Genomic DNA, 72089 nt, shown 5'->3' with positions numbered 1-72089 from the left:
ATATCAACACAGTTTAAGTAATTACATGAACTTTTAGCAACACTAAGCGCTTTACAATGTAACGCAATGTGATCATGTAACGTTCAACAATATTGCCATCAAGACAATTCGGTTCCTATTTTGCGAACGAATTATCAGTAAATGGTTGGCAAGAAACGATTTCCCTTCTATTTTTTTTGTTGTAGCAGTATTTTTAAAACGAATAACCTCTTAAACATTACAGTAAAACTATTCAGCTTGGTGAGTGATTAACTTCGTGAGGCAGTAATGTAACCATTTTTATCATTTTAGACAGAAAGCCTCTAACGCAGTTATCGTCATCATCATCATTTTCCAACTGCAGTTTTCCATTGCAACGCACAAACGCTTGCCATCCTCTTACTGTCATTGTACAGTCTGTCGTGCATAACATCTTTCCAGTTTCAAATTCTTTTCTCCATCTCTGATATTACGATCCCTCATCTTCATCTCACCGACCTTTCCTCTTCCTTCTTTCTCGCGTACATCTCCATCGATTCGAATTTCTTCGGCACATTTCTTTTCGTCTTCTTCTTTTACTTGTTATTCAAAAAACTCGAAAACCTTCTTCTCTGCTGGCACGTTGTGTAGTATTCAGCCATCTAAACATGCCAGAACACGCTACTGTAGATCCGAAACAGCTTTCCAAAAACTGAGTTTATTGAAGAGATAGAAGAGGAAACTCACATTAAACCATCCAGGCAATTTTATTTTTATTGAGAAGCGCTACCATATGATAAAGATTTGTATGGAACATTATGATAGTGCAATCACACCCTACAAAAGTGAAAGATTGTTGAGACAAGAAGCTAGCGGTGAGAGGAACAGAAGGTGTACTTCGTGTGAGAGAAAACATTACATATAACTCTACAATACAGTATCTTCAGATTCAACTACAAAGTAAGAGTGAAAGGTCTCTGTTGGATTCCTTTCATGTTTAATTTCTGAAATCTGTTGTCATTTACGGCATAAATTCCTCTTCTAAATTTACTGTGGCGTTTCTGACTATCTGGGAGGAGTCTGAGTAGTGGAACGTGTTACTTTTACACATAAACAAGAACGATCTGTCACACTACTACACTTTAAAACACAGTTTATATGTAATTCATGTCACACACTCTCATACGGAACCTACTCCGCTTTCTTTTATATACTGTATATGATAAGATACTGTCATCCCCCTTCCCTTCTGTGTGAGAGGTTGAATGAGCAAATGTATTTCTAGTTGCATGCTTGAGGGTAGCAGACAAGCCTGTCTGCTAGAGAACAGTAGGACCAACGTCGGAACAGGTAGCTACGCTTTCTAAAAGCAAAGAGGTTTCTATCCTTAGTATGGTCCTGTCCGTCCGTTGTCATGTTGGTATAGGAAGCTGCCCCTCTGGCCACTTCCGTTGGTATTTGTGAGCCACCCCTCAGGAAGGGACCAGTCAGTCGGTCCGTGGCGAGCGTCTGAAGTGGTAAGATCTCCGGCTAAGCGCGTGTCTGCTAAGTCCGTAGGACAATGGATTTCTTAAGTTCAGCCTAACTGAAAATTTAATCACCTTAATTTCAGGTTTAGCTCTAAAATATCTAATGCTATCTTAAATTGCAGCGCAGTGTAATTCTCGTGTGAAGTTCAGAATATATTCCGGTAGTTGCTTTGTCACTACTTTGTGAGTAAAGTGGAACCACGTGTTGATCAGTAACTCTAACTAAGTTCATCAATCTTAAATGCGAATGTGCGTGAGATTATAACGTCTCGTCTTGACAGTATTTTTCAATACAGCAACTTTTCTTTATGTTCAACCCACGTGGGGTGTACTTTGTGAGACCACTACCACGTGCTTATATAATTGTTTGACCCATCAGGTTAAGAGTAAGACGTTAGTAACCAGTTCGAGGTTTTTCTTTTGTAAATTGCTTTTCGATCTAATTTATTTTAATAATCAAAATTATTGTGGAGTTACACGCTTTGTGTAAACCAAGTTGACCATGTGAAGCATGATGTGTAATCATCAAAGTAGCCCTCAGCTATTCTTTTTGGGAAGATTTCACAGAGAGTTAGTATGAATTTAGTATACCAGTGTGTGATAATTATATGATGGACAGGATTGTGCTACGAACGTAACTTCTTTGGGTGAAAATTGAATCGGTTGGTAGTGGTTAATTTTCTCTTGCATATGTTTCAACGTTCTTTGTGTGTTGTTTTATGAATGCAGTGTCGTATGCAGTCTCCCAGTCTTGGCTGCATATTTGATGTGTTCCGCAAGATTACAAACTCACATTTTCACTGTCCTAAATAAGGCACCAGCTCAGTTATGACTCACGTTTAATATCTCAAAGGTTGTCGTGTGACTATTAAAAGATTATAATTAATGTTCATCTGGTTGGGAATTTGGTAAGCTAGACATGATACCTGGTGAAACAGTTGCTCACTAATGCAAGATTAACTTCCCCAGACAGCTCACAGCTTTTAACCCGCTTTTATTGTCTATCAGCACCGCTTACACCACAAATTAAAGGAACAACATTACAAGAGATGGTGCATCATAAGTAAAATTGTTCTAATTTCTTTTCATTTCTGCAAGTTTAGGATAAACACTGTGTTCTGGTGTAGTGAAAAGCGTTTTACTACGTTATTTGTGGAAAATACTTGTTATAGCTTGAAAGGTGGCTACACTGAGCCACTGTGCCAGAGATTGCGCCAAAGAGTATTATTAAGCCGCCTCCACAGTGCTTGTCGAGAGCTCGTAGTAGTCAGTGCCTGTTAAGAACTCGCAGAAGTCAGTGCTTGGAGAGAGCTCGTAGTAGTCTGTGCTGAGATGTTGTAGCAGAGAGTGTTTGTTGAGATGTGCTATTAGGCAGTGCTTGCTGAGATGTGATATTGGAGAGTTCTGGTTGAGATATAATGTAAGGATTAGAATGATTTTCATCAATATAAATGAGGTAATTAACTCAGTTTGTTTTTAATTTCTGTATCCTAAATAATGCGTCATTACAGGTTCAGTCAACAAAGCATCTGGCGTGTGTTCTTGTATTAGAGTGTAATTCTGCTTTCCTTACGCAATTATCGTGTTTCTAATTTTCTTTTATCACGTCAGTAAAATTGGTATTTAAAAATTCTTGTCTTGTTGAAGAAGAACCGTGCCAGATGTACGTTGAGTCACACTCCCACATACAGAACAGTTATACTTGTGCTTTGGTTTAGTAGGTTTTATAGTTGCTGGGGACTTAGTTAATTAACTGTGTTTATGAAAATTTTCATTTCATTGTTTGTTGTTATCCTATGCAGTCAGATTGCGTAAAAATACTGGTCAGGGCCAACCGATTACGAAACAGCGTAATCGGACATACAGCTACTAAAAAACTAAAAAGTATTTTCAATCATATTTAATTAAGCCCCCATGCACGTGGCGACCGCTGCTTCGGATCGTCCCTTGGATTCTTCTGATTGTAAAAATAGTAGATGGTAGTATTGTTGTAGTAATTTGTAGTTAGTAATTGTAGTTTATTTTGCATGTGTAGATTTGGTAATTGTCATTCTTCTAATGGTATTTTTCAAAATTTAAATTGTTGTCTTGTCTACGGGTTTGACAATTTAGTGCAATTATTTCAATTGTTCGATTGATCGTGTTTGAGGGAGACATTGCATGTAAAAGGTATTGTTGGAGATAAGGAGGCATTGTGTGTAATTTTCGTACAGTGACGAATTTTTTGTATGTTTTGTAAATGATTACGCGATCAATGAAAAAGGCGAAAATGATGAATAGTGAGAATGACGAAACTGTTGACATGGCGAACTCGCCAACACAGGACAACAGTATGATGAATAATGAAGGGGAAAACAACGTAATAAGTCGGGAAAATAGTCCGGAACCATTTCAAAATTTTTCTCAATCAGAAAATTCACAGAATACGAGATTAATGACAGAAGATTCTGGAATAGTATCGAGCAAAGATAGCTTTACAGCTAGGACGAAAGAAGTCGATTTTGCGGGAAATGTTAGGGGTGAAAAGAGTTTCGAACCAGTTACTATGGAGCAGTTGATGAGTGCTAAATTAAATTTGGGATCAGAATTAGGAACAATTATAACCGAGATGAAAGCAGTGAGATCACAGTTACGATCTGAATTAAAAACAGAGATGGAAGCAATGGCAACACGGTTAAGTTCACGAATAGGGACATGTTTCAACATGAAAGATGAATCAAACAAAGAAATTAGAGAAGAAGTGCAACCAATTTTGAATGCTTACAATAATAGTTTAATTTCAACAGAAATTAGACAAGAGGAACAAGACAGAGAACGGGAAGAAAAAGATCGCGTGATAGTACAAAAATTTTCAGAGTTAAATTTACAACGTGCAAACGATAAGAAAGAAATATTTGAAAGAATCGAGGAATCCGTACCAAATGACAGAATAAATAATGTTACACAACTATATGAACAGTTAACTACCAAATGTGTCAATACTGAAACCCGAGTCGCGACACTTACGGAAGACGTAAACAAACAGAAAGAAAAAATAGGTGATTTAGCGGAAAGAGTTGAGGAGATATCAGATAAACTGACAAATCTTAGTTTACGTGGGGACAGACATTTGGATGATACAGCTCCATTACCATTCGCAGAAACCGAAGAGTACCAGAACATAAATATACATGTTGAAAATCAGGGAAAATTTAATGAACGCGTTAAAAGGGAAGTTGAGGCATTACGAAAGCAAGTCAAACAGATCGAAGGCGAAATTGTAGGAAAAGACAGCAAAAGAAATTTGGAATCACAGATATCAGAAGGGTTTGAAGAAAATAATTTGTTTCATTTACGGGATGCGACAAGAGAGCGCCAGGCGCACGAACTTTACAATAATCGACATTCGGACTGGGACAGACGCGGTAGGTCTTTGTCGCCACGAGGCGAAAACTTTGACTATAAACAGTTTTTGACTGTTCGGAAGTTTAAGATCTTCCGTAATTCTAAGAATGACATACATCCATGTGCATGGTTAGATCAATTTATGTACGCACTTCCACCAAGTTGGCCACTAAGTCACAAACTGGAAATTATGTGCAGCTATTAAAGTCCTCAGGGGATTCACTACTCTAAGTGAATATGTGCCGTAGCGAGCATAGGGCCCCGAGCTGTAGTGGTGCTATTTCTCGTTTAGTTTTCTGTACCGCTGCCTACTCTTTTACTATTCTTTGCATCTGTCAAAACAACTCTTCGACTATCAATCTATCTAGTGAGTAAGTAAACAATAACCGGATTTGACTAATTGTACCTAAAAGTGATTTCGTAAATTACCATTTGGACTTATTGTACCTTCAGCAGCATTCATTCGTAGCTTAAATGAAATTTTACCTGTTTATCTTCGTGACAATATTACTTCATATGTTGACGACATTCTTATTGCTAAACGTTCTTGGAGTGAGCACAACAAAATTTTGGATTCATTATTACGTATTTTTGCACGAGTTGGCATTACAGAGAACTTGGAAAAATCTGAATTTGGTCGTTCTCAGGTGAAATTTCTCGGTCACATTATTGCTACAGAAGGTATTCTTCCTGATCCAGAGAAACTAGATGCTATTCAGTCCGCAATGACATTCTTTTTAAACGAAAATCGGTCGACAACTCCGTTTGGTTAGTTTGTATTCCTGATGAGTGGGTCAATAAATTGATTTGGTATACGCATTTCAGTTATGCACACTTTGGTCCCAGAAAATGCTTTCATAAATTACGAGAAAATTGCTACTTCAGTAATATGGAAAAACGTATTCGATCTGTTCTGGCCAAATGCAAATTATGTCAAAAGGCTAAGCCGCCAACAGTTTCTCACAGAGCACCGTTGTTTCCTATCATTCCAGCGAAATTAAAGGAGATGGCTGCAGTCGATTTGTTCGGTCCAGTGGTTCGTTCTACTAATGGTTTTGCGTACATTTTCGTAGCAGTGGAGTTGACGTCAAAATATGTGTGTTTTACACCTTTACGCAAAGCAACAGCTCGTTCAGTATCTAACGCTTTTATCAAACATTTTCTTAAAGAAGTTGGTCATGTTGATAAGGTTATATCGGATAATGGATCACAGTTTCGTTCTAAAATTTGGCTTCGTACTCTACGGCGTCGTAAGATTAAACCAATTTTCATTTCACTTTTTCACCCTCAATCTAGCGCTTCAGAGACATGGATGAAGGAAATCAATAAATTGTGTCGTCTTTATTGTCATCAGAATCACAGAACTTGGGATCAGTATCTTCATATTTTTCAAAACATTCTGAATGAACTCCCTAATGATTCAACTTCTTTACCGCCTATATTGATATTAAAAAACAAAGCACCGACAAATCGCATTTCTGAAATAGTTCCTTTTCCGCCTACACGGAAACTGCGGCATTCTGAAGTTGTCAACCTGGCTCTACGAAATATTGCATCTGCGGCTGCTAGAAGAGAGAAATCAGCTAAGCGTCCTGGTCGTTCAAAAATCTTGTCATTTGGTCAGAAGGTGTTAATTAAATCTCATCGTTTGTCGCACAAAGGAAAAGGCTTGTGTCGCAAATTTTTTCTGCTTTATAACGGTCCATATAGAATTCGTAAAATTATTCATGATAACACTGTCGAAGTAGAAACCCTTAAATCTCGACGCTCTAAAGGAATACATCATATATCTAACGTAAACATTTTTGTGGAATGACATACTTTAGAGAAACTCACAGCTACATGTAAACATGCGGAGAGTACAAGGATACCGCGCTGTGTTTTGGCGGCGGCACATACTCAAAGCAACAGTCAAGTCTGCGCACCGCACAAGGCAGTCGTTGACCGCGAACAATTGCTTCCTACGTCACGCGCCTACAGCTGATAAAGCTATAGTGACTTGATGAATTATGTTATTAACATTCAGTATTTTTCAGGATACGGTTCTATAAAATATTTAAGAACTTCAGGTAAATTCTGTGTGTCTCCGACGTTAAGAGGACTTGCTATCGAGAAATTTTCAGGAAGAATGTAATTTCCAAGAAGAAACTAATGAACTAAAAAGGTAACTATTAATTGAGTTTATTTTTCAGGTAACATATTTCCACTTAGGTACGTACTTTAGACGTAATTTGCTGCTCGCGATTACGTGATTCATACTTTGTGCTAATTTCATGTTCTATGAATTTACTTGTGAAGCGACGTGCTTGTGTACGTTAACTGATTTTGACAATGATTATTAATGAACAGGATTGTTATTTGTATATATTATGCATCGCTTGGCTGCACTGCTTTTTCACTGATGTCATATTTTTTAATTATGTGCCTGCTGTGCTTATTTATTTAAATTATAATTGTAACCTGATTTTTTGTGCTGATGTGTTTAGGTACGTAAGTTATACTTTGTGATTTATCTGCTTACGCCTTCATGTTTACTTATTAAGATGACATATGAATATTTATTTGCTTATGCTGATATGATGCTAATGACCTGTTTATTATGTTAGATAACATATGTTTGCTGCTATGCGTATGGATTGCATATTTATACGTATCTGTTGTTGTCATAACTACTCTTTAATTTGGTGTATAGAAATGCTGATATACTGTGTACAAACAGAGAGTTTAGGTCACACTATTGGATTAATTATAGATTGTTCGCTTGGCAGAGCCTCGTTGTAGGAATTGTGCTGCATCCACTTGTTGACATTCTGTTCTCTACTGGTATATTTACTCGCTAGTCCTTGTTTTGCTTACGCTCAGTGCCTTATATTTTTAAGATAAGAAAATGAACTGCTATAATTCGACGAACGACATTAGTACAAGAAACTTCATAGAAGTCACATGTGCTGGAGGTTTTATGGAAGCTGTATAACTTTATGCTAATAGGAAGTAAGCTAACGACATGACATACCATTACTAGGTTTAGACCATTAACAGTTATTACACTGCATTTTTCGTGAGCAATTGAAATAGGAAGTGTCACTTGACACAAGAAATACTCCACATGTTTGCTTCTGTTTGCCATAATTCTTGAAGTGGTGTGCACACTGTGAAATATTATGATTATTCACACTCCGTAATCGTACTTAATTACTGAGAGTTATTCGAACTAAGTCTGTTAGAGGTCATGTATGCATTTCTTTGTTTATAAATCATAATGAGTGGAAGATTTGGCTCAGATGGATTACACAGAGGTTGTGTGTTGGCAATGTGTCTTCAGATTGTATGCGATGATGAACTGAAGTTTGCATTAGGATTTTATCTGTACTTGTTCGAGGAGACTGACTAGAGGAAAGAGTTGTGTTGGAAGTGAGATGATATTGGCAATATGGTTTATATGTATCGACGCATTGAAGAGGTATTATTGAGGTATTATTGAGATTGTGTGAAGTTGATGATTATTGGAGTTTTGGTGGATAAGAGGTAAAGTAAGTGAGGAGCACATATTGGCAATAAGGTTTATATGTATCGACGCATTGAAGAGGTATTATTGAGGTATTATTGAGATTGTGTGAAGCTGATGATTATTGGAGTTTTGGTGGATAAGAGGTAAAGTAAGTGAGATGCATATTTTTTTTGTTGGTCTTATGGAACAAGGAGGATGAAGATAGCAGACTAGAACACTAAAGTAGAAGGAAGATAGTCTATACACACACTTTGTTAAATCACTAAGCAGTATATATATTTTTTTGAAGAGAGGAACTATTTGCATATCTTGGCTCACTGACAGTTGTTCAACAACAGTACATTTGATCTGGCTTGGCAGACATTGGTCTTGACATGATGACTATGACGTTGACCTAACTATTATTGACTGTTATACATTGCTGCCACCACTACTCGATACACATGATGAACATCAGATTTTGACAGAATTACATTTACACAGTTAACACCATTCAATTACACAGTAGTACTTAATGTGGATGAAAGATGAATGAGTGTGTTTTGTGTGTTTTCCTTTCCTAATCCTACCCACCTATCTCCTAAATATTATTTTATTTGTTTGTTGTGGCTTGCACTGACACCCATAAATATTATAGGTTTACTGATATTTGAGTATTTGTAATAGTTAATATGACAATTATCTGATATCATTTGTGTGTTTGTTATGATTTGTATGTTTAGTGTAAAAGCATTTGTATGTGCATTCAAACTATTGTTCATGCCTGAACTGTCTGATTAGTGAGGGTAAATATTATGAACTGTTACCTGCACTTTTTCAACATAATCTGTGACACTTAGGAATGATTAATTTCTGCTGATGAACTGTGTGATCGGTGATAGTGAATATTATGGATTGCTCTCTGGACCTATTCAACATTGCTGGGTGCCACTAATGGAACTGCTTCTACTGAAATGATGTCACTTGTTGGTGTCTGCATATGCTCAACATTGCTGGGTGCAACTGATGGACTGCTTCTGCTGAAATGATGTCACTTGTTGGTGTCTGCACCTGTTGACCATTGCTGGGCTGGAATTTTCAACTATTTGTTTTTTTTTAATAATTAAATGTATTTTATGTGAACATTTGTATAAACTGATTTTTTATGTATTGTGTAAACTATTCTGTAAAGCCACATGTATGAAAAGAATTTGTATTGCCTACTGTATTTTATATATTGGGTTATTGAAAGGTCAGTGCAAAGCCAAAAATATTAACTAATTAAGTGATATTTAGGTATTAATATTAGCTTTTATTTTTGTCTGTATTTTTCTGGACGAATTTGGTGGTATTTTCACCACCAGTGCTGGCAAAAATACCATCAAATTCTGGCCTGAGGAGGAGGGGCATATGAAAGGTGGCTACACTGAGCCACTGCGCTAGAGATTGCGCCAAAGAGTATTATTAAGCCGCCTCCACTAGCAGTTCTTGTCGAGAAGTCGTGGTGGTGAGTGCTTATCGAGATGTGGTAGTAGTGAGCCGGGGTTGAGATGTTGTAGTAGGGAGTGCTTGGTTCCATGTTTTATGCAGCTCGTCGAGAGCTCGTAGTAGTCAGTGCCTGTTAAGAACTCGTAGAAGTCAGTGCTTGGAGAGAGCTCGTAGTAGTCTGTGCTGAGATGTTGTAGCAGAGAGTGTTTGTTGAGATGTGCTATTAGGCAGTGCTTGCTGAGATGTGATATTGGAGAGTTCTGGTTGAGATATAATGTAAGGATTAGAATGATTTTCATCAATATAAATGAGGTAATTAACTCAGTTTATTTTTAATTTCAGTATCCTAAATAATGCGTCATTACAGGTTCAGTCAACAAAGCATCTGGCGTGCGTTCTTGTATTAGAGTGTAATTCTGCTTTCCTTACGCAATTATCGTGTTTCTAATTTTCTTTTATCACGTCAGTAAAATTGGTATTTAAAAATTCTTGTCTTGTTGAAGAAGAACCGTGCCAGATGTACGTTGAGTCAAACTCCCACATACAGAACAGTTATACTTGTGCTTTGGTTTAGTAGGTTTTATAGTTGCTGGGGACTTAGTTAATTAACTGTGTTTATGAAAATTTTCATTTCATTGTTTGTTGTTATCCTATGCAGTCAGATTGCGTAAAAATACTGGTCAGGGCCAACCGATTACGAAACAGCGTAATCGGACATACAGCTACTAAAAAACTAAAAAGTATTTTCAATCATATTTAATTAAGCCCCCATGCAAGCTACGTACGCATCACAACATCTCAACATGATACGGCGAATGGAAGTGCTTGCCACACGAAAACGTAAGTAAATACGAAAATAGGCGCGAAAACATCGCGAAAAACTAAATTACACTCTGAATATAGGTTAACTCTCAGAAAAAAAGTCCCATCAACATCGTTTGGTTGCAGATGACAAGCCACCTGTGATAATTAACACAAAAGTGGTCCAGAAAATTCATGCTCACCAGATGTAAAGGTATTTACAAAAAGAAACAATCTGTTGTTTGAACTAAAAATGCACATAATTTTATAATCATGTAACAAAATGTTGACATTGCAGAATAAATAAGAAACGAAAACGCACTGATGATGGCACAGTGGTGCCGAAACATGTTTGGGTATTGAGAAAAACGGTGTTTTGCGTAACTGGCGGACCTCAAATCCCAAAAATTTTAACTGCAAACACGGCCAATAAAAGGAGCTGCAAATCAAAAGATGGATGTTAGGATAAACAAGTTGTAACACAACAATATAGCGCCAACATAAGAAATTCTCGCAATATTAAAGTTGTAATTTTGAGTAATGGACTAATTTTATATGTAATATATTTTGTCACTATTTTGTTAATATTTTCTTATTAATGAATGTTGTTGTGGTCTTCAGTCCAGAGACTGGCTTGATGTAGCTCTCCGTGCTACTCTATCATGTGCAAGCTTCTTCATGTCCCAGTACCTACTGCAACCTACATCCTTCTGAATATGTTTAGTATATTTATCTCTTGGTCTCCCTCTACGATGCCCTCCAATACTAAATTGGTGCCGGCCGGAGTGGCCGAGCGGTTCTAGGCGCTACAGTCTGGAACCGCGCGACCACTACAGTCGCAGGTTCGAATCCTGCCTCGGGCATGGATGTGTGTGATGTCCTTAGGTTAGTTAGGTTTAAGTAGTTCAAAGTTCTAGGGGACTGATGACCACAGGAGTTAAGTCCCATAGTGCTTAGAGCCATTCGAACCAATTGAACTAAATTGGTGATCCCTTGATGCCTCAGAATATGCCCTACCAACCGATACCTTCTTCTAGTCATGTTGTGCCACAAATTTCTCTTCTCCCCAATTCTACTCAATACCTCCTCATTGTGTGACCTACCCATCTAATCTTCAGCATTTTTCTTTAGCACCACATTTCGAAAGCTGCTATTTTCTTCTTGTCCAAACTATTTATCGTCCACGTTTCACTTCCATACATGGCTACACTCCATACAAATACTTTCAGAAACGACTTCCTGACACTTAAATCTATACTCGATGTTAACAAATTTCTCTTCTTCAGAAACGCTTTCCTTGCCATTACCAGTCTACATTTTATATCCTCTCAACTTCGACCATTATTAATGAATATGATTGTGTAATTTAAATGCAATATCTAAGAATTATGCAATAAACATACTGTTTTAGTCGGGGCGATTTGCCATTGTGAACAGTCAAAGAGTATATCTGAAATAGGAAACATGTCGTTGGTCGCGGACAGTGTAATTTTTTTATACAAAATATTTTGTCAGTATTTTGTAAATATTTCTCATTTATGAATATGAGTATGTAATTTAAATGCAATATCTAAAAAAGCTTTATATAATAATATATAATAAACGCGCTATTTTAGACAGGGCGATTTGCTATTGAGAACAGAGAGTATATTTGAGGTAGGGAACATTGTCGGCCGTCGCGCATGCGCACAGGGCGGTTGAGTCTGGCGCGAGCTATTGTGCAGTAGAGAAACGACAGAAGCGCTCAGGCATAGAGGTCATTAGCGTCATTGTAAGGTACCAAACTGGACGTTTGTATGTTACGGCCAGAAATTATTACGGTGTTGATTAGGCACAGTGCAAAAAGCATAAGGGGGAATTAATATGAAAGAAGAGCATTGTGGGCCCAAAGATGTTTATTGCAAAGCGACGCTAAGAAGAGCCAGTTGCCATGCATTGTTAGCGATTATTACGTTACGCAGCACTACCGGATACTCACTGAAGTAAGACCAGACCAACTTTAATATTTAGAAGTGTATCAAGGCTAACCAGCATAGTAGTTTCATTTTGTGGATGATTACCAACCTGACGCTGTGTTGCAACTGCTTAAACCTGAACAGTTACCAAATAGGGTCCTATACTGTCACTATTAATTAAAACCGTGTGTAGCTTTTGGTGATAAAATGGCTAAAATTGCTGAGCTGATTTTATTTTCATAATTTATTTAAAAAACTGAAAGTTATCAAAGCTTAAAAAATATATTGAGACTGATAGTTAAAGGCATTGAACTTTGTTGCTCAGAGAAATCTTCACCTAGAAACCAGTAATTTCAGGGAGTTTCTAAAGACTTTTGTAGATCAGAATGTTTAGTTCCTTTGTGTGATCGGTAATTTCTGCTCTCATTTCCAAAATACGTTATAGTGTTATGCAAAAGTTAAACAGTAGTTACTAAATGAAAGTTACGTATTAATAAGATATATTTTGCGTAATGGAAAATATTTATTTAAGACCAATTAAAATAGTAGGCATTATGGTAGGCCGCACGAAGCTGTTTCTTACGCAGACTGAGTGCAAAACAGTTGACTGTCAAGAGCATGTGCTTAGCAAGGTTTTCTCTACTAATTTCATGATTAGATTTATTTCATGTTGCTAACTGTAATTTTGAATCTGAGCTCGAATCCATGTTACCGTGCCCGTTCCCTCCTGATTGCCTTGCATTAATTATTATGTAAATACTTTTCCAAACTGATTAACAACTATACAATACCGTTCGCTTACACAGCGAACTGGCGACCGTTTTCTGCAGCCGCTGCAATCTAAACTAAAAAATAAATAAATTCATTACCTGAAATTTCACTATTTAGCAATTTTTATCATTTGTCAAAATTCTTTCGATCGTGGTGTAGAAGTAGACGCGCAGGAACTCAGTCTACAATTTTTTGAATTTAACTTGTTCTTCGGAAACGATGTCTTTTTCCAGACAACAGTGATATTAGAAACACGTACAGCATCATGAATTATTTCAATTATCCGAAAATGTAGGTCCGTTATAAAGTAACCAGATAGTGCAAAATCATCTTATAGTTGCAAAACAAAGATGAATTTTGTGACAGTAGTCTCATGTGCATGTGTTGGCGTGCGTGCGCTCTCTCTCTCTCTCTCTCTCTCTCTCTCTCTCTCTCACGCGCGGCTCTCATCATTGGAATTTGGCTGCCACAGGGAGAGTAGTGAACAGTTAGCATATCCAATGTAAATATCCTGTTCACTATCTCGTGTGCTACAATACTGTTTAAATTCTTACAAATTTTCGTGTTAAATTTTACGGGGGATCTTAGTTCTGCGATGTTACTATCGGCAGACTATGTGTCGGCGGCGCTGGGTTTGATGCTCTCTAGAATTGTGATTTACAGACCTACACGTAATACAATTTTTTTGTGGTGCTACCTGTGACTGCGAATGTTGCGCCTCCCACTTTGTTTGGTAAAGGTTTACGACGCTAGTAAAGAAATATGAAAGTATTTGTTGTCTGCTTTGGTGTCATTTGGTCTACATATTTCCTAAGTCGGTCTGTTTTATATGTAAGGCGAAACTATCACTTTTACAAGTGTAGCGTTTAATGTTACCCATCAGTGAAGGAGGGTACGGCTATTTACTCCTTTAAATCACCCCAGAGGTATTACAACTTTACAAGTGACACCAATGCTATAATGAACTTCCCGTGTAAAGGTACAGTTCTCTGAAGAGCGAACTATGTTCCGGGCGGCAGCAGAATCTCTGAATGGGAATAACATTCCTAGGGACTATTTTATAGCTAGAGGAAGAAGTACACTACAACAGCTTTTCGCTTTGCGGAAGCCATTCACGTACGCGCAGACATAGCGTCGACATCCCTGATCCGGACGAAGGTTTTCGAATTGTGATACATGAAGGAGCTAATTATTTTACTGCTAGGTTAATATAGAGGAATTTTTGTACGCCGTGTCCGTAATTAAAGTTCCAGTTTTAAAACGCTGTAGAAAGAGAACCACTGCTCAGAGTGACATCAAATTTGAACAGCATTGTGTTGACGTAGGCAGGAAAGTCATGGAATAATAATAATAAAAATTTAACTAAAATTTGATCAGTACTTGGAGCTGTTGGAACGTTAGAAAAGTGGTGTATGACAGTGCTGGAAAAAACTCTTACGTTATTTGATTTACAAACAGCTGAGCAAAACTCAACGTACACAGACATTTCTCTCTTTACTTATTCTGATCATCACTAAACTGACATACAATATTTTAGAGCAACGCAATCTGACTTTCAATAATCCCTACGAAAGAATGGCCCTGGCTAACAATAACCTATACCTTTCATGAATCACTCACCTCACAAAAATCTTCAATACTCTAACTACTGCAATACAGTGAGCTCCAATATTGCAAGCTAAATAAAAGATTCTAACTATTGAAGGCACTAACTACTGATAGGCATAGTTAGCAAATGAAGAATTTTGACAGAGAATAAACAATGTATTTACCTTAATAGTGTTCAGAAGTGATTATATATATATATATAATCAGTTCATGATATCCAGTATTACAAATTTCCTTTTTCTGACGGGCACACGTCCAGATCGTCTGCTCTCAAAACTCTGCCATCTCTCTCCGCACATCCACCACTGCTGGCGGCTCACCTCCAACTGCGCAACGCTACCCGCTGTTCCCATCCAACTGCCCAACACTACAATAGCGAATATTCCAACAATGAGTCCAACCAACCACAGACTGCACACAGCACAGTCAGTGATTTCCATACAGAGCGCTACGTGGCGTTACCAACATAAAAACCTAAACAGCCTACGTACACTGCAAGCGTCATAATGCTCATAAGCACTCCAACAGACGAGCGGCACCCGGCTGTCGCCCAGTCAGGCGTCAAGAGATGTTGATAACATCTGGTGCTACACAAGACTGATGAAGATAAAATATGTAGATCGGATAACTAACGAGGTGGTACCGAACAGAATTGAGAAATAAAAAAAATTATCAGTTGAAAAGGTACGGGAAGTACACGAGTAAAAATTGTAGAGGGAGACCGAGGATTGAGCACAGTTAGCAGGTGCAAAGGTTGCACAGTAATGCTGAGATGAAGAGTCTTCAATGGGATTATCCAGTGTAGAGAGTCTTAGGACTGAAGAAGAGAACAACTTTGTGGTCAGTATTGCAGTGCCTGTGTCGTTAAGAAGAGCGATGCAGCGTTCCTTCGGGCATGCATGCATATATTTATCCGTCGATACCGTCAGTGACTTTCACTTAAAATTTCCTTCTCTGTACGGTAGTTACGTAATGTGTGTACGCCACGCAGGGTAGCCAAGCCGTCTGAGAGGTCTTGTCACAGTCCGTGTGGCTTTCCTCCCCCCCCCACCCCCCCCCCCCCCATCACCGTCGGAGGTTCCAGTTCTCCCCCGGGCATGAGTGTGTGTGTTGTCCACAGCGTAAGTTAGTTGAAGTTAGATTAAGTACTGTCTAGGCCTAGGGACCGATGACCTTAGCAGTTTGGTCCCATAAGACCCCACCACAAATTTAATGTGTTACGAGTGCAGGTTGTGACACATGAACCATCATGTATGGAAGTCTGCGTCTAGCAGTGAGTCGTCCACGGATAGCCAAAGTAGTTAAAGCGACCGCTCGGGTAAAGCACGAAATCCGGGTCCGAGCCGTAGCCCGACACAAAACTTTCAATGTCTTCATTACCATATACAGCTGATGGTTGTTAGCATTCGCAAGTGCAAATATATTTCTTCTACAACTTCCTATGGGTAGCAAAACGCCCTCTGGAAAGTCGTTGGCAACAGTAGCCGCAAAGTAGACCAGTATTATGCATTGACAATGCATTCACGTAACTTGGAGAGTTCCTAAAGAAACTAGAGACCTTTCCAAGTATCCAACATCTATGATATAATATGCAGACTGAAGCGACAAATTTGTACCAAGACTGGGATTCGAATTTGGGTCTCTTGCTGACTAGGCAGATGCGCTAACCACTAAGCCACCCTGGCACAGTGTCCTTACACAACTCCACATTCTGCACTATCGTGCCTCCCTCCTCAATCCAAATTCCCATTCATTCCTCAGCCCACTTGGCATTCCCCCTACACTTGGACATCATTGCAGTGGCTTTCCAACTCCAGTGGAATAACACATCATCGAATGAAATGGGAAATCCTGCCTTAAAGCCAGGCATAGAACTACGTGGCCAATGGCCTTGCTGCAGGATTAACACCGGTTGCCGTCAGGTCACCGAAGTTAAGCGCTGTCAGGCTGAGCTTCACTTGGATGGGTGACCATCTGGTCTGCCGAGCGCTGTTGGCAAGCGGGCTGCACTCAGCCCTTATGAGGCAAACTGAGGAGCTACTTGATTGAAAAGTAGCGGCTCCGGTCTCGGAAACTGACATACGGCTGGGAGAGCGGTGTGCTGACCACATGCCCCTCCATATCCGCATCCAGTGACGCCTGTGGGCTGAGGATGACACGGCGGCTGGTCGGTACCGTTGGGCCCTCATGGCCTGTTCGGGAGGAGAGTTTTTTTTATAGAACTTCGTAGTTCCAAATACCTTTTCAAATCTCAAAGATCTATGGTGTACATCTGCCGCCTGAACAGACGAATGAATGTTTTTACGAAGGCTGAGGTTCAAATCTAGGTATTCTACTCACTAGGTAGATGCACTAACCATCCCAGCACCCTGCACGAACTGCCCTAGCATGCTTCCTTCCACAGTCCAAATTGCCATTCACACATCACCCCACCTGGTATTCGTTCGATGCTGGTGAGCCTCTGCAATGTTGTTAGAGTGTAGGGGGAATATCCAGTGGGCTGAGATGTGAATGGGAATTTTGATTAAGGAGGAAGACATACTAGGGTACTCCGTATAGGTGTGCACAACCACTGTGCCAGGGAGATGTAGTGGTTAGCGCGTCTGGCTAGCTAGCAAGAGACCCATTCCGAATCCCAGGCTTGGTACAAATTTACATTTGTCGCTTCAGTCTGCATACATACATCACTGAAGAATTTCATTGACAACTTTGTATGGTGTCTGCGATTAACTGAAAGTAGCTTTTGTAGAGGTAAACATTAAAGTTACTCTAGAAATTTCCCTGATTAAAGATGTCTCTCCATTATTTTCGTGATCTTGGCTGTTGGCATAAACGTCACGCGTTTGGCTTCTTCTTTATCTGGTTTGTCATCCCTCCCGTTACCCGCCTTTAAAGCGCGTCTTATGTGTGTCTCATTCTAAGCATTTTTACGGGCCGTATCCTACGGATGCTGCAACACACTTGCTAACCTCATCCTGTCGCGTCCCAGATGGACCTGACTCTACGTACTAAGGTTGTTAGTATCGAGTTTCCTTGCGCTGGATAGTGGCAACTACGAGGAACGAGGATTAAGGTAAAATATCTTCTGCCTATAGACCGAGTGTACCAACATGCCGTCTGAACTTCTCTTGTGTCGTCTCGAATTCTCTTGATCAAAATCTCCAAGAAGGATAGGCTTCCGTCTCCATGCTGAACTTGCGCTGTCAAGTATGCCACTGAGATGATGTAGGAACTCCTGCAAGATATAAATATCAAACTGTGACTCGAGCTATAAATTTGTATCACTTGGTTGTTGTGAACTGGTAATGTAAAGTTATCACAAAACATTATCGGGATGACAGAGTAACCACTGCTCTGAAGTTCTAGGGGCAAACTTATCTTTTGTGATCTGAAAATAATTTGCCAAAGGAACAGAAAACCTTGTTGTGTCACAGGGCAGGAGAAATGGTTATCATCTAACTAATGAATGAGCTGAACACATTAAATGTATCTTTTGATACAGTTGATAGCCTCATGGTTACTCAGTAGTATCATCTCTAAAAGTTATCGTTTATTTAAATAAGCTGGTGAAAAGAACGAAATTTAAATAAAGATAGGAGATTCTGTTTAATCTTTAATTACATTAGGTAACAAGAAAACAAATGCTTTACATAGAACAATAATATTAATGTTACATGCTGCCCTGTACCCAGTACTACAAAGGACTTCTGCATACACTAGATATGCAAAAAAGATCAAAACCTTTTCAGTGAATGAAGTATTAACTCGTTAAACACATTCAAGGGTCGAGTACAGTACATAAACAGAACGTTATCTGCCTCACATTATCATAATCGCAAACACCATTCCGCTGTTCTTTTGACCTAAGTGTCAAAGAAATCTCAGTTCCAACAAGGCTCGTTAAGTACATTGTTGTAGAAAAATATTACCTCGTCTCCAGAGTAGACGCATCGAAAGAGCTGTATCTAATTCTGCTTATAATGTCATCAATACAAACCATTGCCTCTTTTGTACACAGTTCTTTCTCTTTGTCAGGAAAATACAACGAGTACACGTTCACTGGCACACCATACCACACACAGTAAGAGCACTTCACTCAAATGCAGTCTCAAACAGAGCAGAACTCAAGAACAGCACTTTCTTTAAAACTGACAAGCGATGTGGTGCATTTCAGCGTCCTCACTTCTCATTGGTCGAGGTTGCACTCGCCTCAAAGAACTTAGGCAGAGAAACTAGTGTAGCAAACGTCAAAGTGAACACACAGAAGTCGATCAGTGGGAGCCGATACGACAGTAAAGACTGACTGTGTGAAAGTTGACAATGTAACATCATGACAACTTTCAGCTTAATGCACCACATTGAAACTGACTGTCATAATACTTAATAGTTGCTTTGAGGATAAGGTGTTGTTGGAAGTTGTTTATGTCAATGGCAAATCAAATATTTATATTCGATTATTAGTACCCCAGAAAATGGACTTAGCTTTTAGAAGCGATATAACAGAAGCGAATTAAGACAACAACTACAAACACATTCATCGTTTCACCCACCATTTCAATCTTTTCGCGGATGTACAGGAAGAGGACATATACAGAAGGTCGGAAGCTAAGGTAAACATCCTGCTAAAACTGTTATCATTAGACGCTGCATTGTGGAAAGACATTAATTACACGTCCAGAGCATTAAACATACTGCTAAAACTGTTATCATTAGACGCTGCATTGTGGAAAGACATTAATTACACGTCCAGAGCATTAGCTATTGCACGGTCGATGTTCTTGTTACACTATCGCAAAGCCTTATTACATTTGTCACTCCCCATCCATTGCCTTTTTTTCTATACGAATTACGCAGATGAACAGCTGGACACTCACTTTTTTTTTCTTTTCACTAGCTGCTTATATTTTATGACCTACCGTCTAATTTCCTATGGTGGGTTGTATGTTGCCACTTAGCCGCTGTGACTGGGTCCGGGGTCCGGAGTGACTGAAAGTAACACCACACCACACCACAGCTGGACAAAGAAATCATTCACTGATACAAACAGGGGCTCAAGCCCTGCAATTATATCGCAGGTGAAACAGTTTTTGTGGACTTATGCTGTGAGCTGAAGTGCGATTCTGTGTCTGACGTTCGTTGAGCTTAGTGTAATGCCCAGTAAGGCCGTTTACCCGGTCCTTCTTATGCGTTGTGCCTACAGCAGGCTTAGTTTGAGGTCGATGCCCTGCATCTTGCAGACATTCCCGCTGGCTATTTATACTCCTAGAGTGGGGAATGAAGAGCTGCCAGTTTCACGCCCGCCTCAGAGCTGAGGACAACGTCTTCAAACTTGCTGTTTCCAGCACAGAAGTTCACGCAGATTGGTTCTGTAGTGCGCTGCAAAATGGAGCAGGCAGTGATGCGAAAGAAAATCTATTGAGTGTTTAACTATTATTTTTCTGTAATAATATCGAGTACAATAAAATAAAATGGAGAAGTACGATAAAACACGACATTCGCATTTGAACGTTAGACACTGGTATGTACAAGCAAAACTCTTCTTCTTATTCTCTGAAACGGTGATTTGGGCTCTGAAAGTAAAATATTTATTGTTCGTAATCGAAACTTCCGCTATAGTTGCACATTTTTTTTTTTTTTTACTGTAGTCTTACAGAACCCGGTTTTGCGATCTCGGGCTCATCTTCAGGTGGAACAGAAATCAGTACAAAGTGTACATGTCCAAGTTACGCTAAAGCCAGCACATTTGCCGTGCATGGCTCGTCAGAGAGAGCATGGGAAAGTGACCGCCCGTTCACAATTGTGTAAGGCTAGCTTGCAGCTGAGCACAATTGACGTTTATCGGTTCTATCGAAGAACGAAATAAGGAACTAAGTGAAACAAAATTTCAGAACAGGAAATAAAGACCAAGGTATACATGGCCAACGGAACAGAATGCCCACCTAGGCATCGCATTACTCGATGGTCAGTTAAAAGATGTCACAGAGAAAGTGGTCCTAGACTTTCTTTGATTTACCTGAGAGTTTCCACAAATATCATTGGTAGTCTACTTCTTGTAATCCTTCCGTAATATGTATGTATTAACTTTGGAGACATTCATTCGAGTACGAAAAATGTGGAATGGATATCCCTTGGATCACTGCATCATTGCCAAACTAATGTGAGCAAAGCACGGTTTAAAATGGTTCAAATGGCTCTGAGCACTATGGCACTTAACATCTGTGGTCATCAGTCCCCTAGAACTTAGAACTACTTAAACCTAACTAACCTAAGGACATCACACACATCCATGCCCGAGGCAGGATTCGAACCTGCGACCGTAGCAGTCGCGCGGTTCCGGACGGAGCGCATTAACCGCGAGACCACCGCGGCCGGCAGCAAAGCACGGGATTAATTATTAAATTTCACTTCTATATAAGTGAGACAGGCTTGTACACTATCCCCGATGTTATTCAATCTGTATATTGAGGGAGTAGTAAAGGAAACAAAAGAAAAATTCGGTGTAGGTATTAAAATCCATGGAGAAGAAATAAAAACTTTGAGGTTCGCCGATGACATTGTAATTCTGTCAGAGACAGGAAAGGACTTGGTAGAGCAGCTGAATGGAATGGACAGTGTCTTGAAAGGAGGATATAAGATGAATATCAACAAAAGCAAAACGAGGATAATGGAATGTAGTCGAATTAAGTCGAGTGATGCTGAGGGAATTAGATTAGGAAATGAGACACTTAAAGTAGTAAATGAGTTTTGCTATTTGGGAAGCAAAATAAATGATGATGGTCGAAGTAGAGAGGATATAAAATGTAGACTGGCAATGGCAAGGAAAGCGTTTCTGAAGAAGAGAAATTTGTTAACATCGAGTATAGATTTAAGTGTCAGGGAGTCTTTTCTGGAAGTATTTGTATGCAGTGTAGCCATGTATGGAAGTGAAACATGGACGATAAGTAGTCTGGACAAAAAGAGAATAGAAGCATTCGAAATGTCCTGCTACAGAAGAATGCTGAAGATTAGATGGGTATATCACATAACTAATGAGGAGGTATTGAACAGAATTGGGGAGAAGAGGAGTTTGCGGCACAACTTGACTAGAAGAAGGGATCGATTGGCAGGACATGTTCTGAGACATCAAGGGATCACCAATTTAGTATTGGAGGGCACCGTGGAGGGTAAAAATCGTAGAGGGAGACCAAGAGATGAATACAATAAGCAGATTCAGGAGGATGTAGGTTGCAGTAGGTACTGGGAGATGAAGAAGCTCGTACAGGATAGAGTAGCATAGAGAGCTGCATGAAACCAGTCTCTGGACTGAAGACCACAACAACAACATCAAGCACCAAAGGCAATACTGAAGTTGAAGCATAGTTGATCTTCCAGTTGCCTGGGATTGTACAAAGGCCGCAAATTAATGTAATATCGTTTAAAGTAACCCACATAAGCATCTGTATTATAGAAAAAAACGGTTTATTAATATTTCTACCCTTATTACAATTACGCATATTAGTCTAAGATCAAGGATGAACTAGCTTCTTGGCATTCACCGAACAATACTGATGTAGAGTGTCATTACCGCCGCCCCTTGAGCTCATACTTTTGATATTAAGGACGCCAGGGCCAGTTTCCTGTAGAAAAAAATGGGCAGGGGGGGGGGAGGACTTGGCCCCGTGCATTCAGGAGGTGATGCGTCGGGCTTTCTGCGGTTCTTTTCAATGAGTTGTGGTTGAGGCGTTCTCGGCTGTGTCAAGGGCTTGTGACTTTCTGTAACGGGGCTTGATGTTTCCCAGAACCTCTGGAAAAGTCCTGGCGGGGAGGTGAACCTACCAGAGAAGCACGAGTGCCAGCATCGGCAACAGCCAAATGGAAGCTCCTACTTTCTGCCCCAGCCTGATTGAGACAAAGGCTAGGATGTTTAAGTAATTTATGGTAGTAGTTTTGGCGTAGTGAAATGGAGATGTGGATGGGCAGACCTTTGAGTGCAGGAACGGAGTCTTGGCCCCTGAAGAACAATATTGCGATACTGATCGGTGTGTAAAGTGGAGAGTGGTGACTCTCATTGTTCAGCAGGATTGTTCTACCTTGGGAAAACTCTGAAATAAACCTATTAGTGTACCTTAATAGGGGATGGATCCACCCTTCGCCTTTATGACGGCTTGAGCTCTGCTAGAAACACATTCAGTTATGTGAACGTCTGTGAAGGAATGGGAGCATATTCTTCCTCAAGAGTCGAAACCAGAGAAAGTAGTGATGTCTGAGAGAATTTCCAGAAATCTAGCATTGTGTTTAGGCTGGGTCTCTATGCAGGCTAGCCCGTTTGAGGAATGTCACTGTCCACAAACCATTGCGTCATAGATGCTCTTTTATGACAGGATGAATTGTCATGCTGATACATTCATAGTTTCTGTACCATTTCTCTATTGTACGCTGTACATAACGATTTAAAACCTGTTCATGCTGTTACCAGACATCCTCCTCTAGCATTACTTTTCCTCAACAGTAGTTGTGGATACCAGTTTATTTTTCGAATTTTGGACAGGTCAGTATTATCTCGGCAACGGCCTTGCCGCATTGGATACACCAGTTCCCGTCAGATCACCGAAGCTAAGCGCCGTCGGGCGTGGTCGGCACTTGGCTGGGTGACCATCCAGGCCGCCATGCGCTGTTGCCATTTTTCGGGGTGCACTCAGCCTCGTGATGTCAATTGAGGAGCTACTCGACCGAATTGTAGCGGCTTCGGTCAAGAGTACCATCATAACGACCGGGAGAGTGGTGTGCTGATCCCACGCCCCTCCTATCCGCATCCTCCACTGAGGATGACACGGCGGTCGAACGGTCCCGGTAGGCCACTCGTGGCCTGACGTCGGAGTGCAGTATTATCTCAGTTGCTTTTTTGAAAACTTGTATATAATTTTATACACAGTATGTTATATTTCGAGGTAAAATTTATACTATATAAAATGTTTTAGTCTCGATGTTATAATCGATAAGTACTAGTTCTTAATGTACGATTGAATTTATTTTTCTTAGAAACGTTTGAAATTAGGAATTACTGTCACACTTATAATAATTTCTATTATTAATTACCCAATCTAATACTGTTTACTATGTTTATTTCTGGATTTATTTATGAAATAATAATGCAGATTAATGATGTATCGAAAGCTACTATGAATTCGTTTGTTAAGGAAAATTGTAAACCCTTTGGTATACTGTTATTTCCGCAGAGTGTGAGAGTTGTAAACGTGTCGCTGATGTGATAGGGTGTATTTTTGTATTTTGTGCTGACAATGTAATTTCGGCTTTGTTAATGTGAAAATCAAAAGACTGTACGATATACTAAAATGTGAGAAAACAGATTTACGTAAAAACAAAAACTGTGCAATAACAATTTTCAAATTTGTCTAGATAAATCCATCCGTGAGTACCTAAAATATGATATTTTCAGCTTCAAGAATCAGACCCCTAGACAAGACGTAATGGAGCCAACTCTTAATTACGAGCTATGTAAACCAGAAAGTCTATTGTAGTCTCCACTCCTTTCAAGTCTTCATAAAAGACTAATGTGGACAATAGATGGAATTAAGAATGAGCGCTGATTTAAGGTCAGTAAGGAGACTACACCCTAATCACGAAAAACAACTTCATACCGTAACATCACTTCCTCCGAACCACTATAGGAACTACACCTGTTGGCAGGCAATGCTCTCCATGCATTCCCAAACCCAAACTCCTTACACCCAGGTAAATTCATCTTCCAGCCGTCCACTGTCCACTGGCATCGCTTTTTACACAGCCTCCAGCGTCGCTTAATATTGCCTGCAGAAATGTGTGGCTTACGAGGAGCTGCTCCTTGTGACGCATTCTTCTTAACTCCCTGTGCACAGCCATTGTGCTACCAGGGCTGCTGGTAGCGTTTTAAATCACACGGGTGACTTATTGCACTGATTTCACGTGATTTTTTACAACACCCCACAATGCTCGATGCTTTACTTCTGTCAATACATGAGGTCCGCCTGCACTTGATTTTGCTGTGGCTATTCCTCCGCGCCGGCCAGTGTGGCTGAGCGGTTCTAGGCGCTTCAGTCTGGGACCGCGTGACCGCAAAGGTCGCAGGTTCGAATCCTGCCTCGGGCATGGGTGTGTGTGATGTCCTTAGGTTAGTTAGGTTTAAGTAGTTCTAAGTTCTAGGGGACTGATGACCTTAGAAGTTAAGTCCCATAGTGCTCAGAGCCATTTGAACCATTTTTGTTCCTCCGCGTTTCCACTTCACAATCACTTAACCAACAGTTGACGTGGGCGGGCTTTGAAGAGCTGAAACGTCCCTGATGGGTTTGTTTCTCAGGTGACACCCAATAAATAGACCACTTCTTAAGTCTCTGATCGACCCATTCCGTCGTTATTACACTGGACTCGCATTCGGGAGGACGACGGTTCAATTCCGTCTCCGGCCATCCAGATTTAGGTTTTCCGTGATTTCCCTATATCGCTTCAGGCAAATGCCAGGATGGTTCCTTTGAAAGGGCACGGCCGATTTCCTTCCCCATCCTTCCCTCACCCGAGCTTGCGCTCCGTCTCTAATGACCTCGTTGTCGACGGAACGTTAAACATTAATCTCCTCCTCCTCCGTCGTTAATATTTCTCTGCTGGCAAAACAGTACTCCCCGCCTCCTTTTAGACTGGCGACCGCATCTGTTGACATCTTTTTCCAAAGTTGTTTCACAGAGGAAGATTGCACTGTAGTTCCTTCTCTAGATTGTCGCACAGATGACAAAATGGTAGATATCGAAATAGACGACAGAGGAATAGAGAAACAAGTAAAATCGCTCAATAGAGGAAAGGCCTCTGGACCTGATGGGATACCAGTTCAATTTTACACAGAGTACGTGAAGGAACTTGCCCCCCTTCTTGCAGCGGTGTACCGTAGGTCTCTAGAAGAGCGTAGCGTTCCAAAGGATTGGAAAAGGGCACAGGTCATCCCCGTTTTTAAGAAGGGACGTCGAGCAGATGTGCAGAACTGTAGACCTATATCTCTAACGTCGATCAGTTGTAGAATTTTGGAACACGTATTGTGTTCGAGTATAATGACTTTTCTGGAGACTAGATACTCTGTAGGAATCAGCATGGGTTTCGAAAAGGACGGTCATGTGAAACCCAGCTCGCGCTATTCGTCCACGAGACTCAGAGGGCCATAGACACGGGTTCACAGGTAGATGCCGTGTTTCTTGACTTCCGCAAGGCGTTCGATACAGTTACCCACAGTCGCTTAATGAACAAAGTAAGAGCATATGGACTACCAGACCAATTGTGTGATTGGATTGAGGAGTTCCTAGATAACAGGACGCAGCATGTCATTCTCAATGGAGAGAAGTCTTCCGAAGTAAGAGTGATTTCATGTGTGCCACAGGGGAGTGTCATAGGACCGTTGCTATTCACAATATACATAAATGACCTTGTGGATGACATCGGAAGTTCACTGAGGCTTTTTGCAGATGATGCTGTGGTGTATCGAGAGGTTGTAACAATGAAAAATTGTACTGAAATGCAGGAGGATCTGCAGCGAATTGACGCATGGTGCAGGGAATGGCAATTGAATCTCAATGTAGACAAGTGTAATGTGCTGCGAATACACAGAAAGATAGATCCTTTATCATTTAGCTACAAAATAGCAGGTCAGCAACTGGAAGCAGTTAATACCATAAATTATCTGGGAGTACGCATTAGGAGTGATTTAAAATGGAATGATCATATAATGTTGATCGTCGGTAAAGCAGATGCCAGACTGAGATTCATTGGAAGAATCCTAAGGAAATGCAATCCGAAATCAAAGGAAGTAGGTTACAGTACGCTTGTTCGCCCACTGCTTGAATACTGCTCAGCAGTGTGGGATCCGTACCAGATAGGGTTGATAGAAGAGATAGAGAAGATCCAACGGAGAGCAGCGCGCTTCGTTACAGGATCATTTAGTAATCGCGAAAGTGTTACGGAGATGATAGATAAACTCCAGTGGAAGACTCTGCAGGAGAGACGCTCAGTAGCTCGGTACGGGCTTTTGTCAAAGTTTCGAGAACATACCTACACCGAAGAGTCAAGCAGTATATTGCTCCCTCCTACGTATATCTCGCGAAGAGACCATGAGGATAAAATAAGAGAGATTAGAGCCCACACAGAGGCATACCGACAATCCTTCTTTCCACGAACAATACGAGACTGGAATAGAAGGGAGAACCGATAGAGGTACCCAAGGTACCCTCCGCCACACACCGTCAGGTGGCTTGCGGAGTATGGATGTAGATGTAGATGTAGTGGTCAGTTCCGCATTGCGTGTGTAAGTAGCCTGTTTATGTGTCTGTACGTTCGCAGCGCGACAGACTGCATTAATAACTCTCACAGCCCTATGCGCCCTCTGTAATTGACTGTTGCTGGTCGGACTCACAGTTGGAGGTGAACAGCCAGCAGTGATGGAAATTGGGAGTGAGTAGCTAACTGTGATGGAGGTTAGAGGTATGACGTGCTAGCGCGAGCGTATGATCGGGACGTGTCCTTCATAGAAATGTAACTTGTCGATGATTATATAATTTTTGGAACTGGATATCATGGACGATATATAATTTGTGAAGTGGTTGTCACATTATTAAGTTAAATACATTCTTTGCTGTGCAACAAAATCTTTCCTTTAATAATCACTTGCCTATTAGTAGTGAGAGCCTTCAGTAGTTAGAATCTTTTATTTAGCTGACTGTACTGGCGCTTGCTGTATTGCAGTAGTTCGTGTAATGAAGATTTTTGTGAGGTAAGTGACTTATGAAATGTATAGGCTATTGTTAGGATTTCTACTAATTCAGGGCTATTCTTTTGTATTAATTATTTGAAGTCAGGTTATCATTTTCGAGCAGTCAGGTAGCGTTTAGCTAGGATATTGTGGGTCGGTGTTGAGATAATAAAGAATAGCAGAGAGTATCGTCAATTTGACTCAGCAGTATAAGCAGAAAAACTGAATACTGCCGTGCAGCTCGGACCTGGGACCTGGGCTGGATGATGATGTTTGGTTTGTGGGGCGCTTCATTGTGCGATCTTCAGTGCTCGTACAAAGTCCGAGATTTTACATAGTCTATTCTAGCCACTGTCACGAATGATCATGATGGTGCTTAAAATGATGAGGACAACACAAACACCCAGTTCCCTGGCAGAGAAAATACCCAACCCGGCCAGGAATCGAACCTGGGACACCGTGATCCAGAGGCAGCAACGCTAACCACTAGACCATGATCTGTGGAGACCCGGGATGGACGGCTGCCGCTCTTGTAGGTTAGCGCTGCATCGTGTCCCTGGTAGAGATGGGCAAAACTGTTCTTTTCAGAGATCAGATCAGAACTGTTCACTCCCTGAAATGAACTAGGTCTTTTTCATGACTCACCACTCATTCAGAATAGAAAATAAATGGAAGGCACATTGCCCTTTAAACTTGGTTTATTCCAGTACTATACCTGTATTTTGATCTTATTTGATCCTATTTGGAAGTAACACAGATAATGGTTAAGAATTTTGTATTGTTTATTGAAATTTCCACGATATGACAAAGTTTTTGATTATCGATTTATTTTGCACTGTCGTGGTTTTTTGGATGATCGGAAAATGTTGCAACTTGAGATTTACATTAACAATGTATTTGGCTATAATGTATTAAAATTTCATTAACCTCGTACAAATACATCCCAAGCCATATATTTTTAAAGTGAACGTTTCCTTCCGAAGATGCCCAAAATCGCAAAATCCGTACTACAATTAGAAAAAAATATAAATTTGACTGTAAGACCAAAGTGCTGCATATAGCCTTACGCAGAATAAAACAAGGAAAATATTGGAGTATCACATTTTGAGATACATTTATTGGTTCGCTCGTAATTAAAGTGTAAATTCGAGTGTCCATAATAAAAAATCCTATAGTAAGAGGAGTCGTCAGGAACGTAATCTGATCAGTTTAAACAAATAAAAATAAAATAAAAACAAATGATGTATACATAACATAATTATGTAATGTACATATCGGTATTAGTACAAAGAACAATATCCAGTATAGACGAACTCCTATGCAGAGGCGCTGAGTCAAGCTGGTCGAGCCGCGAGCTGTATTGCTGCGTGAGCTAAGACCGCAGAGACCAGAGTGACACCTGAGTTGCTTTGCTCAACGCTCTGGCTTGAGTCGAGAACGGTGGGGTGAGCGTTGAGCGGGCGAGTTCCGAGGGTGGGGGGAGCAGTGAACGACCACCACTCACCCGCTCGGAGACAAATCGTCTGTTCTCTTGCGAGCAGGTTGTTGCAGGTAGTTCTTATGTTCTCCGCTAGGCGGCTCTCTGTCCTGTTGCTCGCATCAACTGCCCAGAGGGCAGGACGTGCGACTGAAACGATCGCCGACGGAGTTCAGGTGCGCCAGACACTGCACGAGGCAGAGGAAGCACAGAGACGGCACGGCATATGTGAAACACAAAATCCAATGGGGCACTGCACAATGCAGGCAGCCAAGGCAGAAGCAGGGCAGAGGCCTGCGCCGGCTGTGTTGTGTGGCGTGTAGTGTGCTCTGACCAGCAGAGGCCCCGCTGACCTGCTCCGACTCTCTCTCCCTCTCTCTCTCTCTGCTGTGTGAAACGTTTGGAGCTACCGTTCTTGTTTTCTGAATCACTGATTGTTCACTCCTTTGAAAGATTCAACTCTATGAATCAGTTCAGGAGCGGATCCCCCATCTCTAGTCCCTGGCAGGAAGAGTCCCTACACCTACATCTACATCTACGTGGTTACTCTGCTATTCACAATAAAGTGTCTGGCAGAGGGTTCAATGAACCACCTTCAAGCTATCTCTCTACCGTTCCACTCTCGAACGGCACGAGGGAAAAACGAGGGCATAAATTTTCCTGTGCGGGCCCTGATTTCTCTTATTTTATCGTGATGATCATTTCTCCCTATGTAGGTGGGTGCCAACAGAATGTTTTCGCAGTCGGAGGAGAAAACTGGTGATTGAAATTTCATGAGAAGATCCCGTCGCAACGAAAAACGCATTTCATTTCATGATTGCCACTCCAATTGACGTATCATGTCTGTGGCACTATCTCCCCTATTTCGCGATGATACAAAAAGAGCTGCCCTTCTTTGTACTTTTTCGATGTCATCCGTCAGTCCCACCTGATGTGGATCCAACATTGGTTTGCTCTACCCACAATACTGTCTATGTGATCGTTCCAATTTAGGTTATTTGCAATTGTAATCCCTAAGTATTTAGTTGAATTTACAGCCTTCAGATTTGTGTGATTTATCGCGTAATCGATTAGTATTCACGTGAATAACTTCACACTTTTCCGTAGTCAGGGTCAACTGCCACTTTTCGCACCTTACAAATATCTTATCTAAATCATTTTGCAGGTAGTTTTGATCGTCTGACGACTTTTCAAGACGGTTAATGACAGCATCATCTGCAAACAATCTAAGGCGGCTACTCGGATTGTCTCCTACGTCATTAATATAGATCCTATAGCAGGGTGCGGAGTCTTTACTGACTGGAGGTTTGTTTCACAAACAACGACGAGTTGGGGAAGTCTAAAATGGCTCTGAGCACTATGGGACTTAACATCCGTGGTTATCAGTCCCCTAGAACTTAGAACTACTTAAACCTAACTAACCTAAGGACATCACACACATCCATGCCCGAGGCAGGATTCGAACCTGCGACCGTAGCAGTCGCGCGGTTCCGTACTGAGCGCCTAGAACCGCTAGACTACCGCGGCCGGCGGGGAAGTCTAACGGAAGACGATAAATTCCGTTTCTTCCCATGTGTAGTTAAAGTGTCGTGTTTTTGCCTGACATTTTTTAAAAATTTTTTGACTTGAAATAGTTTTCCTCTTGTGTTTATGGAGTGGGATTTGACAGAGTTGTTGTGTTTGCGGTGTTCGTTCTCCAGCCTATACATCTGAGAATCCTCTGACTGTAATTGAATTGCTGCGTGGCATTTACTAACGGTATAGGAGAAAAACTGTCGGTTTTAGCTCTGTCTCGTGGGTCAAAGCGTGTCTGACGACCTTTATTTAATTGTGCAGTCGTGCTAAGGATTAATCTGACTGTGGACGTTTCCGAGTAAACACGCGGTGTTTATACGTCGTGTAATTAGTCTCGCACGCAGCATAGCGCTAAATAAGAGTGTGTGGATTCTGACGGAAGCCAGTGCTAGTACTGCACTCTGAGGCAGAAGTGGAGAGGACGTTTCAGTGACTGCGAATCTTCCGTTTGTTCTGTGCAAAGATTACACAGTAAAATTGATTAGGAGATAGCAGAAACATGAAGTAAAAATTGCGGTGAGTGTCAAGAAACGATACTCAGTACAACAGAAAAATAGTAGTTCCAGATAATACTCTGAAAAATTGACGCTAACGTATCTTTCTTTTTTATTACAATTTCTTAAAAATCCACAAATTTTGTGTCTTTTGAGAACATATTCCTACGATTTTATCGTAATTGCTTGTAATGTCGTTTCTAGCGTTCAGTGTTCGTTATACACTCACTCACTCTCGTAGAAAAATGACTTGGTATTCCTGTAGCAATCCTATTCAAAGTTGGACGTCTATGATTCTGCTGTGTGCATACAGAAACTCTTGAGTGTGAGATATTATTATCGCGAGTAGTAGTGAGCGAGCAGTTGTCGCGAGGAGTCGAAAGTAGTCGAACGCAGGCCTGGCGTGATCGTGATAGAAGCGCCGGATGAGGCTTTTGTATTAACTGAGGATTTTTTGGTAATTTGTCGTTTTGCTGCACACAGTTGTCGTGGGAGTGTAGGGAAGCGGCCTACTCACGCCTTATAAAATTCACATCAGTCTTTCCATTGTGTGCCAGCCAGTCCGCTGTAACTAGCTCTGACGTCATAAATGTTGCACAATACTTTAAAATGAAGTAAATAACCTGTAACGTTTCTAGCATGTCAGGAGTAATACAAAATCAATATGTGTTGGATATCAGTTCAATAACTTTAACCATTTTCGAAATTTGGATGTTATTCTGTAAAAATCATTGGCGCAACAGAAAAGAACTAGAAACTTAAAAATTTATATTTAGATTCCTTTTGCATAATAATTTAGTAGAAACAGTATTCTGGATCTCACAAATTAAAATTTTAGTTGAAATTCATGCTTTTCTGGTTTTTGTCTTAGAAATTAAGGAAGCAAGATAGATTAAGTAGGCGAATAAATAAAGTTAGGATGTTTAAATTTAAGTAGAAGGGAGATCCGCTATAATCATAAAAATGTGAGAAGTTTCAACAGAATAACTATAAAACTATAGCTATAGCGTATCTCCAAAGAGCAAGTTCAGAGCTCGTCTACTGAGTGTAGTGCAATTAAATTAATTCTCTCGCCCAAAATATTTGACTTAGCCACGTCAGACTTTTAATATGATTACTTACCTGTGTGCTGATTGCACAATTAAATTGAAAGCTTCATCGGCCATCAGCAAAGGAAGCAATGATTTATTCGATAATTGAAAGTGGTGCATTACTAGCCCAGCGGCTAGTCGGGAGAGCAGATTTGATCAGGCGTTCCCTTAGCCGTCCGCACCGCGGCTTTATATGTAAGAACGCTGCGCGAGAAGGAAGAAGGCCCCAGTTCTCTCCAGACGCTGTTCCGGGAGTCGCGTTGCGTCGGTATCGTTGATATAAACAGCCTCGGATGCAGTAATAAGTTACTCCGGATACACGTAACCATGAAATCGTTTTCGAGTGAAGTGTTAATTTTGGGATGACGTTAATGATCTATCTTTAGTTTGAGTATGTCGTATTTTCACGTGCCGCCGCAGGACAGACATTCTACCATTATTAGCGTGACGTTTGATGAACATTATAATCAAATTATGGCGAGCATTCACTTAAACATTTAATTTGAACAGTTATAGTTGCATCAGCGCATTAGACTCTGAACTGCTCTGGTAGTTGGATTGTGTGGATTCTTTTTGGTCTGTGACTTTCAGAATATAGTGAACGTTTTAGAGAGAATGGTTTTTGATTATGAATCCCAGACAATCTCCTAATTCCTCAGATCTATAAGCTGTAGCAATAAATGTATTTCTCAGATGAAGTGGGCACTAGGAATTCTAATTACAGGCTTCACGTTTTGCTAATCACTTTCTGGTTGCCAATATTGTAGTTAGAGAGCCAGTGTTGAGAACGGCAAGCAACAGCATTAAATAAATAATAGGCACATTAACAATTATTCCACCCGCCGCCCCACAGGAGGATTTTGTCAGATTTGTGTATGGATATACTCAGACCAACATTTGTATCTTTGTTGTGGCCGAAAACATGTACTGAGTATAGACATCGTGGAATAATTAAAAATCTGTGTAAAGTCTGTTAGCATTTAAATCATCAATTTTCTGAATATAGTAATATTTTTCCAAAGAAAAACCGTGAAGGAAACAAAATACTATCTATGTCGACAATCATATTCAGGCACAGAAGAATCCACAGCAAATTTCGAAGGATATTTATACGTAATGGTATTCAGTGACGAGTAACGAACAGGGGAGAGTGTGGTGCCTACAAGATAGTGTACCTAGGAATACACGATCTTTTCTGGTCTGTGCTACTGTCTAGTGACTGATTTTGGAATCACATGAAGGAATGCTTAATAGAGAGCGCCACAGGCAGTTTCCACCATTTCTTTCAGTTTTTGTTGTTGTTAGCGATGAGGTTGTGTTTTGTGCAGCGTTTGTAAATACTTGCAGCTCTACATATTTAAGTGCTGTATTATATAAAAAAGCCATTTGTAATCATATTATTAATTCTTCTGTTACAGAATTTAATGGCTAGTAAAATTATATATATTTATAAAAATAGTTCTTCAACATGTGGATGGTTTAACTACACTTCGTCGGTCGTACGCCATTTTGTACTTAAGAAATAAGAACATCTTTTACCATGTAAAATGTGATATTTGTAAATTAACTGAGTTTCGTTAATGTGCTGACAATTTTTCCTTTCTTGAAAATGAAAATTTGTATTAGTCTCCAGTAGCGTCAATTTCGAAATGTGTTTGACTTGCAACTAGTTTTTGATAACAGGCCTACTTCTGCTTAATTTTATTTTATTTATTGATTCTAGCTGGGCAGGGGAGTAATAATGCAACACACAGACTATCAAATACAGTACTGAGAAGGTTTTTTTCAATTGCAACCCTTTCAAATTTCAATGGAATATTTTTGCTAGCTACATGGTCATGTTGTACCTCGGAACATGTTTTCAGATTTGGAAAAATATTATTTTTTAGGGTAATTTTTGTAGTTTCAGAAAATGACTGCGGCACGTAGGATGAATGCCTTTGTTCAAAAATCGAATAAGAAAATACATTAAACTTCTATTATAGGACTGGATACACGAGTTTTGTAACGGGTGTGTCTCTTCAGAATACCGACTACATACGCTACAAAATTTACTCTTTATTTTTACAGTCCTACTTCACAGCATTAACTTCTGTTTTTTATAAATACATTTACAGCCATGCAGATATTCATCCCTTTCGTTACAATGATTCATCAGGTACAGCGTCCCATACCCTTCGTCAACGTTCACAGCCTTAGCTATCGTTCCGTCACTCAATGACTCTTGAGAGTTCCATTTTATCAGATTATTGGGTGTGGTAGTAATGAAAAAATAATTGAAAAAGCTTTCATCTCCACTCAGCAATAAGAACACTTTTGGTATTAAAACACAGACCAGAAAGTACATGGGTTTATTCCCCCTAGACGACACTACATCTACATCTACAAGGATACTCTGCAAATCACATTTAAGTGCTTGACGGAGAGTTCATCGAACCACCTTCATAATAATTATCTACTATTCAAATCTCGAAGAGCGCGCAGAAAAAACGAACACCTGTATCTTTCCGTCCGAGCTCTCATTTCCCTTATTTTATTATGATGATCTTTTCTCCCTATGTATGTCGGCATCAACAGTATATTTTCGAGTTCACAGGAGAATGTTGGTGATTGAAATTTCGCGAGAAGATTCCGCCGCAACGAAAAACGCCTTTGTTTTAGTGGCGTCCACCCTAAATGTGTGTCCGTGACACTCCCTCCCCTATTTGGGGATAATACAGAAGGTGTTGCTCTTTTTTGAACTTTCTCGATGTACTCCATTAATCCTATCTGGTAAGGATCACATGCGGCAGTACTCCAAAAGAGACGGACAAGCTTGGTGTAAGCAGTCTCTTTAGTAGAGCTGCTCTGTCGATAAAACGCAGTCTGTGGTTTGCCTTCCCCACAACATTTTCTGTGTGTGCTTTCCAATTTAAATTGTTCGTAACTGTAATTTCTAGGTATTACTGTCTTTAGATTTGACTGATTTATCGTGTAACAGAAGTTTAACGGAATTCCCTTAGCAGTTATATGGATGACCTAACAGTTTTCATTATTTAGAGTCAATTGCCAATTTACGCATCGTTCAAATATCTTTTCTAAATCGTTTTCCAACTTGTTTTGATCTTATGATGAATTTACTAGACAGTAAACGACAGCATCATCTGCAAACAACGTAATACGGCTGCTCAGATTGTCACCTAAATCGTTTATGTAGGTAAGGAACAGCAGGGGATATACAACAAAAACTTTGGGAACGCCACAAATTAATTCTGTTTTACGCGATGACTTTCCGTCAATTACTACGAACAGTGAGTAGGAGACCAAAAGGGTTGAAAAATAATCTAGATGGATGGAGAACATGGCTTTACTGAAATGATTTCATCGAAACAAAGATATTTATTTGTAGAGCTAGTATTGGAATGTGGCACGTCACCCAAATTTTGTTACTCTTCATTTTATTCTCCCAGGCGTAAAGAAAAATGACGACTCACTTTCCTGTAAATAAAATGAAACAGAAAAATGAAGAACGCCGAAGTTACAGGTGGCAGACATTTTGCAGAAATGGCATTAATGACGAAATGTGCTGCTGTGTTCTGAAATGACAGTGATGGAAATGTTTGCTTGTGCCTTCGAGAAATTTCCAGTTTCCATCAGAGTGGCTGTGAAACTAATATCACTGAAGTGGCATAATCTCAGCGTTGTTCCTCCACCAAGACGTTAATCTGCCATTGACGTCACTGCAACCTCCGAGGTCACTGTGCTGAATCACACGCGTAGGGGCATAAACTTAGTTCGCGGGCGTCTCTGATGACGAGCATTGTCTGCCATAAACGCAATTACGGGGAGTTCTCGCAGCATTCACGTCTTATTAACCGGAACATTAAGTCCCTACTGCTGCAGCGACGACGAGCAGCCGCTCCGGAAACTAATACCAAACATCCAAACTCTGAGAGCTGGAGAAAAGCATTTCTGCGTAAATGAGTCGAAATATTCGCGTCGTTTCCGAGACTGCTATAGTTCTAGCAGGGCGACGTCTAGATAAAGTTCTCAGACGCTGTACTGCAAGTAATTTCTTCTCTCATTCTTAAAGCTATTTCCTCTTTAAAATACGCGACTTAGTTCATTACCTTCTTTCTTCCCTCTCTGCTTTACTATTCCATAATTTCGATGTTATGGGAAACTTCATTTGTCATAAATATTAATTTTCTCACGCACCATTCAATTGAAAAATAGCTCTTTAGGGGCGTGCTTGGATTATTTAAGCTTACTCATAATATTTCATAATACAAGGTCCTTCCGTAAGAGCGTGCAGAAATTCAATAAGACATAGAGGATGCTCCACTGAACAATTTCAGGTAGGGAACCTGCAGTCGGAGGAACCAGCTTGAGGAGATAATAGGAATAAAATCAAATTACTCTGTACTTTTTTAATTTACATTAGTTACAGTTGACAGCAATTACCATCACTGACACAATGAAAGTACCAGTTGTACTGTGTCTTACAAAATGTGCTGAAACTGACGGCCATCAAGCTTCTGACGCACTCTGACAAATATTCCTGGTTACAATACTGACAACTGATTTTTAAAAAATGTTCAAATGTGTGTGAAATCTTATGGGACTTAACTGCTAAGGTCATCAGTCCCTAAGCATACATACTACTTAACCTAAATTATCCAGAGGACGAACACACACACACCCATGCCCGAGGGAGGACTCGAACCTTCACCGGAACCAGCCGCACAGTCCATGACTGCAGCACCTCAGACCGCTCTGCTAATCCCGCGCGGCCAACTAATTCCATCTCCGTATCCACTGGGGTCTCATACACAAGTGACTTTGGATATCTCCATAGGAAATAATCAAGGGGATTCAGGTCAGGTGGCCTAGCAGGCCATGAAATAGGACCTCCCCTTCAATCCAGCGACCAGGAAATACAGCACTGAAAATGGTTCAAATGGCTCTGAGCACTATGGCACTTAATATCTTAGATCATCAGTCCCCTAGAACTAAGAACTACGTAAACCTAACTAACCTAAGGACATGACACACATCCATGCCCGAGGCAGGATTCGAACCTGCGATCGTAGCGGTCGCGCGGTTCCAAACTGAAGCGCCTAGAACCGCTCGCCCACGCCGGCCGGCTTACAGCATTGAGATGGTTGTGGACGTCCACACTGAAGTGAGACGGTGCACCGTCATGTTGTATAACATCCTCTCACTGACAGCCAAGGGTACGTCATCCAACAACTCAGGTAGAACTCTTTGCACGAACCTCAAATACAGGTGGCCATTCAGAAGGCCAGCTAGTGGACATGGCCCAACGAGATTGTCGCCTACAATGCCAGTCCAGATATTCACAGCAAAACGTACTTGATTCTGTGACTCTACTACAGCGTGAGAGTTTTCCTCATCCCACACATGGTTATTCCTGCTGTTCGATGTAACAGCACGATTAAATGAGTCCTCGTCAGTAAACAGCACGATGTGGAGGAAAACTGGTCGGTCAATCCATTGTTGGAGCAACCCCTGACACAAAGCGACCCTCGGTGCAAAGTCACTCAACGCATTGCATGGACTCGTTGTGGGTGATATGGGTGTAATTGTTGTTCGTGGAGTACTCGCCACACGCTAGTATGTGCAGCGCCCATTTCACGTGGAATACTACGAGGACGTGTAGTGGGGTCCGCTGCAACACGTTTCAGCCCCTCGTCTTCAAAATTGGGTGTGCGAGTGGTCCTCGTGTTGCCAGGTCCCTCGTTTCTTCTTCGCAATGAGCCAATCTCCCGCATTCGTGTATCGAGAGAAATAAACACTCGGCGTGGCGTATGATGCCTTTGAGGAAATCGTTCCCTGCGCAGCTTTCCAGCAGAGAGAGCACTGCAACGTACTTCCCCATACACAAGGTGCACGTCAGTGAGTTCTGCGAAACTGTACCGGTACTGCTCCATCGTATTGCACTGTATGTCTCTGAACAGCACTGAGTAATGAATGAATGGGTCTGTCGTTGATTCATAGAACGTTGTGGCATGAGAAATTGTAAATACGATACAACAGAGCCATCTTGTGAACAAGTAAAGTAAACAACACTGGCATCACGTCTTCCTGATAATCGAGCTCGTCCTCCTTGTTTCCTTGCAGGAAGTAAAGAATGTACATGTATATATGAAGGTAGTATCTGTTTCCGAGAGAACAGTTATCGTTGATGACCATGCAGCTTTCGTTAGAATGAAATGATAATTAGATGGACACCATCGCTGCAAACAGGCGTTGATATACTTCATTGGGGACGTGTTGAAAATGTGTGCCCTGGCCGGGACTCGAAGCCGGGATCTCCTACTTACATGGCAGACGCTCTAACCACCTGAGCCACCGAGGGCACAACATGTCCCCAATGAGGTATACCAACGCCTGTTAAAAGCGGGGGGTGTCCATTCGATTATCATTTCATTCTAACGAAAGCTGCACGGTCATCAACGGTAACTGTTCTCTCGGGAACAGATACTACCTTCATATATAGTTAAAATATGGCTTCCTGACCATTGACCCTCATGTGCGAACGCACTCTTACGGGACTTGGTAGATTAATCTGCCATGAGTAATGAGTATGATGGGCAAACATCTATTAGGCGCACTACGAATGCAATGGTGTGGACATGTTGGGAATGTGGGTCTCACGGGGAGCGTGCAGGGGATAAGTCCCTGCAGGCACACTATGCCCTGTGCCCTCGCTGGCTCAGATGGATAGAACATCTGCAATGTAAGCAGGAGACCCTGGGTTCGAGTCCCGGTCGGAGCACACATTTTCAACATGTCCCCCAATCGTAAGTCGTGCTCAGGCACTCGGCCAGTGCACATCGCGCGGTGACGGGCGGTAGCGCGGGCCAGTGTTTACGTCGCGAGCAGTGCTGCGGTGGAGAGCTGAGCAGCGTGTGCGAGCGCTGTTAACGTTTGTTTCTGTACCACTGTTGTAAGTAAGATGTCGACAATTAACAGAGCGAACAGCGTTCAGTGTGTTTTCGATCGTGCTGCCTTGCGACCGACGGCTTTCGAAATCCATGAGTGGATTTTTGAGGATCTGAAATTGCCGGAAGATATAGTCGACACGTTCCAGTTGGACTTTGCGCAGTACTCGTTATTTATCAAATTTATTTCGAGTGACACTTATGAGAAATTCGTTGAGGAGCATGCTGGTGTGAGACCATTTCGTCGTAATGATGGCAGTATTAGCAATGTCCAAATCGTGCCTTCGGGATACGGAGTGAGAACCGTCAGGGTATTTAATGTGCCACCTGAGTGCCCTAATGACCTGATAGCACGTTCTCTGTCACTGTACGGCGTTGTTTTGTCAGTTACCAATGAAAAATGGTCGAGTGCATATCGCTACCAAGTTAACAGCGGGGTGCGAAGTGTACGTGTGGACTTAAAAAAGCATATACCTTCGTATGTTGCCATTGGCGGCTGTCGTGCACAGGTAACTTACATTGGACAACCTCCTACCTGTTCGATCTGCAATTGAACAGAACATCTGCGGATGAACTGTACACGTCGACGTCCATTTCAACTTCCACGGGAACGTCCTGCAGACGGTAGTGAAAAGCTTGTTCCGCTATTGAGTGAGGTAGTCGCGGGGACGGTACCACCACCTCGGCAGCCGGAACGTGTTAGCGAGGCGGAGATGCCAGTTCAGGTGGAATGCAGTGACCAAGACATTTGCGATAGGACGGACGTCGATCCGGCACCGTCATCCTCACCGGGGCAGTTACCGCTGGATAACAACGATGCGCCAGCCACCTCTGAAACTAAGCCGTGTGAGATACAGGAGTGGGTGCAGATCAGTTTGCCTGAACCGCCCCTATCGGTAGAGACTGCAGCAGAAACGAAGAAAGGCCGCCGAAGGAGAAGCAAAGGGAATAGTAGCAAAGAGGAAAAGTCGGATGATTTGAGACCCGTACATATGTCAGAAAGTGGCAGCGAGACTGAACCTCAATCTTCTTGCTGCGTGCGCTGCGAGGACACCGCGAGGCAAGAACGCATTCGTGAACAGACCAAACACCTGAAGGCACTACTGAGCGCTGAGAGGGAACCGAGCACCGTAACGGCTAAGAGGAAGAGCGAACAGAGTAGCGAGCAGCTGCAGCAGCGCTCCCGCAGGAACTCGATGACGTCAGTCGCAGCCCCGCGTGGTGGCCAGGCGGACGCGACCACGCTGACAGACTCAGCCGGCGGTGGCGGGCAGGGCGGCGCGCGCACCGCGCAGCACCCCGACAGCAATGAGCCGTGGTGGCAGCAGGACGAGGAGATGCAGCAGTAGCTGCTCTCGCGCATGACCATCGCGCTGCGACATTTCCACTCTCAGAGTACTCCAGACGTTCCCAACGAGTTTGATTCAAAGACGTCGAGAAGGACGATCCAACACAGAGCTCATTGTCCTCTGAACCATCATGTGCGATAGCCAAACCTACAACGTTACCACACTTAACGTCAATAGAATTCAAAGTGCGGTGAAACTCCGTTCGCTAACTGATTTCTTGTATGGTACCAGCGTTGACATTGCCCTCCTACAGGAGGTAGTCACAGTCTTAGAAGTGCCCGGTTACGTTCTCATTGATAACATCGATCTCCAGGATGCTGTAGGCACTGCCATACTTCTGCGCGACGGTATACCATTTACGGATGTGCAGCGGCTGCCTAGTGGTCGTGGCATTTCTCTTCGAGTGAATGGTGTGCAGATTGTTAACGTGTACGCTCCCTCAGGTAGCACTCATAAGAGAGATCGCTCAACATTTTATAAAAACGAGGTTCCCATTCTTCTTAGCGCTTGTCGTGCACATCTCATCCTCGGTGGTGACTTCAATTGTGTGCTTAACGACAGAGACCAAACTCCTAACACGAACAGATGTATCGAACTTGAACATTTAATTCATGGCATGCGTCTTCACGATACATGGCAACAACTGCACGGTGAACGGGTAGCGTACACCTTCGTAACCAGTCATTCTGCCAGTCGGCTGGATAGGATCTATGTGTCCGAGGCCCTCCAGCGACACGCTGTGAACTGTGACATAGCTCCTGTCAACATCTCCGACCATTGTGCGTATCAGTGTTACCTTAACCTACGCCACCAGCAAATATACCGCGGGAAAGGCTACTGGAAATTGAATGTCAGCCTTCTGCAGGATGCCCAACTTGAAGAGGAGGTGAACATAACGTGGCAACAGCTCCAGCGGCAACGACGTCGTTACGATAGCGCTCTCCAGTGGTGGACTCAGTGTGCTAAGCCCAAATTAAGCCTCACCCTCAAGAGTTACGCCCGACAAAAAAGCTTTTGGCAGAAACAGACTATTGAGTTTTACTATCGCTGTTTGAGAGAACTGTACAGTCGCGCTAACAATCCTTCTCGCGATATCGACATAAAGATCAAACGATATAAAGCGAAAATCACGGCGATACAAAGCCAACGAATGCAAGGCATCATCGTGCGAGCCCACCCCAAGGACGTTGCCGCCGAAGAACGGGCCTCTCTGTACCACATCCTGAGAACGACGAAACGGTGTAAAGCCATGTTGATTGAAGCCGTCGTTGATGACGCTGAGAATGCCATCACGAAGCAACGTGACATCATCTCGCACGTCTACGACTATTATAGTCAACTTTACAAGAAGCAAGCCGTTGATGAACACTCGTGCGACGATTTTCTTAGGACCTTGAGCTGTCGCTTGTCACAACAGGATACTGCAAATCTGGAATCTCTTTTCACAGAGGACGAAATCCGACTGGCGGTCCACAGTGCAAAGAAAGGGAAGTCACCAGGACCCGACGGTCTCAGCGCTGAGTTTTACCAGCGTTACTGGAACCTCCTTGGTCCGACACTCCTCGAGATAGCGAATGAACTCTGGCACCTGGAAGTTATACCCAAGCCATTTACGGAAGGTATCACCCTGCCCTTACCGAAAAAAGGGAACAGCAGGAAGGTCGAAAACATGCGACCCATCACACTCCTGAATGCCGATTTCAAAATCATCACCAGATCGATTAAGCTAAGGATGCAAACCGTCATGTACAAGGTTTTAGGCAGTTACCAGTACAGTGCAGTGCAAGGCCGAAGTGCAATCTCAGCAGCCTGCGATTTGAGGGACATCATCTGTTCGTATGCTGAAACCAAAGGACAGGGCGCTCTGATCTTTCTAGATTTTGAGAAGGCTTATGACCGTGTACGTCATGACTTCCTCTTTAAAAGCATGAAGAAACTAGGTTTTGGACTTCATCTCAAGAATTAATTCGCAAACTTACTACAAACGCCTCTTCACGGATTCTCATTAATGGCCACTTTACAAAAGAAGTTTCCATTGAGCAATCCGTCCGCCAAGGATGTCCTCTGTCAATGATTTTGTACGCCATTGCAGTGGAGCCGCTACCGAACAACTTGGCGCATAGCGGGATCGGACTTAGCGTCGAGTCTGTCACTATCCCATGCATTGCGTATGCTGACGATGTATGCGTAACTGTGTCATCATCGCAACGACTTCTGTCAGCGGAAACTCTTTTACAAACTTTCACGTTTCTTTCAGGAGCAATACTCAATAGAACTAAAACCACAGCTTTGCAGATCGGTGGCGGTATCGGAGACATATCCCATGTTACCTGGTGCAAGGTCAAGGAATCTCACACAACCCTCGGTGTTACTTTTGAGGCCAAACCAGACAAATTCCTGACGAAGAACTGGTCACACATGCTTAATAAATTACGTGCTGCTTTGATACTTCACTCCGACCGTGACTTGAACATACTACAGAAAGTTAAGACCATCGAGATCGCCATTACGAGCAAGATGACTTATTTAGCGCAAATTCTTCCAATCTCCGACCATCTAGCCAAGAGTAGACAACAAGCGTTATGTTGGTTTCTTTTTCGGGGGCACATTTTCAAAGTTCAATTCGATACCTTAACCTTACCTTCGTTCAAAGGTGGCCTTAACCACATTAAAGTACACAAAAAAATATGTCACCCTGCTCCTAAATCGCATCAGGAAGGAGTTCCGTACCCGGAGGACCAGTATCATCACAAACCTCATTCAGCGGTGGAAGCCTCATAGCCTTGACCCACCCGTTAATATCGCCGGCATTCCACTTTCTTAACGACATGTGCGACTGTACTACATGGAAATGAGCTACATTCGACACAACATTGTCGATAACGGAAGCCTGACGAACAGGAAGCTTTATGGCCTTCTCACGACAACAAACCACAGGAATCGTCTCGAAGAAAAACATCAACTTACACATTGGAGTATAGTATGGCGGAATGTGCACAGCGACGTGTTACCGTCACGCGTCATAGCCGACTGGGATCTAACAGTCAACGATAAAGTAGCAACGAATGAAAAGCTACATAAAATTGTCCTTCATCCAACGCCCAACTGTGACGCATGCTGAAGGGTCGATACGCTTCTTCATAGGTTCACGTGCGGACATGCAAAAGAAATTACTACATTTCTTCGTCAACGATTGTCGGTGATAGACCGTACGACGCCCTGTGGTGTAGATCTTTTAGAGATCATTCAGCCACAAAAACTGAGACATCCACGAGCAAAAAACAACGCTGCAACGTGGATCATGGGCCACACAGCATCGTTTGTTAAGCAGAATAGGCATGCTACTTTCCTCCACTCTTATTCCTACATAGAAACTGAACACTTTAAAATGAGACAACACTGTGACTATAGGAGGATATTTGGAGATATGCTGAACATCATAATTAACGGTTAAATGCTTCAAATACAATATTTCGGATCGCAGAGGTTGCCAGTGACCTGTATGTATGAATCCCATTTGCTTCCTGGGACTTTAGTACTTGTCGGAATTTTACGATACTATTCAGATGCTCACCAATGCAGAAGGCATTTTTTCTTTCCCGTTTTCGCTTTCACATTTCCCTTCTCTCGCAGAGCGGTGGAGCAACCTTCCTTCAATTATGAAGTGATACTCTTTTGTGCACCATAAAAATTTCTGTTTACTACTTGGCCCAAAAAAAAAAAAAAAAAAAAGAAAGAAAGAAAAGATGGATGGAGTGTCTGCAAAAAAAAAAAAAAAAAAAATGGATAGAGCGTCTGCCATGTAAGCAGGAGATTCCGGGTTTCGAGTCCCGGTCGGGGCACACACTAAAAAAAAAAAAAAAAAAGTTGCGTAATGGGAAGTGTCGCGCACCGTAAAGAAGGCGTCGTGAGTTCTATTACATTCGCTGCTGCATCTTTTAAAACGCAATTCTGCTGTCTGCTGTAGTTATCAATTTAATGGCACAAAAAAAATGAAGGATATCAACGCCTGTTTGCAGCGAGGGAAAGAAAGCGAAGAAGAAGAAGGTGGCTGGGGTGGTAATTGTGCTGATTATCCATCGAGTATGGAGGCCAACGACCGCAAACTGGAAATGTTGTCGAAAAATACAAACCCACCATCATCAAAGGAAAATATAGCATAGAGAAGAACCGATACGAAAATCATGAGAGGTTATTTCTGGGACACACATACTTCCAGACTCTTACACCTGTCCCTTTGTCACTGGGTAGCAACCGCAACGTACATTCACTTGAACCTACTTACTATAATCAAGCCTTACTCTCCCAAAATTTTCAGCCCCACATTTGCCTCTGATACCAAAGCAGTTATACGTCAAAACAATAGCTTGCGTTCTATGAATAAACCCTGCTTATCTTCTGGATTCGATTCAGTAAATCTTCATTATTTATTCAATCTGAAGCAAAGCAAGCGCCGTATCGTGTGTGAGATACAGAGGCGATTGAGTCTGCCTGGACTTACCGCAGTTAACTGCTAGTAGCGCCACGTCACGTTAACGCGTCTGCGCATAGCGCACAAGTATTGCACCACAATTAAGTACAAAATTAAAAATCAAAATTTACTACTAAAACTTTGTTAAATATTTTAGTATAATAACATTTCAAATATCAAGTCTTTATGTACCTAGCCTTGATAGTTTCCGTAAAAGAATGCCGTTTTAAGAGAAAATTAAGTGGCGCTAAATAATATACCTAGAAAGGCAGAATTTGGTCAGAATGTGCCTATAGAGCTCATAAATAAGTGGTGCAGGTTTCAAAGCTAAAGAGCAATAATTACGACCGGAATCCACGTTTTCAGGTAAATGGAAGGCGCTAAATATTGGACTTCTAAACGTAAAAATGTGTTTTATGCTTTAGTTCACCCTACAAATCATAACTGAGGGAGCACGTTAAGATACCTCTTATAGTTTTTGAGTAATTAAGCAAAAACCAATTTTATAGCTAAAGTATACCCAGTTGTAGTAAATTAAGCACTTGTAATTTTAAGAATAGAGAATTTTGGTTAAAGCAGATGCTAAAACCTACCAAATAATAGAGCTATACCAAATTTTAGAGGTGTAGTATTAATGCAAGTTCTAGTAAAGCTATGGTTCAGAGGTGACGATCTACCGTTAGTTCCTCTAAAAATATTCTAGATGGCACAGTCTTTATTTAAGGGAGCTGAAACTTTTTCTGTGCTTTCAAACAACTTATCTGAATACATGTAAAAATTAAGAAGATTCTAAATTAAATCATAACTATGTTATTAAAGATCATGTGTCCGAAAAGCGGTCGTTCTGGGGCTGCTGCCGTGTGTTAAGGCAGTAGACAACAGATGTTCCCTCGGTAGTCCGCTGCGGCACATATACAAATACAGCCCGAGAGGCAGTAAAACGGGCACACTCCGAGCGGAGCAGCCGTAGCTTGGGCATGGCGTTATGCTCGAAGCCACGCTGCGAATAAAACACGCGCCTGGCCACGCGTAAAATGTAACACTGTCGTGTTCTGAGTTAGGGTATTGCGGTGTAGGGCACGAATAGCATAGGCAAGTTGTTGGGGGCTAGCCTGAACTGCTAGCATGGGGACTTTCCACGGCCGGGGTCCCTGCTGCGGAGGGACCAGCCCGCGTCGTGTAGGCAATGAAAATGGTAGAGAACAGCCGAGATTCCGCGGATAGGGGCCCTCCTCCCCAAAGCCGACCTGCCACACCGACGACGGACAGCCGACACACGGAGAAGAGCTCAGAATGGAGGCTGCAGCTGAAGACACAGCCTCAAACCCGCCGCAGTTCTACTTGGCCGAACTACCGGCCGAGGAACAACAGATTCGCGACATACTGCGCCGCTAGCAATTACGACGAGCAACGGCAACCAAAAGCATTCGACCTGGGAGACATAGTAGCCATACCGAGGAAGAGGAACACCACGTTCGCTCCTCCTCGGAAGAATCAGACGCCTCGGAGGGCGAGAGCAACGGCGCCGACACAGACCTTGACGATTCGCATATGGCGTGCGACCCTTCAGACATGTACCCATCCTGTGAGCAGGCAGACAATGCCGGCTTCCAGACCGTCACCAACAAGCGAAGAATAAGGAAAACCACCGACCAACCGACCACCACCGTAGAAGCAACCAAGAGGGTATAAACCAGGGCACTAACGTTTGCTGCACCAGTCAGCAACTCATACACGGAACTACAGGAGGAGGCGGGAGACCAACACCACCCCCCGACAACGACGACAGCAACTGCATCAGGAAAGCCACCGCCGTTCGTGGTCTACCACACGAGAGACTACTTGCAACTTAACGCAGAAATGAAGAAGAACATCGAAGGCGAACTTCGAGAAATTTACATAGGCGATCACATCAGATACCACTTCACGTCAGTGGAAGATTACAAAAAAGCCACCAAGTTTTTGGAGGAGAATAACCTTCACTACTTCACACATCAGCTCCCCGATGACTGCAGTCTAAAAGTGGTCATGAAAGGAATGCCTGAAACGGTGCCCCCGCAGACTATAGCCAACATTCTCATCGGGAGAGGATACCTTATCAAAGACATCCACCAATACAGCCAGAGGGATGAGAAGACGAAGGAACTCAAACCAATCCCAGTGTACGTTGTCTCCCTCCCGAAAGAGAAGAAATCTGACCAAATTTACAACGAAAAATACATCATGGAAACGCGAGTGTATAAAAACTGCCAGCTACTCAGACACACCGCGAAGTATTTCCGACTGCCACCATAATGTGTAAAGTTTGCCGGCCCGCACTCATCCGCGGCCTGCAAACTCCCCCCAACGGAACAGTGCACATGCCCCTCTGCGGACAAAAAGGGGCACCCAGCACATTTCAGAGGCTGCCCAGAATGTCAGAGGGCCCTAAAACCATTCAGGCTTTCAGTCAACCTCCGAGACACCCAGACCAGCCGACCGGCGCCTACGACTGCACCCCCAGCACCACCCAACACGGAGGAACACTTCCCATCGAAAATACCCACCAGTACGGACCATGGCATGGGGCCACCAACCAACCCAGACGCCACAAGAAGAAACCACCACGGGAGCAGCAGGCGACACCATCAAACAAATCAGATCTCTTTTCAAGTCACTCTTCAAACCGGAAAACGTCGCAGAAATCAAGGCAACAGAAGCAAACATCCAAAAAGCCACCGAACCATTCTCAAAACTTTTGACACTGGCCCAGGGAGTAATGGTTCAAATGGCTCTCAGCAATATGGGACTTAACATGTATGGTCATCAGTCCCCTAGAACTTAGAACTACTTAAACCTAACTAATCTAAGGGCATCACACACATCCATGCCCGAGGCAGGATTCGAACCTGCGACCGTAGCGGTCACGCGGTTCCAGACTGAAGCGCCTAGAACCGCACAGCCACACAGGCCGGCCAGGGAGTAATGTCTCTCTTCGAATAGGATGGCCCACAACAACAACACGCGAGACATTGCCTCGGCCATATGGTACACGAATGGGATAAAAGACAAGAAGGAAGAAGTGGAACATTTTATCACCGAATATAACGTGGACGTACTACTTGTCAACGAGACCCACCACCGCCTAAATGAAACTTTGAAACTACGAAACATGTTCGCCTACCGCACGGACAGACAACTCAGAAGACGAGGTGGTACAGCAGTCTTCGTCCGCCGATCGCTAATTCACCACCAAGAAGATTTCCCCCACCGAAACCATCTGGAAGCTACCGCTGTCACAGTCCGCACCAACACAGGAAACATCACATTCTTTGCCACATACTTACCGCCCCTTGCAGAACGCATGAGAGAGGACTTGGAAACGCTCACCAGCCTGTCACCGGCAACACTCATCGGCGGAGACTTGAACTCGAAATATCAGTCGTGGAATTCTCGAGCGAACAACAGAAACGGAGACTGCCTGCTTGGATTTGCAAAAGACCTCGGAATCGAAGTCCACGGACCAGACGAACCTACATATATTCCGATATTCCAGAACCGCAACCCCGACGTCTTGTGTATTGTTCTAACAAAAAAACATTCCTGCAGAAGTGTAACTCACAACAACCCATGACCTTTCCTCCGACCACCTGCCGTTACTCATCGCACTACGCCGTGTACAAGTCTCCAACGAACGGTGGTTCAAATGGTTCAAATGGCTCTGAGCACTATGGGACTTAACTGCTGTGGTCATCAGTCCCCTAGAACTTAGAACTACTTAAACCTAACTAACCTAAGGACATCACACACATCCATGCCCGAGGCAGGATTCGAACCTGCGACCGTAGCGTCACTCGGCTCCAGACTGTAGCGCCTAGAACCGCACGGCCACACCGGGCGGCAAGTGTATGTCGATTACATGAAAAAGTAAAATCATCTTTACCGTTTAGATAAATAACGGGATACGATGTATGTGACAGAAAAGTAACTCTTGTGATTGCTGATTTGTGGTGGGACGTAGCCTTCGTGGTACTTGATAGTCACGAACATCGAAGGACACAGAAAGAGACTGATCGCCAACATAATCTGGATTATTAGACTTGAATAGACAACAGATAATCGCAATCACGAAGAACTTGCAATTGCGCCATGTTGTCAGACGTTATCGTCAAAGTCAGAATTGCTGATGCTAACAGACGCAATTCCCTGTATGAACAATCTGTGTGTGTGCTCTGAGTAGGGACAAATAATTACGAAGAACAATAAACTTTAATTCAACTTTAATCCTTCGTGTCGCATACATCATTTAATGGACATTTAAAGTGTATTTGTGGAATTAACTGATTCTTCGAATAACATAAAAGTGAAAAATGATTTACTGACAATTTAACTGTAAACAGCAATAAGTCTACACCGAAATAAGAAGAATTCTGAACATTGATCAAGGGTATGTTATCTCTGGGATTACGTAGTGTAGTTGTTGAATACGCGACGTAGTGACGCCTTGACGACGGAATAATAATTAACAACTCAATATCCTCGCAGAAATCATGATGTGACATCGGATTGGGTGATGGATTGATGATTCAAGACATTTTATTTTCAACGTTTGAATACCCATTCTCCAACCGGGCATAAGAACTACAGTCAGCAAGTTCGCGTAAATTGGAAAGTTTGTCGCGGACACCCAAAGGCCTTTTGGTTATCATTTCAGATCAAGGCAGTCATCGCGTTATCGAGTGGTGCCGTCGCTATATTTATAAGTGGAGAAGATCGACAGACATCGAAAACCATTGCTTTAATTACAAGCAAGGGCGGTACAGAGTTGTTATCAGTTTTGAGAGACAGTATCTGAAAAATAACCAAACTGCTCGAGGAATTTCTTTTTATAATAGTTATAGATTAGCGTTGTCGTGATCGACGGGCGCCGTTGCACGTCATCTCAAGTGGGACAACCATTAACATCGAGCCGAGACGAAAAGAGACGTCGAAGTACCTTAAGCAAAATCTTCGAAAGAGTGATGCTAAAGTGCATCCAACAACCCTTAATAGAAGATGGGACAATCCGACCACAACAGTATGGGTTCGAACGAAAATTATTGGCCGAAATGCAAGTCGTAAGAGTAGTGGAACACATCACCAGTCACTTCAATGTTTCACAATCCACAGCGGCGGCATTCCTCGACTGGGACAGAGTCTACGACCGAATGTGGCATGCCAAACTAGTCAACAAACTGGCCACCCAGACGTCAATACCGGACTGCTACGTGCAACTAATAGCGGACTATCTAGCTGACCGCCAAATAACAGTGCTGTGACAGTGGAAGAGAAGAAATCCAGCACCAGGACCCTAACAGTTGGCATACAGCAATGTTTGGTGCTCTCACCAGCCCTATTCAACGTCTTCCAAATAACAGTGCTGTGACAGTGGAAGGGAAGAAATCCAGCACCAGGACCCTAACAGTTGGCATACAGCAATGTTTGGTGCTCTCACCAGCCCTATTCAACGTCTTCATCAAATATCTGCCATTGGAAAACAACGTTCAAAAAATGGTTCAAATGGCTCTGAGCACTATGCGACTTAACTTCTGAGGTCATCAGTCGCCTAGAACTTAGAACTAATTAAACCTAACTAACCTAAGGACATCACACACATCCATGCCCGAGGCAGGATTCGAACCTGCGACCGTAGCGGTCGCGCGGTTCCAGACTGAAGCGCCTAGAACCGCACGGCCACAACAACGTTCAACTGGCACAATTCGCTGACGAGACGGCATTATACATGGGCGGTCGGCAACACTTTGACGACGTAAGCCGCCTCCAGAGACAGATGGGCAAAGAAGTCACCTGGTGCCGCAGTAACAAAATGGTGCTAAATGCAGACAAGTCGAGGATAGTTTATTTCAGCAAGAAAAGACCCAGTCTAGATGAAATTCAGGTCCTAGGCCGACAAATCCAGTGGTCACGATCAGTCGAATACCTAGGCGTGGAACTGGACAACAGCTTGTGAGGTAACGGGAGAGTTGTGGCGCCCTGGAAATATTTTTAATTCAGAGTTGGCGGCCACCGCTTGGGTTGCTCAGCAAGCCGCAGCTCGTTAGCAACCGCGTGATGCTGCACAACGGCCAGAACATGTGGTCCAGCCAACCCCGTGGCTCAGAATTCTATGGTGACGCTGTGTCGATGAAGGAGACATGCCAGGAGTGCCAAAGATAGCGGACTTTGTGAAACTTTAATGGCAGACATTTCACAGTTCGTATAGAAATTAATAGTAGCCAGATGAATCATGATACCTTAAAAAGAAACATGTAAATTACCATTATTTGCACGACGATTCTGATGGTGTAATCAGATTTTCAATATCTTTATTAGTTTAAAGTTTAGTATGTGCCGATAAGATATACAAGTAACACCCAGCAACGAATTTCCAAAATCTAAATGGTTCATCCGATTTTGTCGATCGATGTGTCTTTAGAAAGCTATTAGTGCAAACCTAGACTGATATTAATTATCGGTATGTAACTTGAATAGTACATCAGTTATTAGGGGTCAAAGTGGCCAATTGCTGTCGATGGTGTTAGGCCATAAGTACTCCACAGTTACACGAAGAAACGGTAGCAGCATGCTTATAAATATATTTATTCGTCTATGTCTTTGTTCATATCCGATATATACCATTGATGGAGAAACTGATCAATTATTTTCTGTTATTTAGAAAACACAGAGACATTAGGCTACTGGCTTAGTTCTGTTCTATTTCTTTGATATATGTTTATTTAATTTGTTTATGTATTAATAACATGTGTTAGGGCATGTTTATGGTCTAGCCGTAGGAATATTTATTTAATTTCAAGTTATTTAAATGTAAATCCAGTATTTTGAATGTATTTCATTATCCAGAATGAGATTTTCACTCTGAAGCGGGGTGTGCGCTGATATGAAACTTCCTGGCAGATTAGATCTGTGTGCCGGACCGAGACTCGAACTCGGGACCTTTGCCTTTCGCGGGCAAGTGCTCTACCAACTGAGCTACCAAAGCACGACTCACGCCCCGTCCTCACAGCTTTACTTCTGCCAGTACCTCGTCTTCTACCTTCCAAACTTAACAGAAGCTCTCCTGCGAACCTTGCAGAATTAGCACTCCTGAAAGAAAGGATATTGCGTAGACATGGCTTAGCCACAGCCTGAGGGATGTTTTCAGAATGAGATTTTCACTCTGTAGCTAAGTCATGTCTCCGCAAAATCCTTTCTTTCAGGAGTGCTAGTTCTGCAAGATTCGCAGGAGAGCTTCTGTTAAGTTTGGAAGGTAGGAGACGAGGTACTGGCAGAAGTAAAGCTGTGAGGACAGTGCGTGAGTCGTGCTTGGGTAGCTCAGTTGGTAGAGCACTTGCCCGCGAAAGGCAAAGGTCCCGAGTTCGAGTCTCGGTCCGGCACACAGTTTTAATCTGCCAGGAAGTTTCGTATTTCATTATGTTTGTGTGTGATGGCTTGGAGACAGGGCGGGAGCGCTCTAGCCAACCACAACGATGATCCAAAAAGGACACATGGAGAGACTTTATGGAAGTGGGGGAGGAGCATCGTTTCGTGACAGGACAGGGGAGTTCTGGACAGTACTGGAGGGGACACAGGAAAGCCCTGGACAGTACGGCGGGTTGGAAGCACGGTCGCGGGAAATGCAGGACGTGGAGCAGCGAAGTACGATCGCAGAAAAGACTTGAGAGTGGAGCAGTTTGCGCGTGGTCGTGGGAGATAGAAATATTTCGTAGTGCCGACTTGCGCACTAGTGAGATTTCCGTGGCTTCTGCAGTGAAGACGTAGTATGCGTTTAGAAGTGAATATCTCGTGAGCTATGTTGTTATTCATAACTAATTACGTGAAGCACGCGAAAGAACTTGCCCCCCTTCTAACAACCGTGTACCGCAAGTCTCTACAGGAACGGAAGGTTCCAGATGATTGGAAAAGAGCACAGGTGGTCCTAGTCTTCAAGAAGGGTCGTCGAGCAGATGCGCTAAACTATAGACCTATATCGCTGACGTCGATCTGTTGTAGAATTTTAGAACATGTTTTTTGCTCTCGTATCATGTCGTTTTTGGAAACCCACAATCTACTCTGTAGAAATCAACATGGATTCCGGAAACAGCGATCGTGTGAGACTCAACTCGCTTTATTTGTTCATGAGACCCAGAAAATATTAGATACAGGCTCCCAGGTAGATGCTATTTTCCTTGACTTCCGGAAGGCGTTCGATACAGTTCCAAACTGTCGCCTGATAAACAAAGTAAGGGCCTACGGAATATCAGACCATCTGTGTGGCTGGATTGAAGAGTTTTTGGCAAACAGAACACAGCATGTTGTTATCAATGGAGAGACGTTTACAGACGTTAAAGTAACCTCTGGCGTCCCACAGGGGAGTGTTATGGGACCATTGCTTTTCACAATATATATAAATGACCTAGTAGATAGTGTCGGAAGTTCCATGCGGCTTTTCGCGGATGATGCTGTAGTATACAGAGAAGTTGCAGCATTAGAAAATTGTAGCGAAATGCAGGAAGATCTGCAGCGGATAGGCACATAGACAAATGAAATCTATTGCGAATACATAGAAAGAAGGATCCTTTATTGTATGATTATATGATAGCGGAACAAACACTGGTAGCAGTTACTTCTGTAAAATATCTGGGAGTATGCGTGCGGAGCGATTTGAAGTGGAATGATCGTATAAAATTAACTGTTGGTAAGGCGGGCACCAGGTTGAGATTCATTGGGAGAGTCCTTAGAAAATGTAGTCCATCAACAAAGGAGGTGGCTTACAAAACACTCGTTCGACCTATACTTGAGTATTGCTCATCAGTGTGGGATCCGTACCAGATCGGGTAGACGGAGGAGATAGAGACGATCCAAAGAAGAGCGGCGCGTTTCGTCACAGGGTTATTTGGTAGCCGTGATAGCGTTACGGAGATATTTAGCAATCTCAAGTGGCAGACTCTGCAAGAGAGGCGCTCTGCATCGCGGTGTAGCTTGCTCGCCAGGTTTCGAGAGGGTGCGTTTCTGGATGAGGTAGCGAATATATTGCTTCCCCCTACTTATACCTCCCGAGATCACGAATGTAAAATTAGAGAGATTCGAGCGCGCACGGAGGCTTTCAGACAGTCGTTCTTCCCGCAAACCATGCGCGACTGGAACAGAAAAGGAAGGTAATGACAGTGGCACGTAAAGTGCCCTCCGCCACACACCGTTGGGTGGCTTGCGGAGTATAAATGTAGATGTAGATGTAGAAGTAGGAATCTATTGTTTCCCTGCTATTCGACTTATATTTTACTTAATTGCTAGACCATCGAGACCAATAAGTGTTTTACAGTAATAAAGGGAATTCTTAAAGGTACTTTTGCCATCGTAATCGTCATTTAAAGTCGTTAAAACAGTACCTGCAGGATTTATTTCATTGCAGTCTTTCATGTATAAATGTCTATGTTACGTTAAAAATTCGCAATTGCGAGTGATAGGAACCTTCGACCATTCGATTCATGTATATATTCATATTGTATACTGTAGACTCAGCAGTATTTGGCTTATAATGCGGCAACTACGTATCCCAGCCCCTAGACAACGAAACCAGACAAAACCTTTTAATATTTCAACTCTGAGGGCGACACCAGACATCATTTCATTTTATGTGAAAGCCCGCAAGTTTATTTTTCCACCTTCACATCCAGGTAAAAGCAAAAATGCACGCAAATGGCCAAGGCCGTGATTCCGTTCTTCATCAGAAAAGACTTGAACCAGGACACCAAACTACGACTCTATAAGGCAACAGTCCTTCCACCTGTTCTATAGGGCAGCTCGACATGGGGGATCGCCTCTAACACGCAACTGAAATCCCCAGAGGTAGTACAGAACAAGACACTCAGATGGACACCCGCCCCCCCCCCTCCTCCCCCAGTGGGAAAGCACTAAAGAACACCACGCAGCCACCCAAATAGATACTCCATTGTTAGCCGTAAAGAAGAAGGCCACAAAAATGTATGCCAACATAGAAAACCACAGAGACACACTCCCACAGTTAACTCAAACTGGGAGTGACCCGCCCCCGACTAGGACTACGATTCAAAATACCAATGTGCCTAATAGAAGAGAAGTAGGATTACAAACCCGAGCTTGACAATCTAACAGAAAAATAATGTACACCAACGAAGGTCAGCTAAGGGCCCATGAGGCCCAGGGGCGCCTGTCCCTTCAAATGTAAATATTGTATATAATAAAGATTGTTAAAAACCAAACCTTCCTCCTGTACACGGCGAGTCGCATAAGCGACGGGCCTGCACACGCACACACACACACACACACACACACACACACACACAAAAACACAGTAAAAAGGTTCACTTCACTCTCAGCCACTGTAAGATCCACGTCTGTTAAACGACGGATCGCGCTCTGCCTCGGATGACGTCACAGGCGGACTGTGACAAATCGCGTATTTGCGGTAAAAACGGATAGTGAACTCGCGAGCACTGTACACCGTCCTGATTGCTTAGAATTAGCCAAAATGACTGTTAGTGTGCCGTCCGTGAGAATTACAAATCCGCGTGGCAAGTGGTGAATATTATTTCCACTTTGGTGGCGAGCATTAACTTTGAACATTTTTTTCGAACATTGCTTGAGCATTAATTGTCAGGGCGAAAGAGAATCTGGTAGGAACGTACCGTAGAGATCGCCTGTGAACTGATAATAGTGCTGCTTAGAATAGAAAGATTCACTGTCGATTGTACATAGTGAATTTCAAGGTGCTGTACATGAGAGACTTTAGTCAGTATATAAACTTCATACTTTCATTTAAAATCATAGTCCTGATCCCGCTAAGTAGAAGCAGAATAGAAACATTTCTCTCAATGGGCTGGACCAGAATGTGGCCGTGCAGACTGGAATCTAATGTCAGTGTTTCCCTTCGTTTTCGACTGACCACAAAATTAGTTGCTGGCTCGCTTGAGAAAGACCGCGAACTGTAGTACCAATACCAAAGTCAAAGCACAGCAAAATTTATACCTGCCGCTCCACGTATCTAACGACATAATCCTCGGCTTTCGCTCATAGCACCACATTTTAAAACTTTTATTTCTTTTCTTGATTGTCCTGTTTAACATAATGATTCACTTCTGTACAAGGTTACATTCCAGACAAATAATTTCACAAAAGATTTCTCAACGCTTGAATTCCTGTTAGATGTTAACATAATTATCTTCCTTAGAATCGGCTTCCTCGCCATTGGCAATCTGCAGTTTATATCTGCTCCTGTTTTGGTCATCAGTCTACTGACTGGTTTGATGCGGCCCGCCATGAATTCCTTTCCTGTGCTACCCTCTTCATCTCAGAGTAGCACTTGCAACCTACGTCCTCAATTATTTGCTTGATGTATTCCAATCTCTGTCTTCCTCTACAGTTTTTGCCCTCTACAGCTCCCTCTAGTACCATGGAAGTCATTCCCTCATGTCTTAGCAGATGTCCTATCATCCTGTCCCTTCTCCTTAACAGTGTTTCCCACATATTCCTTTCCTCTCCGAATCTGCGTAGAACCTCCTCATTCCTTACCTTATCAGTCCACCTAATTTTCAACATTCGTCTATAGCACAACATCTCAAATGCTTCGATTCTCTTCTGTTCCGGTTTTCCCACAGTCCATGTTTCACTACCATACAATGCTGTACTCCAGACGTACATCCTCAGAAATTTCTTCCTCAAATTAAGGCAGGTATTTGATATTAGTAGACTTCTCTTGGCCAGAAATGCCTTTTTTGCCATAGCGAGTCTGCTTTTGATGTCCTCCTTGCTCCGTCCGTCATTGGTTATTTTACTGCCTAGGTGTCAGAATTCCTTAACTTCATTGACTTCGTGATCATCAATCCTGATGTTAAGTTTCTCGCTGTTCTCTTTTCTACTACTTCTCATTACCTTCGTCTTTCTCCGGTTTACTCTCAAACCATACTGTGTACTCATTAGACTGTTCATTCCGTTCAGCAGATCATTTAACTCTTCTTCACTTTCACTCAGGATAGCAATGTCATCAGCGAATCGTATCATTGATATCCTTTCACCTTGTTTTTTAATTCCAATCCTGAACCCTTCTGTTACTTCCATCATTCCTTCCTCGATGTACAGATTGAAGAGTAGGGGCGAAAGGCTACTGCCTTGTCTAACACCCTTCTTAATACGAGCACTTCGTCCTTGATCGTCCACTCTTACTATTCCCTCTTGGTTGTTGTACATATTGTATATGACCCGTCTCTCTCTATAGCTTACCCCTACTTTTTTCAGAATCTCGAACAGCTTGCACCATTTTATATTGTCGAACGCTTTTTCCAGGTCGACAAATCCTATGAAAATGTCTTGATTTTTCTTTAGCCTTGCTTCCATTATTAGCCGTAACGTCAGAATTGCCTCTCTCGTCCCTTTACTTTTCCTAAAGCCAAACTGATCGTCACCTAGCGCATTCTCAATTTTCTTTTCCATTCTTCTGTATATTATTCTTGTAAGCAGCTTCGATGCATGAGCTGTTAAGCTGATTGTGCGATAATTCTCGCACTTGTCAGCTCTTGCCGTCTTCGGAGTTGTGTGGATGATGCTTTTGCGGAAGTCAGATGGTATGTCGCCAGACTCATATATTCTACACACCAACGTGAATAGTCGTTTTGTTGCCACTTCCCCCAATGATTTTAGAAATTCTGATGGAATGTTATCTATCCCTTCTGCTTTATTTGACCGTAAGTCCTCCAAAGCTCTTTTAAATTCCGATTCTAATACTGGATCCCCTATCTCTTCTAAATCGACTCCTGTTTCTTCTTCTATCACATCAGACAAATCTTCACCCTCATAGAGGCTTTCAATGTATTCTTTCCACCTATCTGCTCTCTCCTCTGCATTTAACAGTGGAATTCCCGTTGCACTCTTAATGTTACCACCGTTGCTTTTAATGTCACCAAAGGTTGTTTTGACTATCCTGTATGCTGAGTCTGTCCTTCCGACAATCATATCTTTTTCGATGTCTTCACATTTTTCCTGCAGCCATTTCGTCTTAGCTTCCCTGCACTTCCTATTTATTTCATTCCTCAGCGACTTGTATTTCTGTATTCCTGATTTTCCCGGAACATGTTTGTACTTCCTTCTTTCATCAATCAACTGAAGTATTTCTTCTGTTACCCATGGTTTCTTCGCAGCTACCTTCTTTGTACTTATGTTTTCCTTCCCAACTTCTGTGATGGCCCTTTTTAGAGATGTCCATTCCTCTTCAACTGTACTGCCTACTGCGCTATTCCTTATTGCAGTATCTATAGCGTTAGAGAACTTCAAACGTATCTCGTCATTCCTTAGTAATCGAATTGAAATCTTCCCGTATCTCCCGGCCTTTTCGAAGTATACGTCCTCCTCTTGTGATTCTTGAACAGGGTATTTGCTATTACTAGCTGAAACTTGTTACAGAACTCAATTAGTCTTTCTCCTCTTTCATTCCTTGTCCCAAGCCCATATTCTCCCGTACCCTTTTCTTCTACTCCTTCCCCTACAACTGCATCCCAGTCGCCCATGACTATTAGATTTTCGTCCCCCTTTACATACTGCATTACCCTTTCAATATCCTCATACACTTTCTCTATCTGTTCATCTTCAGCTTGCGACGTCGGCATGTATACCTGAACTATCGTTGTCGGTGTTGGTCTGCTGTCGGTTCTGATTAGAACAACCCGGTCACTGAACTGTTCACAGTAACACGCCCTCTGCCCTACCTTCCTATTCATAACGAATCCTACACCTGTTATACCATTTTCTGCTGCTGTTGATATTACCCGATACTCATCTGACCAGAAATCCTTGTCTTCCTTCCACTTCACTTCACTGACCCCTGCTATATCTAGATTGAACCTTTGCATTTCCCTTTTCAGATTTTCTAGTTTCCCTACCACGTTCAAGCTTCTGACATTCCACGCCCCGACTCGTAGAACGTTATCCTTTCGTTGATTATTTAATCTTTTTCTCATGGTAACCTCCCCCTAGGCAGTCCCCTCCCGGAGATCCGAATGGGTGACTATTCCGGAATCTGTTGCCAATGGAGAGATCATCATGACACTTCTTCAATTACAGGCCACATGTCCTGTGGGTACACGTTACGTGTCTTTAATGCAGTGGTTTCCATTGCCTTCTGCATCCTCATGTCGTTGATCATTGCTGATTCTTCCGCCTTTAGGGGCAATTTCCCACCCCTAGGACAAGAGAGTGCCCTTTACTTCTATCCGCTCCTCCGCCCTCTTTGACAAGGCCGTTGGGAGAATGAGGCTGACTTCTTATGCCGGAATTCTTCGGCCGCCAATGCTGATTATTTATCAAAATTTAGGCAGTGGCGGGGATCGAACCCGAGACCGAAGTTTTGATTATGAACCAAAGACGCTACACCTAGACCACGTGTCTATCTGCTCTACCACCTCTTTAACGCTATCGTCAGTTTTTCTTAGTGCTCAAATAGAAAAAAAAACTCGAGTACTACTTTTAGCGTCTGATTTCCTAATTCAATTTCTCAGCTATTCCTGATTTAATTAGTTTACACTCCATTATCAATGTTTCACTTTTGTTTATTTTTCGTCCTGCAACTTCTTTTCAAGACACTGTTTATCCTCTACAACTGATCTTCCAAGTTCTTCACCGTCTCTGATATAATTACGTTGTCATCGGTAAACATAATTTTTTTTTTGTTTCCTTTGCCTGAACTTTTTCATCTACAAATTTAGTTTCTGTTCGCTTTACTGCTTGCTCAACGTCATTGTCAAATATCATGAAGGATAGACAGCAGCCTTGCCTCACACTCTGCTGAGTTACAACCTCCCTTTCACGTCCATCCGTCCAACAGCCTTTTCTCTCTGTATTATACACCAGCTACCTTTTCAATTTCAAAGTGTTTTCAAGTCAATAACGTCAAGACTCTATTACCTGCCAATGTTATAAACATGTTTGCTGGCCTTCCGTCTAAATTAAGTCATAGGATGAGTATTGTCTCACCTTGTCCTACTGGAGAACGTTATTAATAATGCTCTCAAGTACAAATTTTCTCTTTTCTGATCTACAGTTTCTTTTCAAATGGTTCAAATGGCTCTGAGCACTATGGGACTTAATATCTAAGGTCATCAGTCCGCAAGAACTTAGAACTACCTAAACCTAACTAATCTAAGGACATCACACACATCCATGCCCGAGGCAGGATTCGAACCTGCGAGCGTAGTGAAGCGCCTAGAACCGCTCGGCCACACAGGCCGGCAGTTTGCTTTCACTCAAATTCATACGTATTATAAAAACGGACGTATGTTTATGTTGCACATCTCCTCCTAAACTACTTGACCGGTTAAAACAAAATTTGGTACACGTATCCCCTAGTATCAGGAAACAATTAATGTGGGAGTGAGAACCACCAACCTATCATAGTCCACGAGATATGACATCAAAAACAGATTCTTGAAAAAGTACCGCGTCATGTATGACGTTTACTTATTACTTCTTTGCTACTAACTTGATTAGTAATAAATTTTGCAGAAAGTATTTACATAGCCTCTAAATGCATTAACAAAATTATATCGTGGTACCACACATAGTTTAGGAGGCATGACTTCATGAACTCTGAGAAGTAGTGAAGAATGCTGCATTGTGCATGGCGTTCAGATTTATTAATTTTTTGGTAAGAATTCTTTTCGCAACACATTTTGCAGGTATTACTCACATATGCCGCTGTATGTACCCAAACAAATATATCATCGTGTTACACATAGTTTAAGAGATATGACGTAAAAACTGAGATGCGTGAAAAAATTCCGCATCTTGAATGAAGTTTTAATACATTTATTCTTTACTAGTAAGACACTCGAGTCAATTTAAGGAAATCCCTGACATCTGGCAGCGCTTTTGACAGCTTTCATCGGCGCTGTGATAACGGCTGTAGTCGAAAACAATAGCCGTCTATAGATCTATGAACAGACGTTGCCTCGGAGACGTTTACAATGTAGAGCTGTAGACACTAGAAGAAGCTGCGCCCAGCGTGAAGAAACTGTCTGGGATCATCTCACACCGAGTCTAGTGCAGGAGCTAAACAAACGTCACAGAGAATTTATGCTTTGCATACTGTATCCTTAATTTGGATACTGTATTTATACATTTGTACATCATGCATTTTTCTATGTACGACTGTTTCATTTCCGAGGTGTTTTCATGAATACATCGAAAAGTAATTTTTTCGATATATATAGTCCGCAGCTCGTGGTCGTGCGGTAGCGTTCTCGCTTCCCACGCCCGGGTTCCCGGGTTCGATTCTCGGCGCGGTCAGGGATTTTCTCTGCCTCGTGATGACTGGGTGTTGTGTGATGTCCTTAGGTTGGTTAGGTTTAAGTAGTTCTAAGTTCTAGGGGACTGATGACCATAGATGTTAAGTCCCATAGTGCTCAGAGCCATTTTTTCGATATATAGTCTACAAGCGCAGTCACTTTTTATTTTCGTTTCTAACAGAAAATTGGCAAACTGAATACCCCGGCAATGCCGGGCCTGTCAGGCGTTGTGGTCTTCAGTCCTGAGACTGGTTTGATGCAGTACTCCGTGCTATTCTATCCTGTGCGAACTTCTTCATCTCCGAGTACCTACTGCAGCCTACATCCTTCTAATCTGCTTAGTATATTCATCTCTTGCTCTCCCTCTACGATTTTTACTCTCCATGCTGCCCTCTAATACTAAATTGGTGATCCCTTGATGCCTCAGAACGTACCCTACCAACTGATCCCTTCTTCTAGCTAAGTTGTGCCACAAATCCCTCTTCTCTCCAATTCCATTCAGTACCTTCTCATTAGTTACGTGACCTACACATCTAATCTTCAGCATTCTTCTGTAGCACCACATTTCCAAAGCATTTCTTGTCTAAACTATTTATCCTCCATGTTTCACTTCCATACATGCTACACTTCCTACAAATACTTTCAGAAAAGACTTCCTATACTGGATATTAACAACTTTCCCTTCTTCAGAAACGCTTTCCTTGCCATTGTCAATCTATATTTTAAATCCTCTCTTCTTCGACCATCATCAGTCAGTTTGCTCCCCAAATAGCAAAAGTCATCTACTACTTTAAGTGTCTCATTCCCTACTCTAATTCCCTCAGCATAGTCTGATTTAATTCGACTACATTTCATTATCCTCGTTTTGCTTTTGTTGATGTTCATCTTATATCCTCCTTTCAACACACTGTCCATTCTGTTGAACTCTGACGGAGTTACAATGTCATCGGCAAACCTGAAGGGTTTTAGTTCTTCTCCCTGGATTTTAATTCCTACTCCAAATTTTTCTTTGGGTTCCTTTACTGCTTGTTCAGTGTACAAATTGAATAACCTCGGGGACATACTGCAACCCTGTCTCATTCCTTTCTCAACCGCTGCTTCCCTTTCCTGCTCCCCGACTCTTGTAACTGCCTTCCGGTTTCTGTACAAATTGTAAACATCCTTTCGCTCCCTGTATTTTACCCCTGCCACCGTCAGAATTTGAAAGAGAGTTTTCCAGACAAAATTGTCAAAAGCTTTCTCTGGGTCTACAAATGCTATAAACTTTGGCTTGCCTTTCTTTAACCCATCTTCTAACATACGTCGTTGGATCAGTATTGCCTCGCGTGTTCCTACATTTCTACGGAATCGAAACTAATGTTCCCCGAGGACGAATTCGCCAGTTTTTCCATTCTTCTGTAAAGAATTCATGTTAATATTTTGCGATAGTGACTTGTTAGACTGATAGTTCGGTAATATTCACACCTGTCAGGACCTGCTTTCTTTGGAACTGGAATTATTATATTGTTCTTGAAGTCTTGCTTGTCTGCTGGTGTGTGAATAAAATAAGCAAACGGTACAATTAAATTTCTGTGAGGAATGAAAATGCAGTTGGCCTCATTTAAACAGTTTTTAACATCGACTTCGCGTACACTTAGTCTGTGTGACAGACGTGGCTCCCTCTTCAGTGTTGCTGGGAGCAACACGGGGAACATCGACGTCAGCTGACCCTGCGCCGGAGATCGAACCCAGGATTCCGAGCGTGCCGCGCGGTCGACGCGTGCCGTGCGGTGCTCGGGTGACACTCCATTAGTGGAGATGCTGCCGTCCGGGTCCCCCTGATGTCTGGCTCAAGGAGTGAGGACAGGGCGTTGTGTTCCAGTACCATCCACGCCTACTCTCGATGGAGGACGTAGAAACAGGTATCCCTGGTGTTGGGAAGCTACCGAAAGAGTTGAAGACAAACAAGTCGCTAGATCCAGATACAGGGAATACCGTCCAGCATGGCCTATTACTTAGGTTGCATTTATAGCGAATTTCTCGCCCAGCGTAAAGTTCCAAGTGAATGGCAGAAAGCACAGATGACTCCTGTATTTAAAAAGGTTAAAAGAACGGGCCCCAAAATTACAGACCAGTATCCTTAAAACTCCGTGGCGCATAGCGTCCACTACAGTGGACAGCTGTTAATGGTCGCTTCTTTGGCGTTTTCAATCAGCCCTGAGGCTGCAGATGCACACAGTTCACTGCAGTGGACACTCCCTACTGGTGTTGTGTCCTGCATGCATTTTCAGCCTCATGACTGATTGAAAACGCCAGAGAACTGACCATTAAAAGTTGTCCACTGCAGAGAAATTCATGTACTACACGGTTAACATCTGCACCTTTGCTGCAAAGTTCTTGAAGATATTGTAACATCGAATATAAGGAATTTCCCCTGGACAGAAAAGATTCTGTCAGCAAGTCAGCACGGATTTAAAAAGCATGTGTCTTGTGAAAGTCAGCCTGCCCGTTTCTCAGAGGATATCCTGCGAACCATGGATGGAGGGCAACAGGCAGATTCCGTATCTCCAGAGTTTCGGGAAGTGTTTGACACAATGCCTCACTGCAGTATGTTAACGATGATCCGAGCGTACGGTTTAGGTTCCCAGATACGCTAGTGGCTCGATGACTTATTAACTAATAGATCTCAGTGCGTTGTCCTCGATGGCGAGTGTACATCAGAGACAAGGGTACCAACAGGAGAGCTACAGGGAAGTGTGACAGGAGCGCTCTTGCTCTCTGTATACTTAAATGGTCTGATGGACAGTGTGAGCAGCAACTTGCAACTGTTTCGTCATTGCGTCGTAGCTACGGAACAGTATTGAGTCATTGTGGAAGGATACAGAAATTTCTGTTTGGTGCGATAAATGCCAGCTTGCGCTGAAAGTGGAGAAATATAAGCTAAGCGAGATCAGTAAGAAACTGAATGATGTAACTTTCGAATACAGCATCAGTAGTACGCTACTTGAGGCAGTCACGTTCATTCATTATCTACAGGGTGTTTCAAAAATGACCGGTATATTTGAAACGGCAATAAAAACTAAACGAGCAGCGATAGAAATACACCGTTTGTTGCAATATGCTTGGGACAACAGTACATTTTCAGGCAGACAAACTTTCGAAATTACAATAGTTACAATTTTCAACAACAGATGGCGCTGCGGTCTGGGAAACTCTATAGTACGATATTTTCCACATATCCACCATGCGTAGCAATAATATGGCGTAGTCTCTGAATGAAATTACCCGAAACCTTTGACAACGTGTCTGGCGGAATGGCTTCACATGCAGATGAGATGTACTGCTTCAGCTGTTCAGTTGTTTCTGGATTCTGGCGGTACACCTGGTCTTTCAAGTGTCCCCACAGAAAGAAGTCACAGGGGTTCATGTCTGGCGAATAGGGAGGCCAATCCACGCCGCCTCCTGTATGTTTCGGATAGCCCAAAGCAATCACACGATCATCGAAATATTCATTCAGGAAATTAAAGACGTCGGCCGTGCGATGTGGCCGGGCACCATCTTGCATAAACCACGAGGTGTTCGCAGTGTCGTCTAAGGCAGTTTGTACCGCCACAAATTCACGAAGAATGTCCAGATAGTGTGATTCAGTAATCGTTTCGGATCTGAAAAATGTGCCAATTATTCCTTTGGAAGAAATGGCGGCCCAGACCAGTACTTTTTGAGGATGCAGGGACGATGGGACTGCAACATGGGGCTTTTCGGCTCCCCATATGCGCCAGTTCTGTTTATTGACGAAGCCGTCCAGGTAAAAATAAGCTTCGTCAGTAAACCAAATGCTGCCCACATGCATATCGCCGTCATCAATCCTGTGCACTATATCGTTAGCGAATGTCTCTCGTGCAGCAATGGTAGCGGCGCTGAGGGGTTGCCGCGTTTGAATTTTGTATGGATAGAGGTGTAAACTCTGGCGCATGAGACGATACGTGGACGTTGGCGTCATTTGGACCGCAGCTGCAACACGGCGAACGGAAACCCGAGGCCGCTGTTGGATCACCCGCTGCACTAGCTGCGCGTTGCCCTCTGTGGTTGCCGTACGCGGTCGCCCTACCTTTCCAGCACGTTCATCCGTCACGTTCCCAGCCGTTGAAATGTTTCAAACAGATCCTTTATTGTATCGCTTTTCGGTCCTTTGGTTACATTAAACCTCCGTTGAAAACTTCGTCTTGTTGCAACAACACTGTGTTCTAGGCGGTGGAATTCCAACAGCAGAAAAATCCCCTGTTCTAAGGAATAAACCATGTTGTCTACAGCACACTTGCACGTTGTGAACAGCACACGCTTACAGCAGAAAGACGACGTACAGAATGGCGCACCCACAGACTGCGTTGTCTTCTATATCATTCACATCACTTGCAGCGCCATCTGTTGTTGAAAATTGTAACTACTGTAATTTCGAAAGTTTGTCCGCCTGAAAATGTACTGTTGTCCCAAGCATATTGCAACAAACGGTGTATTTCTATCGCTGCTCGTTTAGTTTTTATTGCCGTTTCAAATATACCGGTCATTTTTGAAACACCCTGTAGGTGTCACGTTTAAAAGCGACATGAAATGAAACGACCACGTAAGGTCAGTTGAAGAGAGGCGGCTTCAGTTTGTTGGGAGAATTTTAGTAAAGTATAGCGCATCTGTACTGGAGGCTATAGAAAATTAGTGCGAGCTTTTCTTCAGAACTGCTCGAGGTTTGGGATCCTCACCAGGTCGCACTGAAGAAAGACGTCGAAGTAATTCAGAGGCGGGCCACTATATCTGTTACAGGCGGGTGGGATCGACACACGAGTACTACGGAGATGCTTCCTAGAAAAGGCGTTGAGGGATGGAAAAGACACGCCGTTGTTTCATAACCTTGTTAGCAAACTGCGACGTAAACGAAAAGAAGTCAAAACCTAGAAAAGCTGAAAAGAGCGAAAGTGAGTGTAAACAGAGCAATGAGAGTAGCGTTAAACGACTCTGAAAGTAAAATCTTGTCAAGCGATCTGAGTGAAAACCCTTAGGTAAAATGAGTAAACGGCTCGAAATCCTCTGTTTGTTCACTCAGAGACCATACTGACACCGAAACGGAAGATAACAGAGGGATGGCCGACCTACTGAATTCGGTCTTTCGAAATTGTTTCATAATGGAAGATCGTAACACAGTCCTCTTTTCACTCATCGTACGGACTTGTAAATGGCAAATACCAGATATGGTGATAAACGATCGTGGAATAGAAAATCAACTACAGTCGTTTAGCATCGGGGAGGCATCAGGATTAGATGAGATATCGTAAGATTCTACACTGATTATGCGAAAGGCCTTGCTCCCCTTCCAGCAGCAGTTTATCGTAGATCGCTGAAGCAAAAGAAGGTACCTAGCGACTGGAAAATCGCGGAAGTCATTCCCGTTCTGATGATGGGTCGTAGGACAGGCGCACATAATTATGGGCCTATACCGTTGGCCTCGATCTGTTGTTGAATTATGCAACATGTTTCCTGTTCAAGAATCATGATGTTTTTGGAGAACGAAAATCTCCTCTATAAAAATTAGTATTGACATCTTGCGAAACACAGATCGCTCTGTTCCTCCATCAGATCCACAACGCCGTAGACAGGGGCGCTCAGATCGATGCCGTGTCCTTCGACTCCAGGACACATTCCCGCACTGCCACGTAATGAAAAACTACGAGCTTATATAAAAAAAAAATATAATTAATCTGACGATAGAGAGAGTGATAAGACGCTAACGTCATAATCAACAGTACCTGTCGATTAGCAAATTTTTCTTTTACGCAAGCACCACGCGTAACATGACGATAGATACTGCTTTCAGTCTTCTGCAACACGAACAAGAAATAATTAACTTCGAAAGTTCTCTTCCTGTTAACGGTAATTACCTCTTCTCCCTCACAGTACGACGGTGCCGCTACGGCGGTCCTCTTCTTGAAGAAAAATCAATTGTTCAAATGTGTGTGAAATCTTATGTGACTTAACTGCTGAGGTCATCAGTCCCTTAACTTACACATTACTTAACCTAAACTATCCTAAGGACAAACACACAAACCCATGCCTGAGGGAGAACTCGAACCTCCGCCGGGACCAGCCGCACAGTCCATGACTGCAGCGCCTGAGACCGCTCGGCTAATCCCGCGCGGCTCTTCTTGAAGACTGTGGTTCGTGATGCGCACATAAGGGAACTTGAAGCTCGTAGAAATAAAATACTTTTCTTCCACGAGCCATCCACTTTTTATTTGTTAGACACGTATAGAACAAGATACGTCCGTAGACCACGGCGGACGAAAACAGAAGAGCCATGTTACAAGCGTTACCTGTAGTAAAAAAATTGGAAGGTATAGCATTTCTAATTTTTTTCCACCATCCTCTCAGAGTACATTAATGTGGTGTAGTGTGAATTAATATATCTTTGGCGCATTCAACTGGTGCCTATGTGAATTAACAAACCTTGTTTTTCCATACAGATAACCCTTATAACTACCTACAAACTTACCGAATAGCGGACCAGATTTGCGACTGGATTCAAGACTTCTTCGCAGACAGAACTCATCACGTCGCTGTTAACGGAACAAGATCGACAGACGTAAAGGTAATTTCCGGTGTACCCCACGGAAATGTGATAGGATCGTTAGTATTTACAGGTTATACAAGTGATCTAGCAGGAAGTGTTGGAAGGTCTTTAACACTGTTCGCAGATGATACGGTTGTCAATAAGACAGTAGCAATAGTAACAGACAGAATCGATTTGAAGAATGACCCGAAGAGAATTGGTAAGTAGTACAGGCTGTGGTAGTTGACCATAAACGTAAATGGATGTAACGTATTGTGCATTCATAGGACAACAACATTACTGCTCATATATACTATTGAGGACAAATTGCTGGAAACAGTATCTACTGTTTAATATCTAGCGGTCACTATCCAGAGCGACCTTAAGAGGAATGATTATATAAAAGAAACAGTAGGAAAAGCAGATGCCCGACTGAGAGTCATAGGAAGAACCTTAAAGAAATGTAACGCATCCGCGAAGGAAACGGCTTACAAGGCTCTTGTTCGACCAGTTCTAGAGTGTCGTACATCAATCTGGGATCCTTATCAGGAATACTGACAGAAAAGGTAGAGAAAATCCGACGAAGAGCGGCATGTTTAATGATGGGATCTCTTAGACGGCGCGACAGCGTTGCAAAGAGTTTCCTTTAATTTACGCTTATGGTCACAAACTTTTTGTTTACGGATTACCGGTTTCAGTCTTTAATGACCACCATCAGATCCGTTACATAAAAACTTTGTTTTTATGAAACAGATCTGATGATGGTCAGTAACGACCGAAACCGGTAATCTGTTAACAAAAAGTTTGCGACCATAGACATAAATTAAAGGAAACTTATTACATATACGGGTTACTTTTCTTCCGCGACGATATTTAAAGAGAGGCGCCGTTCATAAAGGAGAGGCTTACTACTGAAATCTCGAGACAGTACTTTCCGGGAAGAGCCAGACAACATGTTACTTCCTCCCAGACACATCTCGCATAATGACCGCGACGAGAGATTTCACGCTAATACAGAGGATTACGAACATCATTCTTCTTACGCGCCATTCACGAGCGGTACAGGGAAGCGGGGATGGTTCAAATGGTTCAAATGGCTCTGAGCACTACGGGACTTAACTTCTGAGGTAATTAGTCCCCTAGAACTTAGAACTACTTAAATCTAACTAACCTAAGGGCATCACACACATCCATGCCCGAGGCAGGATTCGAACCTGCAACCGTAGCGGTCGCGCGGTTCCAGACTGTAGCGCCTAGAACCGCTCGGCCACCCCGGCCGGCGAAGCGGGGATCAGTTAGTGGTAACTGACGATCCCTCCGTCACACATCGTTAGATGGCATGCGGAGTACGGTGAGGTTGAACGCAAATGAGAATCCCGCGAGGAAAGACGACGTTCTCATCGCACTATTAAGAAAATTTAGAGAACTGGCATTCGTGGCTTACTGCAGAACGATTCCATTGCCACCATCCTGCTTTTCCCATAAGGACTGCAAATAAGGGAGGCATCAGGTCTCGTAAAGTGGCGTATAGATAACCACGAAATGTGAAATCTGGTTTCGCAGGACAGAGCGAATCAGGTTATGGTTGTGGAGGGAGCCGTAATCATTTACTGTTAGTTGCACAAAACACACAATGTTTTATTTTCCTAAGAACCACTTAATTACACATTGCCTTAAAAGGATCAAATTAGAACAATACGGCTGAAGGCCTAGTTAAGAAAACTTGCGACACCTCCTGGGCTGAAGACCCAAAACTACACCAGAAACAAGAACGGCTGAAGGCCTGAACACAAGTTAAAAAAATTACTTTAAAGAATACACGCAACTGAAGGCCTTAATTAAAAAAATTCACGTAAATGCTCGGCTGAAGGCCACACACAAGACATTGAACAACTTGGGGATTAGGGCCTGGATAACAAGAATTTCAGACAGAGTAAATTTTTTTAAGGAATTAGTTCAAAAAAAAAAATTTCAAAATTTTAATTTAAGATGGCTGAAGGCCTTATCTTAAGTTTTTAATATTCACGTAAATACTTGGCTGAAGGCCACAAACTGGACATTGAGCAACTCATGACTTAGGACCTGGATAACAAGAATTTCAGATAGAATAAACTTTCAAAATTTTACTTATTAAACAAATCAGTATTTAAACTTTAATTTAAGTCAGATGAAGGCCTTATCTTAAAATTAAAATAAACTAAATTAATAGACAGTTGAAGGCCTCGCACAGTACATCAGACTAAAATTAATATCACGATCTAAAACCAACAGAACAGTGGTGCTCAGAAGTGTTCCAAGGGTCGGCCTGAGGAGGTAGCTCTAACGTAAAGTGAGGTGAGACAGGCAGCCAAGAGTAAGGTCAAATAATTGGATGGCAACTCGTCCCAGGGATGGCTTAAGGACCGACCAACAATCTATAATCAATTCCCTTCTGCTGGATCAGCGGTACAACAATGGAAAATACCAGCCGAGGACAAAGATACCAGTCACACTACGTCTTAAAAATTGGCGTCCGAAAACAGCCAAGGCACAGTAACCACTCTTAATAAAAAGATATGAACAAACAACTAAAAGGCTGTCAAACTGCACGCCATGCTGGACAGGATCAACACTGCGAGGAAAACTACTCTAACGACCGGGGCAGGTAACTGGGGCCTTATCGGCAAGAAGGCAGAAAATACTGATGATGCACTTCAATGATAAGTAACAACCAGTTTAATAGTTAAAGACCACACAGGAAGATGGCTGCAAAAATTCTCCAACTCCAACACACCATACATTGCTGCTAGCCAGATTGGCCCAGGAAGCAACAACCAACAATGATCTAAGAGATTTCACAGCAGTTGAGATTTCATAATAGGTTAACTGATCACTCAACTTCAGTGTCCAGTTTCGGTGGACAACGAACTTTGTAGCTCTCATAGCAAATGCCTTACAATCTGATCACGCTTGCACATCACCAGCGGCCCCGGCCTGACCTCACGCCGCAGAGACTACCTTGCTGCTCTGTCCCAACTGACGGACTGCCACACACCACCAAATGGAGCTATATCGGTCACACCAAAGATGGTACAGCAGTACTAGTATCGATAAGCGCTGCTGCTGCCACTGACAGAGGCAAGTCAGCAACTCGTTACAGTAGTAACTCAGGGAGAAATAAGATGCCACTTGATTGCGACAAAATGCCAAAGAACAAACGGCATGAACGCGAGCTGGCCACGGCTCAAAATGTATTCTCTACTGCGAATATCGACAGCCATCAGCTGTATAATGGAATGAAGACAATGATAATTTGTGCCAGACTGGGACTCGAAACTGAATTTCCCCATTACCGGTAGTGGTCGCCTTACAGTTAGGCGGGAATATACATAATGGATGTATGAGTACAGATTGTAGACGCAAGGCTGATGACATTTGGAAGTTTTTATCTGGTCGTGAGTCGTGCTCGGATAGCCTAACGGCTGGACGACCGCTCTCGAATGCGGCAAATCCGTGTTCGAGTCCCGGTCCGGCACAAATTTTCATTGTCGTCATTCCACTACACAACTGACGGTTGTTCTTACTCGCAACTGCGAACACATTTCATATATTTCACAATGTCGGTGGTCGCTGCAGTGCCTGGTCCTTAGGGCATGCATGCTTCTCCGAAGTAAATTTGCATCGTACTTCTGACCAACAGAGGCACTACAGTATCGTGAGTAAAGAGTCGTTTTTCCTCACTCCATTTACGAGTGGACCAGGAAGGGGGATGATTTGTGGAGGTACAAGACACGCTCTGCCATGCACCATATGGAGGCTTGTGTAATGTGTATGTAGATGCAGATATAGATGTAGGAACGGCCTAGCCAAGTGCAATATCTGTCTACTCAGATACAGCAGGGATCACGAAATTCCAAACTGTACGATGGTTAGGTTCTATCCACTGTCTTTGGTAAGCTCACTCTCCTGTGCCGTAATACTTCTTGATAATTTGCTTCTGCTTAATGGTCAAGCCCATTTTTCTGAGTCTCCTGAATGCGAGCATCTCGATTTTACTCGCAGCACC

At 42.6% G+C, this 72089-nt stretch overlaps 1 non-coding gene across 1 annotated transcript; it reads right to left on the bottom strand.

Moving 5' to 3' along the window:
* Positions 1-38665: 38665 nt before the first annotated feature.
* On the bottom strand, positions 38666-38740 carry Trnat-ugu. Its single transcript has one exon. It is a non-coding gene; the product is annotated as a tRNA-Thr (tRNA).
* Positions 38741-72089: the final 33349 nt, after the last annotated feature.

Source organism: Schistocerca americana, chromosome 6, assembly GCF_021461395.2.
Source record: "Schistocerca americana isolate TAMUIC-IGC-003095 chromosome 6, iqSchAmer2.1, whole genome shotgun sequence".
Lineage (NCBI taxonomy): Eukaryota > Metazoa > Arthropoda > Insecta > Orthoptera > Acrididae > Schistocerca > Schistocerca americana.
This window is presented reverse-complemented; position numbering and strand designations above follow the sequence as displayed.